General features: G+C 47.9%; 1 protein-coding gene across 1 annotated transcript; it reads right to left on the bottom strand.

The window, feature by feature from the left end:
- Positions 1-6419: 6419 nt before the first annotated feature.
- Positions 6420-47651, bottom strand: LOC307232237 (spermatid perinuclear RNA-binding protein-like; the record flags this gene model as incomplete). The annotated part of the gene is made up of 18 exons (XM_080003159.1): positions 47507-47651; positions 25170-25239; positions 22716-22948; positions 21438-21603; positions 20779-20923; positions 17497-17609; positions 16561-16656; positions 16052-16163; positions 15827-15924; positions 14923-15001; positions 14630-14692; positions 12550-12758; positions 8941-9087; positions 8732-8866; positions 8140-8280; positions 7732-7855; positions 7446-7496; positions 6420-6508 (listed from the first exon to the last, which is right to left on the bottom strand). Exons 2-18 carry the CDS (start codon positions 25170-25172, stop codon positions 6420-6422), a joined length of 2004 nt encoding a protein of 667 aa, XP_079859285.1. The 5' UTR covers positions 25173-25239; positions 47507-47651.
- Positions 47652-65965: the final 18314 nt, after the last annotated feature.

Here is a 65965-nt window from a genome sequence, read left to right as displayed (position 1 = left end):
TATCACGCACATGCTGTAAATGGTGGCTGCTGAGATGAGTCCTCTGCTTTGGACCCGTCTGGGCTTCTCCTTCCTCCGGGAGCAGCAGCAGCAGCAGCAGCAGCAGCGACGCCCGCGACCGGAGACAACGTCACACGCGGGTCAGAGCCCGACGCTCTGCTCCTGGTCCGACCTGACGTCATGAGGAGGAAAGCCCATGTCAGCACGTAATCACTATATATACATGTACATCTATAAAGATATACATACACTATATATACATGTACATCTATAAAGATATACACACACTATATATACATGTACATCTATAAAGATATACACACACTATATATACATGTACATCTATAAAGATATACACACACTATATATACATGTACATCTATAAAGATATACATACACTATATATACATGTACATCTATAAAGATATACACACACTATATATACATGTACATCTATAAAGATATACATACACTATATATACATGTACATCTATAAAGATATACACACACTATATATACATGTACATCTATAAAGATATACACACACTATATATACATGTACATCTATAAAGATATACACACACTATATATACATGTACATCTATAAAGATATACACACACTATATATACATGTATATCTATAAAGATATACACACACTATATATACATGTATATCTATAAAGATATACATACACTATATACATGTATATCTATAAAGATATACACACACTATATATACATGTATATCTATAAAGATATACACACACTATATATACATGTATATCTATAAAGATATACACACACTATATATACATGTATATCTATAAAGATATACATACACTATATATACATGTACATCTATAAAGATATACATACACTATATATACATGTATATCTATAAAGATATACATACACTATATATACATGTATATCTATATATATACATGTATATCTATAAAGATATACACACACTATATATACATGTATATCTATAAAGATATACATACACTATATATACATGTATATCTATATATATATATGTATATCTATAAAGATATACATACACTATAAATACATGTATATCTATAAAGATATACATACACTATAAATACATGTATATCTATAAAGATATACATGTATATCTATAAAGATATACATACACTATATATACACGTATATCTATAAAGATACACATACACTATATATACATGTATATCTATAAAGATATACATACACTATAAATGCATGTATATCTATAAAGATATACATACACTATATATACATGTATATCTATATATATACATGTATATCTATAAAGATATACACACACTATATATACATGTATATCTATATATATACATGTATATCTATAAAGATATACATACACTTTAAATACATGTATATCTATAAAGATATACATGTATATCCATAAAGATATACATACACTATACAGTGGGGCAAAAAAGTATTTAGTCAGGCACCAATTGTGCAAGTTCTCCCACTTAAAAAGATGAGAGAGGCCTGTTATTTTCATCATAGGTTCACTTCGACTATGAGAGATAGAATGGGGGGAAAGAATCCAGGAAATCACATTGTAGGATTTTTAATGAATTAATTGGTAAATTCCTCGGTAAAATAAGCATTTGGTCACCTACAAACAAGCAAGATTTCTGGCTTTCACAGACCTGCAACTTTTTCTTTAAGAGGCTCCTCTGTCCTCCACTCTGTTTGAACTCGTTATCAGTATAAAAGACACCTGTCCACAACCTCAAACAGTCACACTCCAAACTCCACTATGGCCAAGACCAAAGAGCTGTCAAAGGACACCAGAAACAAAATTGTAGACCTGCACCAGGCTGGGAAGACTGAATCTGCAATAGGTAAGCAGCTTGTTGTGAAGAAATCAACTGTGGGAGCAATTATTAGAAAATGGAAGACATACAAGACCACTGATAATCTCCCTCCATCTGGGGCTCCACGCAAGATCTCACCCCGTGGGGTCAAAATGATTACAAGAACGGTGAGAAAACATCCCAGAACCACACGGGGGGACCTAGTGAATGACCTGCAGAGAGCTGGGACCAAAGTAACAAAGGCTACCATCAGTAATACACTACGCCGCCAGGGACTCAAATCCTGCAGTGCCAGACGTGTCCCCCTGCTTAAGCCAGTACATGTCCAGGTCCGTCTGAAGTTTGCTAGAGAGCATTTGGATGATCCAGAAGAGGATTGGGAGAATGTCATATGGTCAGATGAAACCAAAATAGAACGTTTTGGTAAAAACTCCACTTGTCGTGTTTGGAGGAGAAAGAAAGCTGAGTTGCATCCAAAGAACACCATACCTACTGTGAAGCATGGGGGTGGAAACATCATGCTTTGGGGCTGTTTTTCTGCAAAGGGACCAGGACGACTGATCCGTGTAAAGGAAAGAATGAATGGGGCCATGTATCGTGAGATTTTGGGTGAAAACCTCCTTCCATCAGCAAGGGCATTGAAGATGAAACGTGGCTGGGTCTTTCAGCATGACAATGATCCCAAACACACCGCCCGGGCAACGAAGGAGTGGCTTCGTAAGAAGCATTTCAAGGTCCTGGAGTGGCCTAGCCTGTCTCCAGATCTCAACCCCATAGAAAATCTTTGGAGGGAGTTGAAAGTCTGTGTTGCCCAGCGACAGCCCCAAAACATCACTGCTCTAGAGGAGATCTGCATGGAGGAAGGGGCCAAAATACCAGCAACAGTGTGTGAAAACCTTGTGAAGACTTATAGAAAACGTTTGACCTCTGTCATTGCAAACAAAGGGTATATAACAAAGTATTGAGATGAACTTTTGTTATTGACCAAATACTTATTTTCCACCATAATTTGCAAATAAATTCTTTAAAAATCAGACAATGTGATTTTCTGGATTTTTTTTTCTCATTTTGTCTCTTATAGTCGAGGTATAACTATGATGAATATAACAGGCCTCTCTCATCTTTTTAAGTGGGAGAACTTGCACAATTGGTGGCTGACTAAATACTTTTTTGCCCCACTGTATATACACGTATATCTATAAAGATACACATACACTATAAATACATGTATATCTATAAAGATATACATACACTATATATACATGTATATCTATAAAGATACACATACACTATATATACATGTACATCTATAAAGATATACATACACTATATATACATGTATATCTATAAAGATACACATACACTATATATACATGTACATCTATAAAGATATACATACACTATAAATACATGTATATCTATAAAGATATACATACACTATAAATACATGTATATCTATAAAGATATACATACTGTATGTACACATGTTAATACCCTTTCTTCACCAGCAGGGGGCGATGTAACTATACATTGTAGACCTGGGTGTTTATTTACAGCATAAAATATTGAAATATCTAGAAACAGGTGAATTAAAGTAAAATTGAATGTGCATTTTGTTTGAACATTAAAATAAAATAATCCAAGCGGGTGAGAAGAGGAAATAAAAACCGAAAAAGAAGTGAAGTTAGTGAAGTGGATTAATCCAAAAACCGTGTGTGTGTGTGTGTGTGTGTATGACGCCAAAATCACATTTTTTTAATTGAGAGTCTGAGCTTCTGTTTATATAGTTGTACAGTGTAAAAAACGTAAAGTTCAAAGTTCAAAACACAGGACTGACCCTCAGTTTGGATCACACACGCGACGTCACTTTCCACCAATTTGATCCAAAACCTTTGAAGAAAAGGCAGAAAGTTGTTCTTTCTACTCTTGAAGAGTTCTACCGTGTGTGAGAAACACAACGAGGCTCGACTTTTTTTCCCCAGCGGTTCCACACACACGTCAAGGTCACGCCTGGCATGGCCACCAGGTGCGTGGCCACCAGGTGCGTGGCCACCAGGTGCGTTCACACCACGCCTGCACTCTGTTGAAAACATCTGAAAACCCTGACGGCGCTTCACACCGCCTCCGTAAACGCATCCCACGTGTGGCCTTCCCCCTAGTGGCGGTCGGATGAACTGCGTCTGGGTTTTGCATCCCATAATATGTCATGTTTCCATGAATGAGACTTCTAAACCCGCTGATTTACATAAGTCAGAGATGAGCTCAGTGGAACATTGGCCAAAATGAAAGATGAACAAGCTCCAGAGGAGGGAACATGAGGTTCCTTTCCATCAAGCTCAAGCCTCCCAGTCCAAAAAACATGTTTTTCAAGCTTTTAGTGAAAACCCCTCTGACCTGGTGCCTTCTAGTCATTGTAACATGCCTCTAAACCCTCCCAGTGCTGTTTCTGTTTCCGCCCTCCCCAGGCCCCGAGTTCTGTGAGCCCACGGAGTTTGAGCTTCACTTCCTGTTCCGTTGTTCTTCTGTGACTTCACCTCCTTCGTCCACAAAGCTGTTTGTCAACGACGCAGCCGCTCGGTCTTCATCACGTTACATCACAAGAGCTCATTTCAACGTGTTCCCACGAGCTGGTGGCAAACATGGATGAAACGTTGCAAAATAAAATAAATACATCTAGAATAAAAACACTATTTTTATTGGGGTTTTTTTGGAGAGAGGCACAGCACATCGCAGCCTTCAGTCTATCTACCACATACTGTTATTAATTTACTTATTCTTCAGAGAGAAACAGGTGCTAAGGCAGCTCCAGAGCAACGGGTCCCAATCCTGTCCCTTTTATTTTAGTCCCAAAAGTTAAAAGAGTTGATGAAATGTGTGTGAGGGACATGCAGTGTTGAATGTGTTTGAATGGAAGCGTCTTGTTGGACCTTCCACACGGAGTGATTTCCTTCCAGAGACACCGTGAGGCAGGACTCTGGACTACAGGAAGTAGAGAGACGCCTGACAGGAAGTAGAGAGACGCCTGACAGGAAGTAGACAGACACCTGACAGGAAGTAGACAGACACCTTCTCATTTTTAGGATAAAGTCACAACACGCAACAAGTGGATCCTTGTATTAGCAAAACAGTGTCACCAGGACTCACCAGCCCATATAACCCATGAAAGCATTATCAATTTTATAAGATTTATTTTCTCAAATTTTTTTGTTTCCACCTTTTGGGGACGATACAAAACATATTTTCACCCATTACAAAGTCGAGTGTCTGTAGCGCCACCAACAGGCCAATGTTGTATTTGCATTTGTATCCCCACTCTCAAACTATTTTCTTCTGTTTTCCTTGATTCATGTTTCCTGCTCAAGTCAACACACACGAGCTGATTCAATCTTCCGGTCGGACTTTCTGCCATTTAATAATATTTATGTATTTGTAATAAAATTCACATTTTGAGTATTCATATAAATATCCATATAACCACACTTTGTCTAATACAATTTGAACGTCGTGAAGAACTCAGCTGCATTGATTACGAGGAGGATCATCTCAGGGTTAAAGGGTTATTTATATCTTCTGTGCTGGAGCCGGAGAGGAAACAAAACGAACAAACAAACATCTCCATCACGTGACGGATCAACGGAGCAGATGTAAATAAACCTTCAGCTTCAGATTTCCTGACGACGGAGGAACAGCGACAGGCGTTTTGGTAAAAAAAGAAATAAAACCCCAAAGTTGACAGGAAGCAGCGTCGGCAGGTTCCACATTCAGCCAGACACGATACTAATACCAGTATGAAGAACAACAACAATAATAATAACAATAATATGCAGAGATCCATCCAAACCGGTCCCTGAATTCTGTGTTCAAGGCCCAACAGAGCGAGCCAACGGGGCGGGGCCCCACGTGAGGTATCCGTGGAAACGAAGCCGCGACACTGAAACGGGGAGGTTTTTGGAGCAGACGTCAGGAAGCAGCAGGAGCTTCACCTCCGTCCGAGACGACAACAACAACAATAACAACAACAACAACTAAAAACATTCTTTTAACCAACATCCTGCACCACAAACGGATTGTTCCTGCGTGGATATGAAGACGCTCGGCGCAGGAAGTGACGGTCGAGTCCGGACCGACATCCGAGCCCCGACGTGGAAAACAACTCCACAGGGAAGACGTTTCATTTCCTGGACACATTAAAAACATGAACCATTCAACTCTTTAGTTCCATTAAAAAGACGTGAGACGCAGAGTCTCTTCCGTGATTTATGCGTTTGTCCCGACGGAGCTCCGCCCTCCTCCTCCCGGCGTCGAGGTTCCGGGCGGAGTCCGGGCTTCCCGCCCCGCCCCTCGTCGGCTGGTATCCGGGGCCCCGGCGGCTCCGGCCCCGGTGAAGAGGTGTATTTACATACAGCGGGCGGATGCGCGGCTCCGTCAGACTCTATTGCTTCATGTTTTCATCGGTCTTCCTCGCCCGTCGTCTTCCTCGCCGCTCGGCCCCCCGGGCTCGGATCGTCCGTATTGCTTTAATGTTTCCGAGGCAGGAGACCCCCCGGCACGGGCCGCCCGCCCGGGTCAGAACAGGTCCTGAGGGCCCAGGTGGAGGATGATGGGCGCGGCGATGGTCTGCGGCTGGTAGTAGGAGCTGTCGATGTACAGACCGCCTGGACACGGGAGGAGCGGAGGGGGATTAGGTTTGTTCCGGCAAATTTGGGATTAAAACCAACGCCAAACGCTCCGGACGGAAACATGAGACGAGCGGAACGTGCGGAGCGGGTCGGACGGGACCAGACGCCCGCTTTTAAAAGCGGTCGCCAATTGGGCAACAGTGCATCAGCCGTCGGTTGCCACAACTGACAAAACGGTTGCCGAATTTGAACACCTTTATAATTGAGTTGAGCTCAAAAGGTCAACCGACGGATCGACCAATCAATAACAAGGGTTTGTCCGAACAGAACTACTTCTGACTTTCTGACGGTCGATACATGCTACATGCTAACTGTGTTAGCTCAGTCGCATGGCTGCGGATGGGTTCAGCTAGCCTAGCTCCTGTGACGGTCAGGGATTCTCACCGAACATAGGGGGCGTGGCACGGCTGCAGCAGGACGCAAGTAAACAAACATCTGTGGACATAAATTTTCATGTATTTCAAAAGAGCATCGTCCGCTGACGGAGGTCCGCTTCCCCCTTCAAAGCCTTCAAAAGACTTCAAATCCCGGAGCGGGGTTTTACTTTCTGGACCCAGATTTCCCACCTCTGCTTTCTGCGTTTGGGACGTTGAGGAGGAAGACGCTGCCTCCGCCGGGTTCAATGACAACACATTCTTCTTGTCAGACATCCAGTTTATTCATTTAAAAACAGCCACAAAACGAGTGGGATGAGGCGGTGGTGGGGATGAGGTGCAGGTGGGGTTAGTACGGGTGGAGGTGGTGAAGCGAGTACGCGGGGATTCTCATGATGGGGACGACTACGGGGTTGAACCCGGAGGGGAAACCTGGAGGAGAAACGGAAAAGAAAACACTAACGAAAAGGCGCGGGAGGGTTTTCTGAACGGGACGACGGAGGTTTCGGGCGGAGGAGGTGGAGGGGGGCGGAGCTTACCGTAGGCTGGAAGAGCAGCCGCCGGACCGTACCCGTAGGGGGCGCCAAAACCTGCCGCAGGAAAAAAGAGATGGCGTGATGTGTGTGGAAGTACTGAGATCTTTTATTTCGGTAAAATTACTCAAAGTACTAAAACTAGAAGTACTTGTCTATAACACTTCCTTAAGTACTGCTGGAGCTTTTATTCTGCATATGATGCTGATTGCAACTTACAATAAAACAGTTGAGGCGATGTCATCGTAAATGACAAAGAAATGCAGCAGAGTAGTCATTGATTGGTTCCTACCTGGGGGGATGTAGCCGGGCGTGGGTGCGGCGCTGAGGAAGGGAGCTCTGGAGAGGACGGGAAGCGCTCTGGGCCGGGCCGCAGGGGTCGGAAGAGTTAGCATGGTGGCTAACGGCCGCTTAGGCCCCACACACACACACACACACACACACACACACACACACACACACACACACACACACACACACACACACACACACACACACACACACACACACACACACACACACACACACACTCTCATTTAATTACTAATCTTCCATCATTTTTTATTTTAACAAATTTTCAATCTTTTTTTATTTTTATCTTTTCTAATCTTCAATTTCTTTATTGGAATTCTTCACTACTCAGCGCTTTTTGGACATTTCTCCCAGGTGGCCGAGGCTGCAGTTCCCTGTGTGAACTCACGGGGGCAGGAGGGCGTTTCTTGCGGCTGTCGGCTGCCTTGGACCCGGAGAACAGGCGGTGCAGCGCAGAGAGGGCGGCGCTGGCCTTGGCTGCTTTCTTGTTGGGACCCGTTCCCCTGAAGAGCTGCTTGTCCACCTCCACCTACACCACCATATAACACCATCTAAACTACCGCTATACACATACAATTATAAATATATAACTATTTAGTAAACTAACTATATAACTATATAATACAATTATAACTATATAACTATTTAATAAGACTATAACTATATAACTATATAATACAATTGTAACTATATAACTATTTAGTAAACTAAATAAATAACTATATAATACAATTATAACTATATAACTATTTAATAAGACTATAACTATATAACTATAAAATACAATTATAGCTATATAACTATTTAATAAACTAGAACTTGAACTATATAACATCGTAAAGGTGATAGTTGAGCATCTGGATTTTTATTACATTTTGAATTAAATTTCATAATAAGAAAAGGCTTTTTGGTTTGCAATGACATAGAAAATCTATAAAACCATGCTGGTGTGTGTGTGTGTGTGTGTGTGTGTGTGTGACCTCTATGATGAAGCGCTTGTCGTAGCTGCTCCCGCTCTCTGAGATCAGCTCGTACTTGAGGCCGCGACGCTTCTCGTTCAGCTCCATCACAGGGTTCTTCCCCCCTGCGGTGAGGATAGGGCCGGGACCCCTGGACTGTGGGTGGGAGGGGGTTCATTTACTTCCTGGATGCTGTGTGTGTGTGTGTGTGTGTGTGTGGGTGCACTCACCTCCTGTGTGTCTGTGGAGGAGGTGACGGAGGCTGAGCTGATTGACAGCCGCTCTGTCTTGCCGCTCTCTCCGTCTGACCGGTCGTCTGCAGTGATGCATTCTGGGTCCTGGTCTCCCGTAGCGACATAGCCCAGCGCCTGCAGAGCCTGGGCGGAGGAAGAGGGAACAGCTGAGCTCCACCCTCACACGGAATACAGCAGGATGAGCGCTGGGAATCCAGCTGAAGCAGACAGTCATGAACAGGCTTCTCAACAGATACTCCACCCACCATAAAGTGGCTAAACAGTCAAGCGCCACAATGAGGCGGAGTCTAAACAGTCAAGCACCACAACGAGGCGGAGTCTAAACAGTCAAGCACCACAACGAGGCGGAGTCTAAACAGTCAAGCACCACAACAAGGCGGAGTCTAAACGTCAGGACAAGGTTGTAGGAGCTTCTCGTTTTCTGACGTTCATGGTTTTTATTTGGCTCAATACTTTGTGCCTTAGGAGTCGTGCAGTGATCCACGTGGGTTGAGATGAACGTTTCCACTGCCAGTCGAGGTCTGGAGGCTGTTGTTACATGCGGGTCGAGGCAGTTAGAGTACAGTTACACGTAGAGCAGAGCTAGAGTAGGGTTAGAGTATACTAGAGTAAAGTAGGTGCAAAGTAGATAAGAGGGGTAGGGGTAGATTTGAGGTAGAGTCTGAGTAGACGAAGAGCAGTGTAGAGCAGGGATCGAGTTAGAGTAGGGGTAGAGTAGAGGTAGAGTAGGAGTAGCAAGGGTTAGGGTAGAGTTAGCGTAGGGTTAAGGTTAGAGTTTGGGTAAAGTATGGATAGGGTAGTGTAGAGGTAGAGTAGCTGGGTCTGAATACCAACAGAGCACTTCCCAGCAGCTCTTGTTATTCTCCAGCAGTGGGTGGAGTTACTGGGATGGAGGGCGGTTCTAATTCTACTGAGCCCCATGTGACGTAGGAAGGCGGGGTCTGAAGGGCTTGTTTAATGTTGTTTTCTGAAACACACAGGTCACAACAAACTGACGGACTTGTTTATTCCACAGGGTGTGTCATGGCTCCATCAGGGCCCACATGGACGTTCTTCAACCATCACTTCATTACATTGCTGCACGGTGTCTTTTCCAGCGTCACACCGAGCTGGAGCCGGAGCCGCTGTCGTGTCTAATAATCTTTTACATTATGCATCCGCTTCCCGCCCGGCGCTCCTATAAGGTCAAGTCACATTTAACACACAACCTAAATAATAAATGAATATCAGTGCCGTGGATTTGAAATATTCATCCCTCCGCCCGCTGCTCTGCCGGTCGCTCTATCAGTTAAACGCTTTGGACGCCCAGAGATTTTATTTTCAATTTTAAATACTTAAATAAAGAAATGTATATGTATTAAATATATCTATTAAAAAAATGGATTTCATTAATACAATACATTTGAATAAATTTTAAATACATTAATACAATTATATATTTCTTGATGTTGATATTATTTTGAAATATTGAATGTTTATTTCCATTTGAATAGTCGCTGTCGGATCTGCTGATGCTCAAAATGATCAAGATGTCGTTTGGGATCTCGTTTTCTGACAAAATTTCAGCGCTTTTGGAAGCGCTTTTTTAAATTGGTAATCCATTACATTTTTGTCGGGCGGTTTACACTTACTTACACTGGTGGATATTTCTTGTGAATGTTCATCGATATCTAGCTCTACAGACCACGACGAGCTACGCTGCTTCCTTCCTTCCTCCCTGCATCCTTGGTGGTGGACCTCTCAGCACATGCAGCGGTTTCTCTGAGAAACCTCTGACATTGGGGTGCCCTGTGCTGAGCACACTCTGCTATGTGGATGGGCGCTCACGGCCGGCTGGGGCATCTGGTCGGCTGCGGTGGGGTTTGGGGGGCCGGTCCTTGCGCGGGCTCGCCTGCAGGGTGGGCGGTTCCGGCAGGGTGTCGCTCTGCCGGCGCAGGACCTGGCTCTCTAGGCCTGAGGTCCGTGCCTGGCGTCCGCGGTCGGATTCCGCACCTGCGGCTGCGTCTTGTGCCTGCACATGGGGGTGGGTTGTTTGTGTGCGCATCAGGGGTGCAGGGCCTCCTCCCGCTCTCTGGGACTGGGTTATGCTCCTCGGGGCCAGGCGTTGCTGTTTTTTGATACATGTTGTCGTCTGATGTTTATGTTTTTCCATGTACATGTTGTTTGTTGCTATGTTTGTTTTCCATGTACATGTTGTTGTTTGGTTCTATGTTTATGTTTTTCCATGTACATGTTGTTGTTTGGTTCTATGTTTATGTTTTTCCATGTATATGTGGTTGTTTGTTGCTATGTTTGTTTTCCATGTACATGTTGTTGTCTGTTCTATGTTTATGTTTTTCCATGTACATGTTGTTTGGTTCTATGTTTATGTTTTTCCATGTACATGTTGTTGTTTGTTTCTATGTTTATGTTTTTCCATGTACATGTTTGGTTCTATGTTTATGTTTTTCAATGTACATGTGGTTGTTTGTTTCTATGTTTATGTTTTTCAATGTACATGTGGTTGTTTGTTTCTATGTTTATGTTTTTCCATGTACATGTTGTTTGTTGCTATGTTTGTTTTCCATGTACATGCTGTTGTTTGTTTCTATGTTTATGTTTTTCCATGTACATGTTGTTTGTTTCTATGTTTATGTTTTTCCATGTACATGTTTCTCTATTTATATGTTTTTCCTTGTACATGTGGTTGTTTGTTTCTATGTTTATGTTTTTCCATGTACATGTTGTTTGTTTCTATGTTTATGTTTTTCCATGTACATGTGGTTGTTTGTTGCTACGTTTGTTTTTCCATGTACATGTTGTTTGTTTCTATGTTTATGTTTTTCCATGTACATGTGGTTGTTTGTTGCTATGTTTGTTTTTCCATGTACATGTTTGTTTCTATCGTTATGTTTTTCCATGTACATGTTGTTTGTTGCTATTTTTATGTTTTTCCATGTACATGATGTTGTTTGTTGCTTTGTTTATTTGTCTCACCCGTGGTGATTCTCCCTCTCATAGTAGTGATTAGTTGTTTAAAGACCAAAACATGGTAAGATGGTTGTCCAAAGAGGGGGTTGGGGTGGTTGTGTGTAATAAAAAGCTGTGCTCTGGTCATCCTACAGGTCGTCACAGGACAGAGTTATTGCAGCAGTTGTTATTGATTAAAGAATGAATAAAGAGTTTCATTGCAGGTTGAGAAGTTGAACTCCACTTGTAACTCTGTCCTAGATGCAATGGAACAAATACTGTGTTGTATTCCCAGCATGCTGACAGTATAGGTTCAAAAGTAAATAAATAAATAAATATATCAAGGAAACAGCACGTGCAGAATGGCAAGACACTGAGAATGGCTGTTTCTTATGAAATGCCGATTGGAAAAAAAAAAAAAAAAAAAAAAAAGGATGAAATAGAGGATTTTTTTTTTTTTTTTTTAAGAAAAGAATCTGAGGGAGGACCACTTCAAGGACCGGCTGCATTCTTAGAGCCCAGCAGACTCTCATCAGTTTATTTTAATACAGTTTGTGGCATTCGGGAGAAAAAATTTCTGTGGGGCAATAATGTCAAGGTCCAAACTGGAACTAAGGCCCGGTCTCTGGGACCTACCTTGAGGGCGACCTGCAGCTTGGCTGTCCTCTTGGAGTTGCCGGTTGCCCGGTAGCAGGTTCCGTGCACGTCCACAGACATGGTGAAGACCGGGGCGTGCACGGGGCCGGACTGCGCCGCCAGGTGGTACTGCAGACCCGGCTGGATCTGGTTCAGACGCATCAGGGCGTTCATCGGGTGGTTGGGGTCCGTCATCCGCCAGTCCAGCACTAGAGGGGAGACATGAGGGGAGACTCAAGGACCTTTCCAGCACCTTCAATGTGGCACTTTCAGGCTTTGATGTCATCCATATCGACTCGATTGATTGATCTATTGCATATAAATAGCTATTAATCATGTTAACCGCACAGATGGAGAAAATCACTGAATGTGATCTCTTCATGAAGATATTTAATAAAAACAAAAAATATTTTTCACCAAATCATCCGGATTTGGGTACCAATGCAGCGCGCGGGCCGTATCTTTGAGACCCGGGTTCTGCTGTGATACATTTGTTTTTCTAATTCTGTAAAGAGAACGAGCCTCTGCAACATACTGTATCAGGTACATGTCAGGTACCAATCAGATACATATCAGGTAACAATCAGGTACCTATCAGATACAAATCAGATACCTATCAGGTACCTAGGTACATAACAGGTAACTATCTAGTTCATATCAGGTACGCTGTTGGCACCGTGCTGCGGTGGGTTATCTCCCAAACAGGAGCCTTTCTGTGTGGAGTTTGCATGTTCTCCCCGTGCTCACATGGGGTTTCCTCCACCTCACGTCAGTAAGGACCCCCACCAAAAACATGCACCCATCATGGTCTGACCAGCGATGGACACTCATCACCTGGTCCCCGGGCGCGTCCACGTACGCTGCCCACTGCTCCTGGCTGTGGCCCCGGAGGAAGGACAAGCCAGGATGGTTAAATGCAGAGGAACCATTTCACCAGCACCATCAAAGCATGTGCATGTGTGTGTGTGCAAGCATGTGTTGTAGTGTGGTGTGTCGCGTGACAAATAAAGACTGTTTCTTCTTTCTTCTTTCTTTCTTCATATCAAGTACATCAGGTAAATATCAGGTACATATCAGGTATATATCAGTTACATATCAGGTAACTATCAGGTAACTATCAGGTAACTATCAGGTACCTATCAGGTATATATCAGGTAACTATCAGGTAACTATCAGGTAACTATCAGGTATATATCAGGTAACTATCAGGTATATATCAGGTAACTATCAGGTATATATCAGGTAACTATCAGGTAACTATCAGGTAACTATCAGGTGGGTTTTCGACGGCGCTCGGTGTGTTTTTGACGGCGCTCGGTGTGTTTTTGACGCTACTCGATGGCGCTCGGTGCGTTTTTGACGGCGCTCAGTGTGTTTTTGACGGCGCTCGGTGCGTTTTCAAAGGCGCTCGGTGCGTTTTCGACGCCGCTCGGTGCGTTTTCGACAGCCCTTGGAGCTCAGCGGTGCAGATTTCTCACAAGGAGGTAGTTGAAACGTACACCGTGACCGTGAGCTGGAGGTCAGACATGAAGGTGGAGCTGGATTTAATAAATGAAATATCAACATGAATAAAAGAGTTTGTTCTTCCTTTTCTCTCACGAAAACACTGTGGATTATGAGAGCAGCTTCAGCAGCCGCTGCTTCATCCATCAGCCTGACGGAGGTTTATTATCTGAGCAGGACTCTGAAAGACAGTGAGTGATGGAGGAGAGGGACAGTGATGGAGAGGGACAGTGATGGCGGAGAGTGAGAGCTATGGGGGAGAGGGACAGTGATGGAGGAGAAAGTGATGGGGAGAGGGAGAGTGATGGAGGAGAGCGAGCGATGGAGGAGAGAGTGATGGAGGAGGGGGAGAGTGATGAGAACAGTGAGTGATGCAGGAGAGAGAGAGTAAAGGGAGAGTGATGGAGGGGAGAGTGATGGAGGAGAGAGTGATGGAGGAGGGGGAGAGTGATGAGAACAGTGAGTGATGGAGGAGAGCGTGAGTAATGAGGGGAGAGTGATGGAGCACAGAGTGATGGAGAAGAGGGAGAGTGATGAGAGTGAGAGTGGTGGAGGAGTGTGATGGAGGTGTAGTTACCTTTCAGCCTCTTGATGGCATCTCTGTTTTCTGCTTCCTCTCTGGATCTCTTACAACAGGAAGCTGAGGAGACACACACACACACACACACACAAAAAGTGTCACACACACACACAGTGTCACACACACACAAAGGGTCTCACACACACACAAAGTGTCTCACACACACACAAAGTGTCTCACACACACACAAAGTGTCTCACACACACACACACACACACACACACACACACACACACACACACACACACACACACACACACACACACACACACACACACACACACACACACCTTCCAGCTTGCTTGCAGGAAGTGGATCCATGTTCAGCACCTTGTAAAGCTGTCCGAAGGCCAGGAGCCGCAACGCATGCTGCAACACACACACATACAGGCACGCGCACACACACACACACACACACACACACGCACACGCACACACACACACACACACACACACCCAGCATGCATTTCGACAACTTGAGCAAGAAAGTGAGAGAATAAGAGAGAGAGAGGGAGGAGGAGAGCTAGTGTTTCTCCATCTCTCGCCCTTGTGCTGTTGATTTGTTGTTGTTGCCGTGATGGTGTTGGCGTTAGCGGCACTAGCAGCTCGGGGAGTGAATTCCCACGCTTGTTAGCCGCTAATTAGCCGCCAACAGCTTCCTGCGGCTGCATGTGTGTGTGTTGGAGGGGGCAGGCGGAGGAAAGGCTGCATTGTGGCAAGGGAGGATGGAGAGGATCACGCATCGATCAGAGGCATTCTAAATCTGTACTTTACTCTAGAGGGAATCCACCATTTTCATCAGTATATTGATGGAAACACAATTTGACATGGAGTTAGAATAACTGAGGTTCGGGAGGAGAGACCACACCCAAACCACGCCAAGCAACACTTTTTGCTCCCGACCACCTCCCCGGCTCCGCCCCTCTCGCCCCGCTCTCCCTTCTCCTTTTCTCAGGAACCACCAGGGGGATCGCAAGGCGTGGCTGAGGCCTGTCGCCCTGAGGACCCCGTCCCCAGACTCTTGGTTGCCACTTATCATCGTCATCATCATCATCATCATCATCATCATCATCATCATCACCACCCCATCTTCATTCCATCAAATCCAGATTTCTTGCTTCCTATGAATAACTTTTGAATTCATCATTAAACTGATTGTAACATCCCGCCGACTGGAGGGCGCGGCAGACTCACCTGGGCACTGAGTGTGATGGCCTCGGCCTCAGGAGCGCCGAGCGCCGCCAGCGTGTCCACGGGTTCCCTCTCACAGGGGTCGTGGACCCCCGGACCACCTGGAACCACCGTCAGAAAACATTGACAAAGAAACAAGGTCAAAGTCATTGATTAGGACATCCTCAGCGTGGGAACGAGCAGCTCATCACAGATGGTCTGGAGTATCAGGTCTGGAGGCAGACTGACCTGGCAGCAGGATCCCAGAAGCCAGGCACTCCATGACGCGGCGCAGGGCCTCGCCGGGCCCCAAGGGCCGGTTACTGGTGGCGATGGCCTTCTCACATATCAGCTCCAGGGGCTGAGGGGTGGAGGGGGGGGGGGGGCTTAAAGAAATACTCTGTTTTTTTGGGGAAATTTGCTTTTTGTCGACGGATTCAGACGAGAAAGTCGACACCAATATCATCCCTGCGCGTCCAGTACTGAGTTGGTGATGGCAGAACGCTAACGGTTCCCGCTAAATGCACGGCTGCAGAGTGGATAAACTAGAATAGCTCCAGGGCAGTATCCCTTTAACTCTTGAGAATTTGGATGAATTCGCGTTGCTAATTACTACAAATTATCACAAAACCTGAAATTTCCTAGAGGGACTGCTTGTTCCTGTTGGAAGCTTTTATTTAGACAAAGGATTCGTGTAACAAGTGCATCATCCCAAACACCGTAGGAGCTGAAGGAGGCAGCGGTGTGTGCTCACCCACCCATCCCTTGACGGGCTGCCACACCGGCAGGCGGTTGCACAAGTCTCGGAGAACTCGCACGACCACGACGCAGGATTTGAGATCCGTCACTCGAGCCTGAAACAGGAAAACACAGCGGGAGCATGAGGCGCATCTCAACAAGCTGCTTCCACATCAGGAAACAGGTGACGACGTGATATGACTGCTGTTGGAGAGTTCTCGCCGCATGGTCGGTGAGCTAAGCCTCCGTCGCTACAGGAAACAAACTGAAAGTATTAAAGATATTTATTTTGCAGAATAAAGAGAAAGATACAGATGCACTTCAAAACAGTGATGCTGTCCATTCTGCCCTCGCTTCTGCCGAAAAGGGTTTTATACCGTGAGGGGGTTGTTGTCATTGGTTTGATGTCATTCACAAGACTATGTGCGTCAACACATATCACCTGGTGTTCCCCTCATACAATGATTTAACAGTCAAACTCTGTCACGGTAACAATCTTACCGTGCTATAAACAAACCACTATACTCTGTCAAGCCCCCTGGGGTTATCCTCTTCTCTACACGGGTTGAGAAGAGATGGAATGTGTTCTGGTCTTTTTATAGTAGTAACTTAAAGAACAGTGTCTCTTCAATGTGAGCTCTGAGTGGGTCATTAAAAACCCAAGACAATGTGTATTTAAAGCTACGTAAGATACAAAAAAGGCTATTGTCTTATAAAAGACATGAAACATCATTCAAAGCATCGATCATCTGTATTTTCTTTCACAGTGCTCAGGGTCGTACAGGACACAGAGTGTTATTATTGCACTGTTAGATCCTGACACAGAGTTTGTAAAGTAATGACGACAAGAAAACTCTAAAATAGTAAGTACTTTCAGTGTGATGAGCACCATGAGGATGAGATGGACGATGGATGGAGAGACAGACAGATGGACAGACAGACAGAAGGACACCCACCCGGAACCACCTGGCGTGACGCAGCGATGCCAGCGCCGCCTGGCAGCTCTTTCTGTCCAGAACACGTTCATCCTCCTGCTGCTTCTCCTTTGTCGACTCCTGCTCGCCCTCCTCTGGAGAGAGAGAGAGAGAGAGAGAGAGAGAGAGAGAGAGAGAGAGAGTCACAGTGTGACCTATCTGCCCCCCCTGAACCCCAGACAGACAGACAGGGCGGATGGAAAATAACGCACTGATCTGCCCCAACGAGCAGAGGACGGGGGTCATGGTGGTCCTGGCTCAGGCTGCAGGTCAGAGCTGTCACAGCCCCATGACACTGTTCAAAACAAAAAGTTGTAATTGGACAATATTGAAAGATGAAATCTTCAACTAATTTGCCAGTAAAGCTGTGAGAGGGGAACAGGTCCAGCTACACAGGTCCGATCAAAGCGATCAATCCATTTCCAGTTCTATGACACTGGGAAGCGAGAGGCGTCAAACCGTGACAGCTCGACACGATGAAGAGGCAACGGACAGAGACCCTTCATGGTCTGCCCCCATGGGCTTCTGGGTAATGTAGAACATGGACTCAATTCCAAAACAAACAACAATTCTATATTTCATTTCTGCAAATAGAACAGAAAAGATGATAAATAAAGAGGTATGTTCAACCACCGTACATATTTAGGGGTTAATGCTTCAGAACTGATGAGGAATTCAGTCACCTTTAATAAACACTTCATCATGCAAATCATCAAAGTGGAAGGTGTTTATACGACAACTGGACAAACTTTTTTTGTAATGTTTTGTCCAAGTACCGTTGGTGTTCATGGAAGCTTCATGATCTTGCGCCATGCTCCTCAGGGAACCTCTTGGGGTTCCCTCAATGTTCTTTTACCTTTTCCATTAGAAAGAACAATGTGGAGACAGAAGCACTCGTACAATTCATTCCAACCCAGCAGCAGCCATTACCGCCGGGTGTTGAAGCCAATGAGGAAGTGTTTTGAACTACAGTTGGGATAATGGTCACTGGATGCTTAAGAAAATCTTTGACCGAATGGAAGTTAATGGAAAAAGAAGAACCTTCTCACTAGAAATATAGTTAACATATTTTCCCCCCAAGTCATTGGGGTTTCAATATCCAAGATTACTTCTAATGGGAGTCTTGGTTGTGATTTAAAAAATGACTGTTCCATAAAGAGGATATTAAGGGCTGAAAGGTGTGTATTTTTGGGGCCCTAGTTGCCTTGAGTGACAAGTCTCTGGTTCTCCAGTTCCAGTGAGGCGGGTTGTATTTCTTCCATCCTGGTCTCAGTCGCCTCAGCATCACCAAGACTCAATAAAGCCCTGGCTCCATCCTGTCAAGATGGCAGTGAGCGTGAACCTAAAACTGAGGTTTCAAATTGTCTCTTCGGAAACCCAGGGGTGAAGTCACACATGCAATGGCCGTTTTGGTCGACAGTCTTGAGCTGCTTTATGTCGGAAAACCTTTACACGACCTGGAAATACTATGGTTTAGACGAGGGGACGGAGCATCCAATGATTTGGACATTTCCGTTCACATATACAGCTCCTCAGGGTAATGTCCGGATCATTTCAGGGTTGCAGTGCATGTGTGAAAACAGCTTAGCCAACACATGGAATTCAGTGAAACCACGACGCGAATTGAAGCTTTTTACTTTGTAAAAACAGACAGAAGTCCCCCGCCGAGATTTGTGCCGCAAAGACCATCTGATCGTAGTTTACACCGTTTGCCAAACAGCCTTCCTCTTCCGCTCCCGTACATGTCAGTGTTTACACTGCGGAGTACGCAACTAATATAGACTGGAAGGCAATTCCAAAATAGTTCTGATGTTGAGTGTATTTTCCGCGTGGCTTTTGTTGAAACACATCTCGGGAATGCACTTCATGAGCTGACGATGATGAATGGCATTGTGTTCTCTTCCTCTTCTTCTTAATACACAGTTAGTTTGTTGTGTGAAAAGCGTTTAAATGTCCTAGCGACACGTTGTAGTGGAGCAGAGGGAGGTTGTGGCTCCACAGGACCCCAGCCGCAGTGCGCTTTTAAAGGCTTTTCTCCGTCTCCTGCGCAGTTGGGAAGTACAGTGCTGTTGCGGTTCGCTTTGCTCTGAAGATTTCATGTCCCCTAGATTCCTTATCAATTCCCTCAGTAACTGTCATTATATTATATTGCCATAGAAATAATCCATTAGTTAAAATGTTGACGAGGCCGAGTGTTTTGTCAGCTGTTTCCATTTGACACGATGACAATCCAGGCTTAGCAGAACTTTCTTGTTGTGCCACAGTAATACTCGGCCGTTTTTACACAAAGGCCAAATTCATTTCTCAGCTCCTCTGCGAGGGCTTTGGTCTTCCTGTGTCGTGGTAACAGAGCCACAAACACACCAGGTCATCCATAGCAGCAGCTTTTCACACCTGACCTGCTGGCCATTCATTTTTTTATTTTATCCTTTAGGAGAAAAGAGAAGTCACAATGGAAGCAGCTTTGCCCAGCAAGGCTTTTCTCCCGACAGAAGCGGGCTCAGTGGGGGGCGCTAAGCTCCTCCATCAATTCTGGGACCGCTGGGATCATTATCCCAACTGTCTGTCAACAACAATGAATTACCTTGTTGGTATTGAGGGATTACTGTCCTTAAATGTCTGTTTGAGAGAGACGACAAAACCCTGCCTATTAAAGTGTCCCGTCTGAAAGGAACCCTTTCCACCCTGAAACTGTCCTCAAATATCTGTCCCCAGAAGAACTGCGTGGCGTAAATGGACGCCTCTGTGTCCTGGCTGGACACCTGAATCCAAAAGCTCCTGTTTCCAATGTCCCAACACCTTGTGTATCCCCTGTGGGGGTCACCTTGCACTGGACATCTGCCACCTCCGGTAAACTGAACCCACATCCACCCCCACCTCCCGTCTCCCATGGCAACAACCCCTCTCCTCTCAGCTTTCACCCCCATCGTCCTGCAGTCCAGAACCTGAGAAAATGGCTGAATGAGTCAGTCGGCATGTCGAAGGATGACTGCTGACACTTTGATTTACATGAAAGTGACACGTACAAGGTGTTTTTATTTGTTATGTATTTGAATGTTTGATGTAATAGTCTCTTTAAACCTAAACCATCCCCCTGGGTCACAAATAACTCATCATGTGCATGAAGCCCGTTATGTTCTTCATATTCTGATTGACATATGATGATTTCTTTGATTTCAGATTCCTGCCACGCCTTCAAAAAAATATCCTCTCCTCCACCCTCATGGCCAGGGAGGAGAGGCATTAGGGTGGAGTAGTGTATACCTTGCTGGGTGGTGCTGGGCTCCTCCCTCATGGCCAGGGACGACAGGGTGATCTTTAGCTTCAGCTTGGGCTGGGTGGTGTTGAAGACCCGGATGGCGGCCTCCTCCACGCAGGGCTGCACCTCGTGTTTGTCATCCGTCAGCGCCTACACCCGGTGGAGCAAGAGGCCTTGCATTAAAGATTTACGCTGCTCGGCGATGGAAATCCAACATCACAGCCGTGGTACTGGTTGTCGCATTTTTAAAACTGCAGCAGGGTGAGCTTTTTATTTTGGACGGAATTTAAGTTTCCTAAAGACAGCATCAGTAGAGTTAGTTACATACGATCACTATCTCGATATAAAATGATAACATTTGGGAAACAATTTTGGTCTTGTCAACCAAATGCTGAGGCACAGTGGACAACTTTGCAACCACTTCTTAAAGTTGGGCCCTGGTGTGACTTTTTTAGGTGATTAAAACCACAGAAATGTCATAACAAATATCATAGTAAATTTCACTGATTGCAGCTTTGACGCAGGGCATGCACATGGCGACACGTGCATGTGTGCACTGCGCAGAGCGTGCACGTGACAGGGCATGTGCTGTCCAGAGCATGCACGTGGCAGGAAGTGCACGTGACAAGGCGTGCACGGCGCAGGAAGTGCATGTGGCCCCTACCTGGATCTGCAGGGGAAGGTTGGCGCTGATGGGGAGCAGCAGCAGCTCGGTGGGCTTCTCTCTGCACATCAGCACCAGCTCCAGTTCCATGTCGCCCTTGGTCAGCAGCCCCTTGGCCACTAGGCCCACCCGCACCACGCCACACAGCACCGACGTGCCCTCGGGCCTGGGGGGCAGGAGAAGGGGGGGGTTACACCGTGGGGCTGTGCTCCCCGACTTCCCCAAGACTTTCCATGAGCACATTCCATAACTCTGTGATCGACTTAATAAGTGGTCAATGTCTTTTCCCTCGCCGTGTCAGATCAATAACTTCAACCAGTCGTGGTTTCAGGGCGTAGACCTTCACGTAAAACGAGACGTGAAGAACTAAGAACTAAGTCCACGGACGTGGGTGAAATACCTCGACAGCAAGCGGTTTGAAGGTCTTCGCGGCGAGAAACAAACTCAATGAATTTCCAGAATGCCTGGATCTGTGGTAACCCTGAAGGTGTCCAGGTAGTTATGTTGTTATGAATGAAGACGACTCTGTTCACAGCATCTGCAAGAATTCTACTACTACCACTAAACCTGCAGCCTGCTACACCCATAACTCCACAGGGAGCCAGCGAGGGAATCCATTTCCATTCACATCTTGACTATAACATCTGTTATGATTTGACTGTTATATTATTATACATTAAATATGTAATAGGATTCACATGTTCCATGACTGTGTTGCGGTTGGTTGTGTTTCCAGCTCGGCCCGGTTCAGCGCAGCCTCGGTTCGACTCCCTCCGCCCGACTGACAGGCAGCGGCCGCTGAAAACGCAACTCCATCATTCATCCTGACATGCGGATGAAATATTTAGTGAGCTGCACCGCCCTCCCTGCAGCACGGCTTCTCTTTGGTTTCCAGAGACCTTTCATGTCCAGTTCTGTAACGGACATTCTGCCACCGTGGGAATCACATCCCAGACGTAGAGTCAGAGTCAAGGAAAAAACCAGGATGATCAGAATTAAAGAGGGTCAGTTAAAATATGATGATGTCATTCCAGAAGGGTAGCAACACATTCATCAGTTTTATCTCAGTAATGGCAGCGGGGAAGAGCAGAACATTCATTGAAAAAGAAGTAAACATTCCTTCTCAGTTGAAGAGCGTTGGGCTCAAAATGAAGCTTTGTTGTCTTGTACAACTTGTTGTCATACTTGTTGTCATACTTGATGTCATACTTGATGTCATACTTGATGTCATACTTGATGTCATACTTGATGTCATACTTGTTGTCATACTTGTCATACTTGCTGTCTTGGCAGCCAGCATCCTCGGCCGCGATGTCATCGCTGGTGCTATCAGCGGGCGCCGTCGCCGAGGGCGCGTCCGGGCCGTCCAGCCAGTCGGAGACCTTCTTCAGGGCGCACTCCACGGTGGACACCAGGGCCTGAGCCGCCTCCAGCTCCTCGGGGTCCGGGTAGACGCTGGCGTGCTTGGCCATGACGAGGCGATCGTCGCTCGCAAACGACCTGAACGACCTCTGGGGAAAGGAGATGAGGACGGTTTAAAAGCCACTGAAGGCACTCAGCACTGAAGGATGTTTCGGGACACGGCGACGTTGGTTTGCATAGATTATCTGTCATTAAGCTGGAATCCAACCTGCCGAGTCCGATGAGGCTCATGGTGTATAACATGTCAATATATGAATAAGGAATATATAAAGAATATAGAAATACAGGATAGAGATGTTGAAGAACCTGCTGCTCATTCTTCCACATCACAGTCACACCCTGTGGACGGTGTGAAGGTCATGTGATGAACACCAGCCTCCAGCGTGTTTTGGAGCATGTTGTTAGCATGTTTTTAAACATCTTTCAAGCTTTTTTCTGTGAGTTTTAGAGTTTTAAACATATTCTCAGCATGTTTTTAGTGTTTCTCAAGATTGTCCTTCACATGTTTTTAGGGTGATTTAAGCATGTTCTTAGCATGTTTTTAGGGTGTTTCTAGCACATTCTTAGCATGTTTTTAGGGCGTTTTAAGCACATTTATCAACATTTTTAAAGCAGGGTGTTAAGCATGTTTTCACATGTTTTAAGCGTGTTTTTAGGGTTTTTCTAGCACATTCCCAGCGTGTTCTAAAGGTGTTTTAGGCATGATCTCAGCATGCATTTAGGGTGTCGTAAGCATGTTTTTAGGATGTCTTAAACATGCTCTTAGAGTGTTTTTAGGGTTTTTTAAGCACATTTATAAACATTTTTAAAGCATGTTTTTAAGGTGTTTTAAGCATGTTCTCAGAATGTTTTAAGGGTGTCTTTAGCATGTTCTCAGCTGTTTTAAGAGTGTTCTGAGCATGTTTTAAGCACATTTATAAAGCATGTTCTAAAGAATGATCTCAGCATGTTTTTAGCGTGTTGTTAGTGTCTCTCTCAGGAGGACGAGCTGCAGTTTGCATCGTGCGTCACTTCATGAAGCTTCAGACCAAGGTCACATCCCACAACCTGCTCGTCTCTCATCACTCCTCCCTCGCTCTCTATTCTACCTCTCTCTCTGGTAGAATGGTAGCTCAGGAGGTAGAGCTGGTGGTCTAGTGATGTAAAGGTTGCTGGTTGGATCCCAGGCTCCTCCTGCTAGCATGCTGTAGTGTCCTTGAGCAAGACACTTAACCCCTCATTGCTCCTGATGGCTGCGTCCGTCGCTGTTTGAATAATTGTAAGTCGCTTTGGATAAAAGCGTCTGATCAATGAAATGTAATGTAATGTAATTCTCGCTCTCCCACGCTCGCTTTCCTCTCTCTCTCTCTCTCGCTCTCTCTCTCTCTCCACCCCTCCCTTGCTCTCCCTCTACCCTCGCCAGTAAGCTTCCCTCATCATAGTGACTTATTCATCATTCTTCTTAATAATTCATCTGCAGTGAGTGTGAAGCCTGAACCCGACCTGCAGCTCCTTCATCACCGCCCTCGGCCTGGGGAGCGCGGTGTCGCTTCCGGAACATTTAGAACATTTAGATGAACGTTAACAAGATCCAAAGGGGATGTTCAAACAGGAATCTCTGGTTTGGACGCAGCGCAGACGCATGGATGGATCCCATGCCTCAAACCTGTTTGCACCACAAACAGTCACCGGGTTGGGCTGGGTTGGGTTGTGCTGGCTGGTTTGGGCTGGTTTGGGTTGGGTTGGGTCGGGTTGGGCCTTGGCACAAACCCTGACACAGCTGATGCTGATGTTTGAAATTCAACCTGGATGTTTGTGAACACACACCTGATGCAGTTCAATGATGGGATGGAATAATAATGATAACGTGTAGGACCTGCCCTCATGTACAAATAAGACTTCTTCATAAAAACTAAATCCATCGAAATCCAACGCAGTGATAACGCGGTCGGTCGCATGAGCCTGGTCCACTCACTGCAGGAGGGCGTGGCCCCGGCAGCACAACAACACCACAATAAAGAAAATGAATAAACTCTTGTCTGTTGACGACGCCATTTTTGTTGTTTACAATTCGTAAAATAGCTGTGGGGATTAGTAGTTCACAGAGGGACAGACATAGAGAGAGAGACAGGCAGACGGGTAGGCAGACAGAGAGAGATAGACAGACAGACAGCAGAGAGAAAGACAGGCAGGCAAGCAGAGAGAGACAGGCAGACAGACAAGCAGCTATACAGACAGAAAGGCAGAGAGACAGACAAGAAGAGAGACAGACAGGCAGAGAGATTCAGAAAGACAGGCAGAGGGACAGACGGCAGACACTCCCATGCTCACCATGTCAGTGGGCGGGGTCTAAGTCAGGGCTCCGCCTCCTCATGCAGCGCCCTGTGGTTCCGCTTCTGACCTGTAGGAAACAGGAAACAGTCCAACATCCTGACACAGTGCATGCTGGGAGCCCTTCACAGCCAATCACATCATGGAGTTTGCAGTGGGGACAGGGGCTACTGCCACATAGTGGAAGTGCAAGGTAGTGCAGGACATTCTGGACTGTAGGAAAGCTTCAGTTTAGGAATGTACCACCAGTTGGGGGCTGTGGGGGGGTGCACGTGGAGCCACGCGGCATTTCTCCATTTTTTTTTCTCCATTTTTAATTTATTTTCCGCTGCCTTTTCCGTAGAAGCAGCAGATAAAAGGACAGATTGTTTGACAGCAACAAACATCCAGGTGATGTCATACGTGTGATGCAACACAGGACAAACACATCCCACTCACCAAGAGCAGCAGCTACGGTTGAAGCTCGTATTTCAACAAACGGAACGACCTTGTCATGTGCAGAGGTCGTAGGACGTACTGTTGTGTCATCTTTAAACCAGTAAGGAGCCGAAATCACAAAGATTGTTTTAAGTTCTCCGCACAATAAGTCCTGACACTGTTGGAGGACATTCAGACAAAACTTCTTCTCAAACTGTTTGTTGAAGAAGATTGAAATCGCTGCTGTTTTCAAATTCTCCTCCATCTACGACTACGCCGACGCGTCTGGGTTGCTCCACCCCCAAGTAGGTGGAGCCGGTAAAAAAACACGCCCTGCCCCCCACAAAAAGAGAATTTTTGCACTACCATAGTACCACAGTACACACTGACACCCATGGGCGTATGACATTACTAACATAGTACTACCATAGTACCACGGTACACACTGACACCCATGGGCCTACGACAGTACTAACATAGTACTACCATAGTACCACAGTACACACTGACTCCCATGATGCCTTGGAGCTGGTACTGGTCTTCATTTGGTTGGTGTTTACTGGACACCGTCACTGCAGGCGCTCGTTACGATGGAGCTTTGATGGAGGAAAGCGTTGAAACGAGCCGCAGTAAAAAGAGCTTTCCAACCCAAACCTCAGATATTTGGGAAACAAAGGCGAGAGAAGTATTGGGACCCAGCGGGGGTTCAGTTCAGAGGAACACCCAGACTTAGAGCGTGAAATGAGGCGCAGGGCGTTTGAAGGAGGTCGCTGCACCGCAACGCAGCCGAGCTGCAGCTGGAGCAGCGACGCCCAAAATAACATCAAGTAGAGGAAAGAGGCGGAAAACACAGGAGCTGCAGCTGCGTTGAGAACCTCAGGACGTCTGACGCAGAACAGAACGTCAGCTGATCTGCAGGAAAAGAGGTTTCCAGGTTTTTAAATCCTTGGTTTGGACCAATTCCACTATCTTTGCCTCCTTTCAGTCTGTTTTCACGCATCTGTGTTTCCATCTTCACATGTGCAGATGCTGGCTGTACCGTCCGGTCTGAGATGTGTCCTTCTGATGTGAACCCACACGGGTTCATGTGCAGGCCCCCTGGGGCTGTTGCCCTCCACCGGGGGTCCGTGTAAAAGACAGAGAAAGGGTTTGAAAACCGTTTTCTTTTGGGTTTTTTTTCTACACAGCTCATTGAAGACCAGGTCCAAATCAACAAGGACAGTGCTCACAGCAGTCCCCCCTGGACCACGCCCTTCAAAACCCCACCTCGGATTTGTCAAACTTTTATTCTACCTGTGAAAAGGAGAGAGGGGTGGGTTTGGCCGGCGCTCCCTCTCCGAGGCGGTGCGAGGTTCGTCCCTTCTTTGGTTTCATTACATCTAAATCTGAAACCTACAATAAACACCTGTCCTGTTGTCGGGGAGAGGCTGCGGGAGCGCTCCGCCTCCCCAGCCGAGTGCGACGCGCAAGCGCAACAGTGTCAGGTTCATGTTTTTGGTTTCATACCAGCAGGAAACAAAGGAAAGCGTCAATAATAATACAGACAATAATAATAACAACACTGGGGCATATAAACAGGTTAAAAATGCATCAGCACTAAAAAGAAGAGAATCCAGCGGCTCCCTGCTGTGTTTCTCCATCCACCAAGGTTGAAAAGACCCGATACCCGCCTTGCTTTTGTTTTTCCTCCTTTTTTTGGTGGCGGCGTGGTTCCAAACGTGGATCAATTTTCTTGCTTCCACAATAAAATATTCTAATACAAGAGTCCGTTTTATGGGAGACCCGAGGGATGCTGCTGTGCTGCTCCCTCCTGCTGGACTCAAAATCATCAAGCATGAACGGAGGCGTCTGGTGATATCTACTGCGCACGCACGCACGCACACACACACGCACACACACACACACACACGCACGGAAGTATTTTTGTTTATTATGTATATTTTTTTGCTGTTCTTTCCATATTTTTGCCGTCATTTGCTGACTCTATAACTCTTGAGTATCTCCTTCCAACGCCTCCTCGTTAGTGATCGCTTGCCTCGTCATTAGAATTTCACTGTTCAGAATGACCCTCTGCTACTGTGCATCTGGTAAATAAAACCCTGTTTACTTTGAGAAGCAGCGCAGTCATCTCCCAGCATGCAAAGCGCCCGGAGCCGGGCCGGGTTCAGATCCAGAGCACGACACGCAGCCGCACCAGGCGTCACGACGTTCGCCGCGTCCAGGTGTGACCGTACCACGTACGCCACAAATACACCTCTCCAACGTGAACGCATCACGCCACATCCACCGCTTCCACAAAGGAATATTCCTAAATGTGCAGACTCCAGGGGCGGTCCTAGACACGGGGGGGCGACGCCCCAACAAATTATCCGACCGCCCCCCCCCCCGTGGATTAGAAAGCGCTCAAAATTTTTTTAGGGTGGAGAGACAGCATGAAGCGATGCTGTGTTCCAGAGACAGCATGAAGCGATGCTGCGTTCCAGAGACAGCAGGAAGCGATGCTGTGTTCCAGAGACAGCATGAAGCGATGCTGCGTTCCAGAGACAGCATGAAGCGATGCTGCGTTCCAGACAACAGGAAGTGATGCTGCGTTCCAGACAGCAGGAAGCGATGCTGCGTTCCAGAGACAGCAGGAAGCGATGCTGCGTTCCAGACAGCAGGAAGCGATGCTGCGTTCCAGAGACAGCAGGAAGCGATGCTGCGTTCCAGAGACAGCAGGAAGCGATGCTGCGTTCCAGAGACAGCAGGAAGCGATGCTGCGTTCCAGAGACAGCAGGAAGCGATGCTGCGTTCCAGAGACAGCAGGAAGCGATGCTGCGTTCCAGACAGCAGGAAGCGATGCTGCGTTCCAGAGACAGCAGGAAGCGATGCTGCGTTCCAGAGACAGCAGGAAGCGATGCTGCGTTCCAGACAGCAGGAAGCGATGCTGCGTTCCAGAGACAGAAGGAAGCGATGCTGCGTTCCAAACAGCAGGAAGCGATGCTGCGTTCCAGACAACAGGAAGTGATGCTGCGTTCCAGACAGCAGGAAGCGATGCTGCGTTCCAGAGACAGCAGGAAGCGATGCTGCGTTCCAGACAGCAGGAAGCGATGCTGCGTTCCAGAGACAGAAGGAAGCAATGCTGCGTTCCAAACAGCAGGAAGCGATGCTGCGTTCCAGACAACAGGAAGTGATGCTGCGTTCCAGACAGCAGGAAGTGATGCTGCGTTCCAGAGACCGCAGGAAGCGATGCTGCGTTCCAGAGACAGCAGGAAGCGATGCTGCATTCTAGAGACAGCAAGAAGTGATGCTGCGTTCCAGACAGCAGGAAGTGAGGCTGCGTTCCGGAGACAACAGGAAGTGATGCTGCGTTCCATGGGAACTAGGAAAACTGTCATAATAACAGTTTTCCCACATTGACATGACATCAAACCTACAGAGTAGTTCAAAACCACTTAATACGTGTTTAAATAAAGAATAATGTAGACAAAGGGGACGTTGTTCACCACCACCACCATGTTACCCTCCCCCAACACGTGAATAATCCATTCATTTATTACAGCGACTATAATTTACTTTAATGATATTTACAGTCAGAAGCTTTATGACGTCATCATATGATTTAGTATTATGATATTTACAGTAAGAATCTTTATGACCTCATCATATTATTTACTATAATGATATTTACAGTAAGCCGCTTCATGACGTCATCATATTATTGACTATAAATGTACAGATTGTGACCGTTGGACCGGACGGCGTGGACCTGTTTCCAATCAACCTGTTCACCTATGGAAAGTTCCAAACAGGTGTTTATTAAGCATTCCTCAACTTTCCCAGTCTTTTGTTGCCCCTGTCCTAGCTTTTTTGGAACGTGTTGCAGGCATCAAATTCAAAATTAGTGAATATTTGCAGAAAAACATAAAGTTTATCAGTTTGAACATTAAATATCTTGTCTTTGTAGTGTATTCAATTGAGTATAGGTTGAAAAGGATTTGCAAATCATTGTATTCTGTTTTTATTTACATTTTACAAACGTCCCAACTTATTGGAATTGGGGTTTGTAATAATGACAAGTTCTGCTTTACAGGCAAACATGGAGGGTTGTATTTTTAAACACAGGAGGCTTGTGCTGTGTAGACCGCAAAGTGGTTGCTCCACGAGACCAGCAACCAGGAGACGACAGACCAGGGGGAGCCCATGCTGCGTTCAAGGAAACTAGGAAAATCGTGCTGCGTTTCAGAGAACCTGGGAAACTGTCAAACGCACCCAACACGACTAAACTATTGCTGCTGCCTGCAGCTATATTTATTATTATTATTATAATTATTATTATTATTATATTTAATGTCAGGTTTATGGTACATCACCATTTCCATCTGAAGTTCATCTCTCTGGTTCACTATTTATTTTGTAAGTTGTTGTATAAGAGCGTGGAATATTTTTAGGTCTTTTTCATTTTTATCTTTTACTATTTTGTTATTTGTGGGTTATATCTGTTATTTATCATTAGGTTTCCATTTTTTATTGTGTACAGTTAACTTTAAGGTTTTGTTCATATTTTCCAATTTTTGCATATAGCCGTTTTATTTTTATATTTCTTCATTATTATTTTGCTTATTGTTTTGATGTGAGCTGTCAAGACAACGCAATTTCCCTCCAGGGATGAATAGAATATCGATCTATCTATCTATCTATCCACCCATCCATCTCTCTATCCATCTATCACCATCCATCTCTATATCCATCCATCCATCCATCCATCCATCCATTCATCCATCTATCCATCTCTCTATCATACATCCACTTATATAGCTGTAGTTCAGCTCGATTCTTTAGGGATTTTGAATTCATAAGCGGATTATGCTGAATATGGCCGTTAAGTAAAACCCCAGATGGTTGTCATGGTGATACATCTTTCCATATGACTGAGCCTTGGGATGTTCTAATGACCCTAGGATGATCATATGCAAGGCTGCGTGATTTTGACAAAATCAAATATCACAATATTTTGGAACCGAATACTTCGATATCGTATCGTGAATTTGACAATATTTTGGGGATGACTATTGGTGCTGTCATGAAATATGCGATAGAACAAAGATACAGCCGTGAATTTGTTTCATTCATACTGGTCAGTGTTTACGTACCAACGCAAGCCAACGTGCAGGACACACAGCGCATGCTCGCCGAACAGATACGGTGTGAACGGACAAACCCAGATTCCCTAGTTATTGTCCTTGGCGCCTTCAACCAAGGAAACCTCAGCCACGAACTCCCCAAATACAGACAGTTTATTAATTGCCCAGCAGAGAGGAGAATACTTTGCAGCACTGCTACACCACAGAAAGCAGTGCCTATCACACCGTCCCCCGAGCTGCACTGGGACACTGACCACGTCATGCTCCACCTGGTTCCTGCATACAGGCAGAAATGAAAGCTGTGTCAACCTGTGGTGAGGAAATCCAAGAAGTGGACCAGGCAAGCTGAGGAGGATCTTCAGGCTGCTTGGACTGCACCGACTGGGACGTTTTCAGCACCGCTACCAACAGTCTGGAGGAGTACACAGAGGCTGTGACATTATACATCAGCTTCCGTGAGCAGAGCTGTGTACCATCACACACGAGTTGCTAAACGACTGTAATCAAAGAGACTCCAACACCAGTTTTCAGCCAATGACTCTGCCTCTGTCTGGAAAGGGTTCAGACAAATCACAAACCTCAAACCAAAAACACCTCACTTCATGAACTCACGTCTGGCCAAAGACCTAAACAACTTCTGTTATTTTGAAAGGCAATGGGACAGTCCTGACACCATCCCCTGTGTCACCTTCCACCAGCTCCAGCCTCCCCCACCACAGTGACGACTCTTTCCATCCCAGAGAGGGACGTCAACAGGCTCTTCAAGAGGCAAACCCCAGCAAAGCAGCCGGACCAGACTGTCTCTCCATCCACCCTGAAGCACTGTGCTGATCAGCTGTCTCCGGTGTTCACAGACATTTTCAACACCTCACTGGAGACATGCCATGTACCAGCCTGCTTTAAATCCTTCTCCATCATCCCAGTCCCAAAGAAGCCAAGGACCACACCACACCACATCGCCCTGACCTCTGTGGTGATAAGGTCTTTTAAACACCTTGTGCTTCCCCATCTCAAATCCATCACAGACCCTCTCCTGGACCCCCTGCAGCTCGCCTACAGAGCCAACAGGTCTGTAGACGATGCAGTAAACTTGGCCCTCCACTTCATCCTCCAGCACCTGGACTCTTCAGGAACCTACGCCAGGATCCTGTTTGTGGATTTCAGCTCCGCCTTCAACACAATCATCCGGCTCTTCTGCAGAACGAGCTCTCCCAGCTGAGCGTGCCTGACTCCACCTGCAGGTGGATCACAGACTTCCGGTCTGACAGAAAGCAGCAGGTGAAGCTGGGTAAACACTTCTCTGACTCCCCGACCATCAGCACCGGTTCACCTCAAGGCTGCGTTCTTTCTCCTCTTCTTCTTGTACACCAGCCACCAGTCTGTCAAGCTCCTGAAATTTGTGGACGACACCACCCTCATTGGGCTCATCTCTGGTGGGGATGAGTCCGTCTCCAGGTGGGTTGGTGACTTGGTGCAGACAGAACAACCTGGAGCTTAACGCTGTGAAGACAGTGGAGATGGTTGTGGACTTCAAGAAGAACGCTGCACCACTTACCCCCATCACCCTGTGTGACTCCCCAGTCGACCCTGTGGAGTCCTGTCGCTTCCTGGGAACCAAAATCTCCCAGGACCTCAAGTGGGACCTGAACATCAGCAGCATCATCAAGAAAGCCCAGCAGAGGACTTATTTCCTGCGGCAGCTGAGGAAGTTCAAGCTGCCAGAGACGATGATGGTGCACTTCTACACCTCCATCACTGAGTCCATTCTCACCTCCTCCATCACCATCTGGTATGCTGCTGCAACCACCAAGGACAAGGGCAGACTGCAGCGTGTCATTCGCTCTGCTGAGAAGGTGATTGGCTGCAATCTGCCATCGCTCCAGGACCTGTGGCTGACCCCTTCCACCCGGACACAAGCTGTGTGAACCTCTTCCCTCTGGCAGGAGGCTGCTCCAACAAGACCTAGACCTCTACACCTCTACACCTCTAGACCTCTAAATCTCTACACCTCTAGACCTCTAGACCTCTCCCCACAACAACAGTTTCTTCCTGTCTGCAACTAACCTCATCAACAAGGGCCGGGACCCCTACTGAAACTGACCCTCACCCCCTCTCCCCCCATAGACACTACACAGAGCTCTACGTCTTCAGCTGAATGGCTTCATCAATGCCTTACATTAACACACATTCCTCATTCTTCTGGACTCTTCTCCGTGCACATTGCAAATACTATTATACTTTAAACTGAATGTTTGCACATTCCTGCACAAACTGTACAGCTCTTTATAAAAAACAAAAACAGCCTTATTTGACATATTCTTATATATTTGACTTATTGTTTTCCTGTTGCTGTACTTTACATCTATGTTTCCTGTTTAAACTGAACACCAAGACAAATTCCTTGTACGTGTAAACTGACTCGGCAATAAAGACGATTCTGATTCTGATACAATAAATATTGGAGAAACAATCATATCAATTAAATAATGTAGATATTAAGACCACTGATCGGGACACATTGAAGTCTCTGAACTACACAACTTTAGTGTAACGCTCCTCAAAGACGACATTTAACTACATCAAGTTATTAAGATTACCAAAATCCCAGATGAAATATCTTGCCTCCAATCTCATATTAAACCTAATCATGCGTGACAGAGAGACGTGTTTAAAAGTAACTAAACAGGAAGCCTGTGGGCCTGAGGAGTGTGTGGGTGGATTTCACAAGAGAAAACCTTCACGACGGATGAAAACAACGTGTAAAATATCAGCACAATGAACGGTAATTCCAATTAACACCTTGTCTTGTCTCAGCCTCCCAGTCTCCAACAAGCTGCGGCTGGAGACTTGCAGACGCTCAGGGTGATAATTGGAAAGCAGAGCTGAGTCTCAACAACCAACTGGCTCCGAAAAGCCACAAACGAGAGTGGAAGGATTTAAAAACAGGTAAGAAGCCATTCAGACCAGGACAAAAGGTTCAGGAACCTCTTTCTTTTGTTAATCTTAGTTAAAATGAAAGTTACCTAAAGCTAGGTTACCCAGTTCTGCAGTAGTCCGTTCTAAACATGTCGATACACCTGCTTTTCTCTCTCTCTGCAGCATTAAAGCCGCACCACTGGCCCATCTCATCCACGCCGTCGGGGAGGTGGAGCAGCTACGTCTTCTATGAGCATTATTACCGTGTATTTTAACCGGCAAGTTTCTAATTCATCAATTTTTTCTCAGGTACCACGTTTCAGGTATATAGGAAATTGCTGTTTCAGATATGTCACTTAAACATGTTCTAAACATGTGTCTAGGGAAACACGACTAGACGGCCAAAGCCGATATGAAGACAGATTTCAACAAGGCAATTCAACGTGCTTTACATAAAACATCAGAAGCATGAAGACAAAGTGCAAAAGAAACACATTATTAAAAGGAATAAAACCAAGCCTATAAAGTTACAGTGCAGTGCAAGAAATAAATCAAAAGCTGCAAAATTGACTTAGTAAAAGGCAGCAAACAGAAAAGTCTTCAGCCTTGACAAAAAAAGACCCAAAATCATGGTCTGACCAGCGATGGACATATGGAACCAGGTCCCCGGGCGTCGACGAACGCTGCCCACTGCTCCTGGCTGCCCCCCCCGAGGAAGGACAAGCCAGGATGGGTCAAATGCAGAGGAAGCATTTCACCAGCACCACCCAAAGCATGTGCGTGTGTGTGTGTGTGTGTGTGTGTGTGTGTGTGTGTGTGTGTGTGTGTGCATGTGTTGTTGCGTGACAATTAAAGATTCTTCATGAAAACCCAACGCTGCTTCTCCATGTTTAGTTTTGACTCTGGGGACAGAAAGCAGACGTGTCCCAGACGACCTGAGAGCTCTGGACGCTTCATAACGGAGCAGAAGATCAGAAATGTATTTTGGCCCTAAAAAATTCAGTGCTTTAAAACCAACAGTTGTATTTTGAAATCAGTTCTTTGTCGACAGGAAGCCAGTGTCAAGATGTGAGAACTGGAGTGAAAGGATCCACGTTGCTGGTCTCAGTGAGGTATAGGGCAGCGTTGTGATTCAGCTGTAGCTGTCTGATGGATCTTTCAAGGAGACCTCTGACGACACCATTACAGGCGTCTAGTCTACTAAAGATAAAAACATGGACAAGTTCTTCCAATTTCCGCTGAGACATAAGTCCTTTAATCCTTTGTATGTTCTGAAGGTGATAGGAGGGGCACTTTGTAATTGTTTTAATGTGGCTGTTGAAATTTAGTTCCGAGTCCATGATTACACCAAGATTTCTGGCTTGGTTTGTGCTTTTTAACATCACCGATTGAAGCTGAGCGCTGACTTTTTGTCGTTCATCCTCGGCTCCAAAAACAATGACTTCAGTTTTGTCTTTGGTTAATTGGAAAAGATTCTGGCACATCCAATCGATGATTTGTTCACTGCACTTGCTCAGTGATAGTATTGGGCCGTAGTCCCCTGGTCATATGGTTATGTCAGTTTGCGTCTTCTGCATAATAATGGTAACATATTTTGTTGTTTTCCATAATCTAAGCCAGTGGGGGCATGTAGCTGTTAAACAGAAGAGGCCCCAGAATGGAGCCTTGGGGAACTCCGCATGCCTTTTTTGTCCTCTCAGATGTGTCATATCCACTTATTATGGAGGGACTAATATAAACATATGTAACGCCTTTAAAGACTTGTGTTTTTCAACATTATTCTCTTCCCTGTCGCCACTCTTAAATGCCTCCTCCTTTTTCAAAGAAAGCCGTCTGTGTTTTACTGTAAACCAGGACCTGCCATTGTTATAACTCACCGTGGTGCGTGTCGGAATAGAGCTGTCTCACATGCTGATATGACATCTCAGCATCAGTGATCCAGAGCGTGATACGAATTGTGAACGGCAGTGTAGTGGCGATCCACTGCCTTCTCTCTTCTCGGACAGTTAATAAACTACCGTTATCTCGGGAGTTTGTGTCTTATATTCCCGTACGTCCAGTGTGCAATGATGACGCAGTGACTATGACTAATTACGGTTTTGTGAGTTCTGGTCAAACGCAGCATTATTTCCTACCAACACGATGTGGCACTTTCGCCACACTCCACCTGAGTGGTGTTTTCAGAGCCCTCCGACGCAGAGACACAAGTAGAGATGTTGCAATCACACAAGTTTATTGTAGAAAGTGGACAGATGTAACAAGCCCGGAGCGGATGGAACATTGTCATGACAGAGGCTATGCCCCTGTGTATGTTGGGATGGGAGATTTATCTGTACGCCTGTCGCTTGTGATCCCGGGTCCAATTAACTAGAGCCAAGACAGGTGTGGCTGCCTAAACCGCACCACAGCCACACCGTACATAAGATAACATTTTTCGAGTTCCCATGGAACGCAGCATCCGCTCCTGCTATCTCTTGTCGACCGGGCTCAGATCCTGTGCGACGCAAACAATACACACCAATGGAGTCTAGACTTGAGAGCACCGCACACGTGGCCAAGTTCCCCCCAGAGCCACACCCTTATACTGTATAACAAATTGGATGATGATGTCATAAAGCGCCGTGCTCCACCACCCCGGCCGGCCCCGCTCCGCCAACCCAGGTCCCTTTGTTCTGCTACTTGCGGTGTTTCACTAATTCCTTCTCCAAACATAGATTGATGTGGATCACACTTGGACCACAAAATGTCTGAACTGCCCTCAATTCATGTGTGTGGGTTCGGTGGCTGCTCAGCCAGCAAAATGCCAAAGAGGAAAATAATAAGAAAACTAAACAATAGGGTTCCAGCCCTGCGGTCTGCAAAGAGACCGACAGGCGGACAGAGACCGACACTCTCGTCTCTCCATGTCACAATCTTACGAGACTCCAGAACTCTGCAGCGTTTTGTTCAGACTAAAGCCCAGGGACGCACACTGACTTTTAGAAGCGGTTGCCAAGTTGCCAACCACACATCAACTGTTGGTTGCCAAGACTGACTAAATGGTTGCTGATTTGAAGTCATTTTACACTTGAGTGCTCATAATCCTATATAATTACAATCCATATTTAAATATACCCCCTTGTTTCACCATTTTGGAGTAAATCAAGGAGAACTCCTTTTCCTTGCTGGAAGTTTCCAAACATGAAGAGGTAGAACACTCTTATTTAATTTGTTTACATATGAAATGGGCAACAGCCCAAATCTGGTTGCCAGGGCAACCGTTATTGGCAAGTCCCGGTGAACAACGGATAGTTTCAGATCTCGATTAGTTCCAATATATTGCACGGCGGTTGGAGACATTTCTTCACAGTTATTTGATTGGTTCTCATCTTTCCATATTAAACTTTGTATCTAAAGAGGTTGAAACTTTCTGCGTGCGTGACTTCTGAACCCCGTCGTTCAGTGTTTGTTCAAAACCGAAGACGCAAGAGAAGATTCCAGGAGTTCACGGCGCTCTTCATCAGAGCGGAGCCTCGGTGAACCTGCAGCCTGCAGCCGCCGCCGCCGAGGACGAGGACAAGCGTCACAGCCTGTTCCCACACGCGGCAAAGAGTTTCTGTACAACGAAAACAAAGCCACGGGCGTGGAGATGAAACCTTCCTGGGAGCCGACGGGCGTCACAGGAGAACGCCTGCGGAAAAAGAGCAGACGGGGAAAGGCAGGAAAAGGAAGGCTCCTCTGAAGCCTTTGGAGTTATTCTGGTCCTTGTCCCGTCTGGTGGGTTTGAGGGTTTAATTGTCTTCCCTCAAAAAGCCTTATTTAACATCTCTAACTTTATCACATTGCAGCCTCTTCTCTACGACTAGAATGTGACATCATTTCCTGTTCAAACCTTTTCACTTTGGGTTCCCTGAGGCTGAAAAGATGAACTGGTGCCACGGAATCGTTCAATAATCAATATTATCAATGGAAATTTTTAGACAGAAAAGTATTGATTTTCATTATCAAGCACTAATCCTATCGCAGTACATCACAGTTCATACCACGGAAGCTGTTCCACTCTCCTGTTGTTTAAATGACGTGGAAGATTTTGTTGATAATAAAAACGAGTGAAAAGCTTTTTATTTTATAAACAAAGACAACATCCAAATGTCTCTCACACACACACACACAGTATATACATAATTGCTTTAAATACAAAACACAAATTACAGTAGTCAAAATATACTGTATATATATATATATATATATATATATATATATATATATATATATATATATATATATATATATACATATATATATATATATAGTATATGCACCTGACTGAAGCTTCTTTTCACTGCCACAGATGTGCATTCTGGGATATGTTTACACCCAGACAAGTGCATGGTGGAAGCTGCTTTTGTTTTAAGCCAATCGCGTTCCACTTTGCTTTTAAAGCAGCTTCCTGCCACGAGCCAATCAGAAGCATTTGTCACTAGACGCAGCATTACTCAGCAGCGGCTCGGGAGGTACAGCGGGTCTTCTACTTATCGTTAGATGCCGGTTTGATCCCCGGCTCCATCTGGCAGCGCGCCAAAGTGTTCTTGAGCAAGACACTTAACCCCTGTACCGCTCCCCAGGGGCGGTACAGGATCCATCGCTGCATGAAGTGTTTCTGATCAGTGATGTAAATGAACAGGAGGTGTGTCCTGGGTCTTGCTCATCATTTATTTTACTTTTCTTATTATCCACATGTGGCGGACCCAGGGGCGTGGTTAAGCCCCGGCTGCAGAGGGCAGCATGACTTGCTTTCCCGCGCCCGCCCAGGTGCCTCGAATCGGCCGAACCTAAAGCCGTACCTAAGTCGGGCAGAGACTCCCACAAGTGGTCACTTGTGGGAGTCTCTGCCCACAGGTACGGCTTTAGGGAAGGGGGCGGAGTCTTTCTGACCGTTCGTTGCCTACATGGCGAGAGCTTTTATTATAAAGACTGAAGAAAAAGTCTCTCTGGCTAAAAGGATGAATGATAAAGAATAATGCTTCAGGCGCAGCCGGAACGACACTCCGGTCCGGCTCCTGGTCGGCCGACGAGCCCGAGCGCCGATCCCGTCTGCAAGACAGACAAACTTGAGGGAAGCTCCCTGGGGGGCCGCCGGGCAGGAAGCCATGCTGCCATCTGCAGCCGCGGCTTAGCCACGCCCCTTGCTCCGCCCCAACACACTTTACATTCTGTCACAGGAGCCACAAGCTTTACACAAACACATTGTCCTCCTCCACCGCATCTAAGCCCCCGCTCACGTACTCCTTCCTCACCCTCCGCCTTCTCATTTTCATACTGTTTTACTGCGTTCAGTGTTCAAAATCCATCCATCTGTTTCTCTATCCATCCATGAAGCACTTTTCTAATCAGACACATGAAGACCTGGTCATATCACAGTGACCGTACATCAAGGTCTTCATCCGCATCAAAGCCGTTCCAGCTTCGTTTCTTCACCTTTCTCCAGATGGATCATATTATTATCAGTAAATAGTTTGTATGGTCTGCATCGGTTGGAGAAGCGTGAGGATGCTGCACAGTTCACCTCCATTCCAACAGGCTGCTGCTAAATCAGGCTCTTCAGGGATGAATTAGTCATTCCGACCACCTGCCCGGTATCCCACAGTCGCAGCTCCCAGTGAGAGAGCGTTCAGTGTGTGAAGCGTCGGCAAAGCGCTCTCCCCCGCGGCTCTTCTTCTCTGCTCTCGCCCCCCGCGGCTTTTTTTTTTTTTTTTTTTTTGCCCTCGCCCCTGTGGCTCTTCTTCGCTCTTGCCCCGCGGCTCCTCTTCTTCGCCCTCGCCCCTGTGGCTCTTCTTCTTCGCACTTCTTCTGCGGCACTTCTTCTCTCTCGCCCCGCGGCAGCACTTGAGGGGCTGTGCTGGAGACCGGGTGCGGCCCCGGGGGCCTTCCTGGCTCCTCGCAGCAGTCGGTCTGGCCCGCTGGCTGAAGCTGGGGCATCGCAGGGGGCGGAGGAGGGGGGACGCCTGCAGGACACACGGCGAGGCTGCCATCGCAAAACCAAAGCCAAAGCTTCCTGGGCTTCAGTGGCTGAGGAATGTGCTGATGGAGGAGGCAGGATGCGGAGCAGGAGCAGGAGCAATATGTTGATATTTTATAAATGAGAATTGGTACCAACTCTCCAGTTTACCATCTGACGCACATTTCAGTAATAATTCCCGGAAAAGATTCAGTCTGATGCAGAAGTTGAGGATTCCTTTGAAGCGTAACTTCCGCACTAAGTGTCAATCACACAGTTTTTTTTAATCGATTCAGGAATTGAAACAAGAGAATTGATCTCATCGGAGTATTGATTTCTCCAAGCCAGCTCTGTCAGGTACAACGTGAAACCGCCACGGAGTTCCAAAAATAAAACCATGAAACAGGAGCTCCTCGTTCTCTGTCTACACTGGTTTTGGCCTTGAGTCTAATCAATACCACATTAAATGTCTTTCCGTGCAACTCAAGTGACACTAATATCACAGTTAAAAGATGATACACTGTAACTTGTAGAGTAAACACAAATATGTGACAGACAGTCAGTCAGTCAGTCAGACAGGACTGGTGCAGACCTCTTGCAGGCAGAACAGATGACCCGCTCGGCTTGGATTACTCTCTCTCTTTCTAAAATACTGGTGCAATATGCACTCGATCGGCTGGCGTGAGCAAGAGGAGAGTGAGCTGAAATGAGAGAGGAAGGTCACACACACACACACACACACACACACACACACACACACACACACACACACACACACACACACACACACACACACACACACACACACACACACACACACACACACACACACACACGACCTTGAAGAACTCTGGATGGCCGTGTACATGTCAACAGAAAAGATGGAGGATCCTCCTGGGCTGGATGCAGGAAAGATTATTACAAATATTGGGAATCATAATCAAAAGTTTAACAAAATATTGAAATCTATCTGAGTTCAATTTAAAAATTACATTTTAGAGAATCCACCTGAGGTTAATTATAATACCGTGTTTTTATTAAATTTTTAATTATTTTAGACTCTTTCCACTAGGGAGCTCTTTTGGCTACATACGTGCTAACATAAGAGACCAGAAACAGGAAGTTGCGTTGCTTGCCACTGAAACCAATGTAACTCTGTGACCTCCATACTAGAAACAGGAAATTGCGTCGCTTCCCTCTGTAGCCAACGTTAGTCTCGGATGTCCATAGTGGAAACAGGAAGTTACGTCGCTTCCTGCTGTAACCAACATAAGCCTCTGATGTGTGTAATAGAAACAGGAAGTTGTGTTGCTTCCTGCTGTAACCAACATTAGCCTCTGATGTCAATACTAGAAACAGGAAGTTGTGTTGCTTCTCACTGTAACCAACATTAGTCTCTGATCTCAATACTAGAAACAGGAAGTTGCGTTGCTTCTCACTGTAACCAACATTAGTCTCTGATCTCAATACTAGAAACAGGAAGTTGCGTTGCTTCTCACTGTAACCAACATTAGTCTCTGATGTCCATACTAGAAACAGGAAGTTGCGTCGCTTCCTACTGTAACCAACATTAGCCTCTGATGTCAATACTAGAAACAGGAAGTTGCGTTGCTTCTCACTGTAACCAACATTAGTCTCTGATCTCAATACTAGAAACAGGAAGTTGCGTTGCTTCTCACTGTAACCAACATTAGTCTCTGATGTCCATACTAGAAACAGGAAGTTGCGTCGCTTCCTACTGTAACCAACATTAGCCTCTGATGTCAATACTAGAAACAGGAAGTTGCGTTGCTTCTCACTGTAACCAACATTAGTTTCTGATCTCAATACTAGAAACAGGAAGTTGCGTCGCTTCCTGCTGTAACCAACATTAGCCTCTGATGTCAATACTAGAAACAGGAAGTTGCGTTGCTTCTCACTGTAATCAACATTAGTCTCTGATCTCAATACTAGAAACAGGAAGTTGTGTTGCTTCTCACTGTAACCAACATTAGTCTCTGATCTCAATACTAGAAACAGGAAGTTGCGTTGCTTCTCACAGTAACCAACATTAGTCTCTGATCTCAATACTAGAAACAGGAAGTTGTGTTGCTTCTCACTGTAACCAACATTAGTCTCTGATCTCAATACTAGAAACAGGAAGTTGCGTTGCTTCTCACTGTAACCAACATTAGTCTCTGATGTCCATACTAGAAACAGGAAGTTGCGTCGCTTCCTACTGTAACCAACATTAGCCTCTGATGTCAATACTAGAAACAGGAAGTTGCGTTGCTTCTCACTGTAATCAACATTAGTCTCTGATCTCAATACTAGAAACAGGAAGTTGCGTCGCTTCCTGCTGTAACCAACATTAGTCTCTGATGTCAATACTAGAAACAGGAAGTTGTGTTGCTTCTCACTGTAACCAACATTAGCCTCTGATGTCAATACTAGAAACAGGAAGTTGCGTTGCTTCTCACTGTAACCAACATTAGCCTCTGATGTCAATACTAGAAACAGGAAGTTGCGTTGCTTCTCACTGTAATCAACATTAGTCTCTGATCTCAATACTAGAAACAGGAAGTTGCGTCGCTTCCTGCTGTAACCAACATTAGTCTCTGATCTCAATACTAGAAACAGGAAGTTGCGTCGCTTCCTGCTGTAACCAACATTAGTCTCTGATGTCAATACTAGAAACAGGAAGTTGCGTTGCTTCTCACTGTAACCAACATTAGTCTCTGATGTCCATACTAGAAACAGGAAGTTGCGTCGCTTCCTACTGTAACCAACATTAGCCTCTGATGTCAATACTAGAAACAGGAAGTTGCGTTGCTTCTCACTGTAATCAACATTAGTCTCTGATGTCCATACTAGAAACAGGAAGTTGCGTTGCTTCTCACTGTAACCAACATTAGTCTCTGATCTCAATACTAGAAACAGGAAGTTGCGTTGCTTCTCACTGTAACCAACATTAGTCTCTGATCTCAATACTAGAAACAGGAAGTTGCGTTGCTTCTCACTGTAATCAACATTAGTCTCTGATGTCCATACTAGAAACAGGAAGTTGCGTCGCTTCCTACTGTAACCAACATTAGCCTCTGATGTCAATACTAGAAACAGGAAGTTGCGTTGCTTCTCACTGTAATCAACATTAGTCTCTGATCTCAATACTAGAAACAGGAAGTTGCGTCGCTTCCTGCTGTAACCAACATTAGTCTCTGATGTCAATACTAGAAACAGGAAGTTGTGTTGCTTCTCACTGTAATCAAAATTAGCCTCTGATGTCAATACTAGAAACAGGAAGTTGCGTTGCTTCTCACTGTAATCAACATTAGTCTCTGATCTCAATACTAGAAACAGGAAGTTGCGTCGCTTCCTGCTGTAACCAACATTAGTCTCTGATGTCAATACTAGAAACAGGAAGTTGCGTTGCTTCTCACTGTAACCAACATTAGTCTCTGATGTCCATACTAGAAACAGGAAGTTGCGTCGCTTCCTACTGTAACCAACATTAGCCTCTGATGTCAATACTAGAAACAGGAAGTTGCGTTGCTTCTCACTGTAATCAACATTAGTCTCTGATGTCCATACTAGAAACAGGAAGTTGCGTTGCTTCTCACTGTAACCAACATTAGTCTCTGATCTCAATACTAGAAACAGGAAGTTGCGTTGCTTCTCACTGTAACCAACATTAGTCTCTGATCTCAATACTAGAAACAGGAAGTTGCGTTGCTTCTCACTGTAATCAACATTAGTCTCTGATGTCCATACTAGAAACAGGAAGTTGCGTCGCTTCCTACTGTAACCAACATTAGCCTCTGATGTCAATACTAGAAACAGGAAGTTGCGTTGCTTCTCACTGTAATCAACATTAGTCTCTGATCTCAATACTAGAAACAGGAAGTTGCGTCGCTTCCTGCTGTAACCAACATTAGTCTCTGATGTCAATACTAGAAACAGGAAGTTGTGTTGCTTCTCACTGTAATCAAAATTAGCCTCTGATGTCAATACTAGAAACAGGAAGTTGCGTTGCTTCTCACTGTAATCAACATTAGTCTCTGATCTCAATACTAGAAACAGGAAGTTGCGTCGCTTCCTGCTGTAACCAACATTAGTCTCTGATCTCAATACTAGAAACAGGAAGTTGCGATGCTTCTCACTGTAACCAACATTAGTCTTTGATGTCAATACTAGGACCAGGAAGTTGCGTCACTTCCCGCATTAACCGACGCCGCTCTCAGGGCAGGAGGGCGTTTTAAACAGTGTGGTGTTACTCTTATTGAAAACACACCAAGACACGAGTGACCATCATGAGTTTTCTGAAAGGAAGGATTGAAACCTTTGCCCCATTGGACGACACTGAGGCAGGAGAAGCTGCAGCACGACACCTTTACAAAACATTTTAATAAGGACGGTGTGAAAAATAGAAAAAAAAAAAAAAAACAGAACAATTATCACGATTATCATCAAACACAACATGTGGTGCTGGAAGACGCCGTCCTGGGAGTCAGCTCCAGGCCCAAGGGCCCTGGGACCTCAGCCTTGAAGGAGAAGAACCGTTTCCAGGCGAAAGGTTCACTGGTCCACCTGCATCCATCTGAAGGTTCTAAAGGGCTCTGCGGAGAGGCCTCGCACCGCATCGTCGCTTTATTCATATCCAACCTATTTCATTGACCTTGAATGAGTGTCCATACCCCCCCGCACGGAGAGCGTGATGTCAGCTGGAGGTTTAAGGTGGAAGTGGTTCCAACGGCAGAATACAAGCAGGATTTAACCGGCTCAATGGTTGTGGACGACTCATTATTCCTTCTATCGACCAAAATGAAGCCGGCTGCGCTCAACGATCACACCAAATTCAACTCCAGGAAGTGCTTTGGTCAAACCTTCCTTTTTACATAGATACATACAACTGAACGGACAAATCCACCTCATTTATTTTTTAATAATTAGAACACTATTTAATATTACATTTCTTTTTTTTTTTCCCTCCAATACAATTTCGGGCCTTTTTGCCTTTTCTATTGATTTTCTCACTCTTCAGTTACCCACGACATCCCGTCATGGAGCACACGTCAGTTCAGTGGAAGCACTCGTTCGTTCGGTCAACGCTTGCGATCGCTGTGTTGGACCACACCATAGAGTGGACGGAGGCCACGCCTTGGAGAGAGATGTAGAAGGTGACCGCCTCGGCCGAACGGACGTAGAAGAGAGAAAGAGAGATGTGACGAAAACAGCCCCTTCCTCCAGGTGAGCCTGGGGAATCGTTGACCTTGAATGACCTTTAAAACCAACGGAACACAAACAGTCTGAGGAATCATAGAGGATGGAGCCCAAACCGCAGAGACTGAGGTGCACGCTCCATCAGCTCCATCAGGGCGATGGACCCGACACTCTCCGGTTAAATTTTATGAAAACACTAAGACGCTGCTCTATCAAGAGCCTTGTGGCATGAAGTGAACACAAATCAAGACTTGACCCCAACCGTGTCAGACTGAGGGGCGTGGCTAAGCCCTGGTCTGCAGGCGCCGGCACGGGCGTCTCCCCGCGTCGGCAAACCTGCTTCGATTTGGGGGAGTCGCCGCCCCCAGCGCCGCCCTCGGGCTTGACTCGGGGCAGGAGGTTTTCTTTAATGTTTAATGTCTTCAACGTTCCGTGTCGGCGTGGAGCAGGAGCCGGGTCCGCGCTCCGTCAAAGTCCTTCAGAACGGCCGAGGACGGAGCAGTCACATCGTGGGTTTTTACAAATATTGATTTTGTACAAATATTAAAAAAATTATTTGTTTTTTGTCGGGGGTAAAAAAAAAAGAAAAAGCGACTCCATCAGAGCCGTGGAGCTCCGCTGCAAAGACCAGAAACTGAAAGACGTCCGGTCGCTACGGAGACAGGTGTTTATGTTCTTACATTTTATTCTTTACCTTCTTAAAAATGCTGCTCAGACAGTAGGCGTGTCCTTCACAGTGGGGGGTGCGGTGAGAGGACAGGGAGAGACAGAACGGGTGGAGGACAGGTTGAAGAGGATCTCACTCATTTAATAACATGGGGTGGGGGTGATGGCGTCCGGGGACGGTGGCTCTGTCCCCGCTCCGTCAGCGGAGGGAGGAGTCCGTGGGACGGGGCCACGGGAGTGAAGTGCTGGTGTAAAAAGTGTTGTGTTGTCTAGTCTCACGTGATATCAGACACCTCTGGTGGAGGACTACGTCATGTATGGTAGGAGCAGAGAGGTGGAGGGTTAAAGGGGTGGAGGGCTAGAGGGTGGAGGGTAAGAGGGGTGGACTGTGGATGGTTAGAGGGGTGAAGGGCTAGAGGGGTGGAGGGTTAGGGGGTGGAGAGGTGAAGGGTTAGAGGGGTGGAGGCTTAGAGGGGTGGAGGCTTAGAGGGGTGGAGGCTTAGAGGGGTGGAGAAGTGAAGGGTTAGAGGGGTGGAGGGTTAGAGGGGTGGAGGGTGGATCTCAGGTTACAGATCTATTTATCTCCGTCTCTGAAATGTGAAGCTGCAGCGACGCCAGCACTGTTTTTAAGGTTTAAGCAAAAACGATGCAAAGCAGGTGGAGAAGGCAAAGCACCACCCGTCTCAGGGTGGAGCAGGACCTACAGCACCATCACCCAAAACTAAAACACCTGCTTCAGAATTCAAAACCAAGGCTAAAATAAACTTTAGGGCAACAACAACAACAACATCAGACTGAATGGTAAAACCCATTGTGTCAAATATTGGATCATGTTCTTATGAATTCATATTATTCATATAGTGACAATACGACATTGATATGAATATAATAATTTCATGTGTTAATGGATTATTATCAATAGATATAATTTTTATATTTAATTTAATAACATAACACACATATGACACCACTGGAAGACAATACACACTCATACCCGTTCATTTTCTAGTGCTACGGTGGAGAAGCACTAGAAAAAAAAACCCTAGAATCTGTTGAAGGGCCCCTGGGGGTCCCCTGAACCGGCGTTTGAGAACCACTGCAGTGTGGATGACCCTGCATGCTCCTTCACAGTCTCTACTGTCGTTTACCAAGGGCCAGTTCAACTGGGCCCCCGGGGGCCAAATGTGGCCCCCAGGGGGCCCTTTGAATAAGATATAAGGTTGAGCGAAAAAGAAAAACAGCTGAAAAATAACAAAATGATGGAAGTTCCACCAAACTGAAATCAAAAAGTAGAAATACTCAGACACTAAAATGCGGCAGTAAAAGTTCAAGTTCCACAGTGACTTTCAACTTAAATATACAAGTATAATTTACATTAAAATAGTACAGGCGGTGTCATAGTACCATTTTAGTACCATTAAAATTTAAAACTTAAGTAACCTGAATTGTAAGAGTAAAAGTATATACACACACTCACACACACACACACACCACACACACCACACACACCACACACACACACACACACACACAGACACACACCACACACACACACACCACACACACCCACACACACACACAGACACACACACACACACACCACACACACTCACACACTCACACACTCACACACACACACACTACACACACTACACACACCACACACACCACACACACCACACACACACACACAGACACACACAGACACACCACACACACCACACACACCACACACACCACACAGACACACAGACACACACACACACACACACATATAATAGATATAGATATTATAGTTCTAGGTATGTATAGATATTTTCTTTGAAATTAGTAAAAGTCTCTGATTCTACTTTAGAAAGTACAGATACTTTAGTACAATAACAGATTATTAGTACTTTGTTACTTCATCACTGGAAACACGAAGATCCAGGACCTGGAGCTCCGCGCAGCGTGGTGCAGGCGGGCTGCAGCCCGCCGTGCGAGGCACCAGTCCCCGGTCCATCCCTTCCTCCGCACCGCTACAAAACACAGCTACTCACCGACAACCAGGTCACCCGGCGGGCAGAGAGAGAGCCGAGCGTCCCGTCCACCGCTTCTAGATCCGCTCCAGAGACACTGTTACTTTGTATTTCTCCCGGTCAGCAGCAGCGACCCTCCGTCCGGTCTGTACCCGGGCAGGACGCACCGTGCGGCGGACTGGACCCAGCGGCGCGGTGCGGCAGCTCCCGGAGTTCCGCGTCACGCCAGGAGGGGGCGTGGCTACAGGTACCGGAAGTAGTTATTTTTGTCCAATTTATCCATTTGAAACATTTTTATTGTATTATTTTTTGTTTATTTTTTTCTTTGTTCAGAAGATGATTGGGGCCATCAAGAAACAAAGTGAATATTATTGTAATTTCAGAATAAAATTTAAATACAGCTGAGCTTTACTGGTTTATTGATCAATTTTAGGTTTATAGTTTATTGTACATTGGCAATTATTTATCTATATATATATATATAACTTTATTGGATGAATAAACAATCAAAGGTGAATAAACAAGTGGATAATTACCCCAAAACGTTTTTGGGTTGTGTGAGTTTGTTCACATCGATCAATATTTGGTTGAATTTCACTGAATGCAACTTCAAAAAAGTAAAATGTGCTTTGTTCAAACAGGAAACATCAATATCCTTCATGTCGGCCGCAGAGGAAGCACAAAGACTTCTCTGCAGCTTCATTGTTGGGTCCGTTCCGTGGGGCGACGCCGTGGCAACGCTCCAGGCTGGAGATCAGGGAATAATAAGACGATGTGTTCGGGGAGTCGTGTCCTTCTGCATGACGGTGCAAACGACACCCTTCAAAGTTGTTCTAAAAGGACTTTTCTTTGTTGCTTTTCCACTTGACAGTGTTTGCACACCTCCGTCATCGAGCCAAATAACGACATCACGATGCATTTTGGCTGAGGCCAGGTCTGTCTTCATGCTGCAGCCCTTTTTTCTCTCCGGATTTTCCCCAAAACTAAAATCAGATCAAGTCGCTGATTCCATTTGGAACTGCAACCTCCAGGTAGTCTTCCACTTTGTAGAGTGTGTCAGTTTCCAATTGGGTTTTGAAACATCCATTCATGTGCTCATGTACTCATTCATGTACTGTAATTTAATGTAATGTTATGTAATGTAATTTAATGTCATGTAATGTCATGTAATGTCATGTAAAGTAATGTGGTGTAATGTACTCTTATGTCATGTAATGTCATGTAATGTCATGTAATGTAAAGTAATGTGAAGTAATGTGGTGAAATGTACTCTTATGTCATGTAATTTCATGTAATGTCATGTAATGTCATGTAATGTAATATAACATAATTTAATGTAATATAACGTAATGTAATATAATAACATGTAATGTAGTGTATTGTACATCAATGTAATGTAATATAATGTCATTTAATGTAATGTAGTTTAACATAGTTTAATGTAATGTCAAATGTCTTACACCGTAGGAGGTCCATGTTTGTTTGTTCATGTATTTGCACTTATATTCACTTGGACTACATTACCCCCCCCCCCCCCCCCCCACCCCCCCAAGCCAATTGAGGTGGAGCTGCTGGAGGAGCTGCATGTGAGTCACTCGCTGTGAGTGAGTGACTGCAAATGATCCCTGAAGTAAAACTAAAGGCAGAGTGTGCAGGAGAGCCGCTCGCAGGGATTAAGGAAACAGAAAAAACACGCAGCCGTGACTGCAGCCCTTTCCAGGCTAACATTTACTCTGTTGATTCAACAGCTCATCAGCAGCTCCTGCTCCTCCTCCTCCTCCTCCTCCTCCTGCTCCACCTGCTCCTCTTGCTCCTCCTCCTGCTCCTCCTGCTCCAGGTGATCACAGCTGATGCTCCCTGTGGGGCTGGAGTGTATACTACTGTACATCATCATCACCGTCATCACTCTCTCCCTCTCTCTCTCTCCCTCCATCATCTGTCACCCCTTAATCTCCTGTAGTCACCACCTAATTACCTAGAATGACAAAAATCTATGTTCAGTCAAAAACACTCAATACGTGTATCCATCGCTCTCTCTCTCCCTCTCTCTCTCTCTCTCTCTCTCTCTCCCTCTCTCTCTCTCTCTCCCCCCCCCCCCTCTCTCCCTCCCTCAAGCTATTTTTCTGTATTACACACTACACTGACACCTTCCATCTGGGGTGTGTTTACTGCTGCCGACGTCGTGTTCCACACATCTATCTATGTATACCGCCAGAGAGACAGAAAGGCAGACCTACAGACAGACAGGCAAACGTACAGGCAGACAGGCAGACAGACAGACAGGCAGACGGACAGACAGCTTGACGGCACTCTGTCTGCTAGAGTTCAGGTTTTTCTGCCGTATCAGCACCGAGTTGGTTACAGTGTGTTTGTGTGTGTGTCTATTCCCTAGCGCTAAGTGTGTGTGACACAGACAAACAGACAGACAGACAGACAGACAGACAGACAGACAGACAGACAGACAGACAGAAAGAAAGAGCTTCTGTCCAGGAATAAAGCTGCCTCTTCATCTCGGGATGAGTGGTGTTTATCTCGCCTAGTCCTCCGCAGGGACGCAGCTCAAGCACTCTCCTCACTGCTGAGATTCCAAGGCCTTGAAGAAGAAAGGAGTGTGTGGGTCTGTATCGGTGGAAAGCCTCCGAAGCCGCAGCGCGACACCGAGCTCCCAACCGGCGACGCAAGACTCCAAAACCCATATCTTCGAAATGCCTCAGAAGTCGCTCCGGCAAAAGAGTCGTCTGTTTGTTTGTTGGGTGCACCAGGTGGTGAACCAGGCGGTGCACCAGGCGGTGAACCAGGCGGTGCACCAGGCGGTGCACCAGGCGGTGCCGGCGGCCGGCGTCTGTATCTGGATTCACTCCATGCGTTTACATGAGCGTGAATAGTCCCATCGTCGGGTGGAGGCTCAGACTACTGCGATGTGTAACACACCTGACCCCCATCACCTTCATCCAGTTAAGCTCCAAAAAGGCGGAGGCACAACCTGGGGAACGTCCTGGATTCTCCCTCAATCATTCCATTTTTGGTGGCACGTAAACACCTGAACCCGCTGTGTACGTGTTGTATGTTGACCTGGAAAGAGCTCTCGTCGGCAGATGAACAACGTGCCGGTAAACACTGTTGAATCGAAACTTTATGTTTATTTGACGAGTTGCCTGTAATATGAAAAATTCCCAAATTCAGAAAGTGAAAAGCTCCTCTTAGAGCAGAGTTGAATCCAGTGAAATCCCCCGTAGACAGTTTGAGTACGGTGCTGCCAGGCCTGCACCAGGAGACATCACTGCACCAGGAGACATCACCGCAGCAGGAGGATATTCCAGCTTCCAGGCGAGAGGATGGTTATCCAGGATAGTATTCCAGGGGATGGATGGTTTGGATAATATTCCAGGTGATGTATGGTTTGGACAGTAGTTCAGGTGACAGATGGTTTTCCAGGACACTATTTTTAGGTTTTTCCATGACAGTACTGCAGGTGAGCAATCGTTTTCCAGGACAGTTTGGGATCATCTCACAATGATCCCAAACTGCTGATTCTCGATGTTCCTGTTGTGCTTGTTGTGGCTTTAATGGACTGAGATCAGAGTGTCTCTTCCTCACATTGTTTACCTGAAACAAAAGGAAAAGTCTCACCTTCGGAGGTCTTGATATCCACATCCTGCTTTCCTATCTTCCCTTGTTTTCCCTCCCCTCTTAACCTCCGTGTCTTCTTCCTGTTCACCTTTCCTCTGTTCTTCTGGAAAGTTTTAAGATGAGTAGCGCTTTGATTATACTTCCCCCCTGTTGAATAAATAAATAATTGAACAGGTGCATGTGTGGGACGAGGGACAGCCCAGGTGAAGGCTCCACTCCCCCAAGCAGCCAGCCTCGCCCTAGCACCTGGGAAGCCCAGGAGAGCATGTTGGGCTTTATGGGTGCGGGAGGTCATGGAGGTATGTGGGGGCAGTGTTTGGCAGTACCATGAGAGTATAATCGGTATATTATATTTAGTATTTTATATTTGATTCGGAATTTTACCGGGAGCCAGTGTAGCTCCTTGAGGACGTGGTTTCGAGAGGGTGATTTGGAGAGAAGCCGTGCTGCAGACTTCTGGATGTATTGAACCCTAACCCTAACCCTAACCCTAACCCCTAACCCTAACCCTCTTTATTTTTTGACTTTGCCAGTGACACCAGGCGGTAGACGATAAGTAGTAGATTCTGGAAAAGGTGAAAGCATGGAGGAGAGCGTCAGCATCACTGAAGGAGAGGGAGGCTCTGATATAGGCAACATGACAGAGTCCTTTGGACATTTTTGACATGAATCTCAAAAGAAAGTAGAGGGTTAAAACGACGCCAAGACTCCTGCCTCGGTGGTATGGTTGGAAATTAAAACCGTCAATACTGAAGCCGAATTGCTGTAGCTGTTCACAAGTCACGTGGGATCGGTTTTATTACAATTCAATTTCAGGAATATGGTCCGCGTCCAAGATTTGGTGTCGGCAAGACAACGCGGCTGAGCGGAAGAGGAAGTGTTGATGTCAACGGTGGTGCTGAGATAAGGTTCTGTCTGTGGACGAGCACCTGCCCCTTTGCCCTTTGATTTCAGGCTCCTTTTAAGCGTGAGGCGGCATGAGGCAGCGGCTTCCTGGGTGAGATGTTCATATTCATGAGGAAGGCGTCCTTGGCGTGTCCGCGATGGCACACATCATTCGCGCTCCGCTGTGCGTCCCCTTGCCTCCAAATAAAACTAAATGAGAACACTGTGCTCCATTTCCTTATTGGAGGAAAAAACACCGTGCCACCAACCTCCCAATGATGTAATTCATAATGTTGTGACATCACAGTTTAACATTCCCTTGAGGAAGACCTTTGTGTGCACTCCAGAAACACTGCAAAGTGTCTGTCTTGTAAAAATGCCAAAGGCTCTGGGAGTTGAACTCCCTCAGCAATCATCAGGAGCCATAACAGGGAGCTGCCGCAGTACAGCGAGTACTCACTATGTATCCAGGGCCGGTTTAATCTCTGTAGGTATATGAACGCATGCGTTATGAACACATTGTGTGCACGGTCCCTGCACTCACCACCGTTCAAGTGAGTTCCCGCATGTTAACCACGACTGCACCATATTAGGGAGGTTAATGTGAGTTTGGAACGGTACAGGACGGTTTCACACGTCAGCCAGATGGACTGATCTCCCCTCTTTTCCCGTCGCTTTTCTATTTCACACTGTGAGAGTCTCCAATCAACCGAGAGCTGATGCCTTTGGAGAAACCCTGAGGACAGCAGACGACACTAGAAACATGAAGAAAACACCCAGCCCCCACACGGACGCATTAAACCCGGGAACGAGATCTGAACCTGCAGCGTCCCGGAGCCGCCAGCTCCGCCTGATGTAACGCGACGCAACGTGATGAAAGCTGTGAAGCCGGAAGCTCTTCTGGAAGTCTCCAGGTGGTTGTGCGTGGCTATGCTGCTCAAGTCTCTGCAGGACGGGCCCCGAGACGGACGGGGGTCCTTGGATGTGATCCCTCCCTTCTGACCCCGCACGGACACGGGGTTTGGTTCAGCCGCCTCGATCCTGAGGCCCCGGACGCAGGGGAGCCGGGTCGCAGCCGGAGGCATCCTCCTGTCTTCGGGACGGATGGTGTGTAAATATTTGATGAGCTGACGGAGCTCCAACAAACTGCTGCTGCTGCTGCTGCTGCTGCTGCTGCTGCTGCATGGGCGCTCAAGGTCGAAAAGACACACACACACACACACACACACACACACACACACACACACACACACACACACACACACACACACTCATTAACAGCATAAACCAACATCACATCAACATCATGAACCAATAAAATGCCCTGACGCCCACACACGCCTGCAGCCGTTTTAACACATGAAACACCTGATGGATGCAGCCTCCTCTCGTCTCCTCCATCAGTGAAGTGTCATCAGTACTGAGCTGGTTTATCATGAAAGAGAGAGACTGGGAGGGGGCGGAGAGGGAGAGCTGAGAGGAGGTAGAGAGGAGGTAGAGAGGAGGTAGAGAGGAGGTGGAGGGACAGCTGCGAGGAGGTGGAGAGGAGGTGGAGACGAGGTGGAGAGGGAGAGCTGAGAGGAGGTGGAGAGGAGGTGGAGAGGAGGTGAAGAGGAGGTGTAGAAGAGGTGTAGAAGAGGTGGAAAGGAGGAGTAGAGAAGAAGAACCTTTAATTGTCACACAGCAAACAACAACAACAACAACAACAACACACACACACGCGCGCGCACACACACACACACACTACAAATGGTGGCCAGTGACACACGCTCTGCATTGAACCCGCCTCGGCTTGTCCTTCCTCCAGGGGGCAGCCAGGAGCAGTGTTCAACGGGTCGCAGGGCGGGTTGCAGGTTGGTCGCAGGGCTGGTCGCATCGCGGTGGCAGGGCGGTCGCAGGGCGGGTCGCAGGGCGGGTCGCAGGGCGGGTCGCAGGGCGGGTCGCAGGGCGATGGCAGGGCGGGTCACAGGGCGGGTCGCATGGTGGTCGCATGGCCGGTCGCAGGGCGGGTCGCAGAACGGGTGGCAGAACGGGTCGCAGGGCGGGTCGCATGGTGGTCGCATGGCGGTCGCAGGGCGGGTCGCATGGTGGTCGCATGGCGGTCGCAGGGCGGGTCGCAGAACGGGTCGCAGGGCGGGTCGCATGGCGGTGGCATGGCGGTGGCAGGGCGGGTCGCAGAACGGGTCGCAGGGTGGGTCGCATGGCGGTGGCATGGCGGGTCACAGGGCGGGTCGCATGGTGGTCGCATGGCGGTCGCAGGGCGGGTCGCAGAACGGGTCGCAGGGCGGGTCGCATGGCGGTGGCATGGCGGTGGCAGGGCGGGTCGCAGAACGGGTCGCAGGGTGGGTCGCATGGCGGTGGCATGGCGGGTCACAGGGCGGGTCGCATGGTGGTCGCATGGCGGTCGCAGGGCGGGTCGCAGAACGGGTCGCAGGGCGGGTCGCATGGCGGTGGCATGGCGGTGGCAGGGCGGGCGCAGAACGGGTGACAGAACGGGTCGCAGGGCGGGTCGCATCGCGGTGGCAGGGCGGGTCGCATGGTGGTCGCATGGCGGTCGCAGGGCGGGTCGCAGAACGGGTGGCAGAACGGGTCGCAGGGCGGGTCGCATGGTGGTCGCATGGCGGTCGCAGGGCAGGTCGCAGAATGGGTCGCAGGGCGGGTCGCAGGGCGGGTCGCAGGGCGATGGCAGGGCGGGTCACAGGGCGGGTCGCATGGTGGTCACATGGCGGTCGCAGGGCGGGTGGCAGAACGGGTCGCAGGGCGGGTCGCATGGTGGTCGCATGGCGGTCGCAGGGCGGGTCGCATGGTGGTTGCATGGCGGACGCAGGGCGGGTCGCAGGGCGGGTCGCATGGCGGTGGCATGGCGGTGGCAGGGCGGGTCGCAGAACGGGTGGCAGGGCGGGTCGCATGGCGGTGGCATGGCGGGTCACAGGGCGGGTCGCAGAACGGGTGACAGAACGGGTCGCAGGGCGGGTCGCATCGCGGTGGCAGGGCGGGTCGCATGGTGGTCGCATGGCGGTCGCAGGGCGGGTCGCAGAACGGGTCGCAGGGCGGTCGCAGGGCGATGGCAGGGCGGGTCACAGGGCGGGTCGCATGGTGGTCACATGGCGGTCGCAGGGCGGGTCGCAGAACGGGTGGCAGAACGGGTCGCAGGGCGGGTCACATGGTGGTCGCAGGGCAGGTCGCAGAACGGGTCGCAGGGCGTGTCGCATGGCGGTGGCATGGCGGTGGCAGGGCGGGTCGCAGAACGGGTCGCAGGGCGGGTCGCATGGCGGTCGCATGGCGGTGGCAGGGCGGGTCGCATGGCGGTGGCAGGGCGGGTCGCATGGCGGTGGCATGGCGGGTCACAGGGCGGGTCGCAGAACGGGTGGCAGAACGGGTGGCAGGGCGGGTCGCATGGCGGTGGCATGCGGGTCACAGGGCGGGTGGCAGAACGGGTCGCAGGGCGGGTCGCATGGTGGTCGCATGGCGGTCGCAGGGCGGGTCGCAGAACGGGTCGCAGGGCGGGTCGCATAGCGGTCGCATGGCGGTGGCAGGGCGGGTCGCATGGCGGTGGCATGGCGGGTCACAGGGCGGGTCGCAGAACGGGTGGCAGAACGGGTGGCAGGGCGGGTCGCATGGCGGTGGCATGGCGGGTCACAGGGCGGGTCGCAGAACGGGTGGCAGAACGGGTCGCAGGGCGGGTCGCATCGCGGTGGCAGGGCGGGTCGCATGGTGGTCGCATGGCGGTCGCAGGGCGGGTCGCAGAACGGGTCGCAGGGCGGGTCGCATGGCGGTCGCATGGCGGTGGCAGGGCGGGTCGCATGGCGGTGGCAGGGCAGGTCGCATGGCGGTGGCAGGGCAGGTCGCATGGCGGTGGCAGGGCAGGTCGCATGGCGGTGGCATGGCGGTGGCATGGCGGTGGCAGGGCCGGTCGCATGGCGGTGGCATGGCGGTGGCATGGCGGTGGCAGGGCGGGTCGCATGGCGGTGGCAGGGCGGGTCGCATGGCGGTGGCAGGGCAGGTCGCATGGCGGTGGCAGGGCAGGTCGCATGGCGGTGGCATGGCGGTGGCATGGCGGTGGCAGGGCGGTGGCAGGGCGGGTCGCAGGGCGGGTCGCAGGGCGGGTCGCAGGGCGGGTCGCAGGGCTGGTCGCAGGGCTGGTCGCAGGGCGGATTAGAGCAGAATCCAATCAGATCGTCCCCCCTTGTTCAGGAAGTGTCTGACCCTGCACCTCGTTTAACCCACCGGTCAGTGAGTCATGGTCAGTGCAGCGCTGGAGACGCAGCCTCATCAACCCTCGTAACGTGACGTTTACAGGCCTGGAGGCCGGACGCTGCAGATGTCGGAGTGTCACACATCTGACGTTACTTTGATGTCTGTCCTGTCTGTCTGCCTGTCTGTCTGCCTGCCTGCCTGTCTGCCTGTCTGCCTGTCTGTCTGCCTGTCTGCCTGTCTGCCTGCCTGTCTGCCTGTCTGCCTGTCTGCCTGTTTGTCTGGGATCTGTATTCTTGATAGAAAAAACGAAGATTGAGTAGATTTTATATAGAGTTTCCGCTTTCATCCAGTGCAGTCCATTTTAGTTTTCTGAGAGGACAAATGGACGAGGGCTGTACAGTAGATTCGTACAACACACTTGTTGGTGTTAGGAGGTGTGCTGAGTGAACCCAGGTGCAGAGAACAAGGCAGAGGCGAGGTGGCAAAAATAGAGGTTTTACTCAAAACAAGTACAAAAACTGGGCAAAAACAAATAAGAAGTCTCGGGAGCTTGGGACAAGAGCGTTGTCATGAGGTTAGACAAACTCAAGACTGAGCGCCCGAGGACACAAACGACAGGGTCTAAATAGGGACGACCAAACGAGACACAGGTGAAACATATCATCTAATGAGGCAGGGTAATCAGGAACAGAAATAGGTGAAGCAGAGCAACCTTGAAAAGGCAGTACTGGCGGCATCTAGTGGCTGATGCTGGTAGGACCCGGGCGAACCCTGACAGGACCCCCCCGTCTAGGAACGGCTCCCGACGTTCCTCCAGGGAGTGTCGGGTGGCGATGGCGGAAATCCTGGATCAGAGAGGGGTCCAGGATATCCCGGGCCGGAACCCAGGAGCGCTCCTCCGGCCCGTAACCCTCCCAGTCCACCAGGTATTGCAGGGCCCTGCGGACCCGGCGGGAGTCCAGGAGCCGGCGGACCGTGTAGGCGGGCTGACCGTCGATGATGCGAGGCGCCGGAGGAGGCCTCGTGGTGGGCGCCAAGGTGCTGGTGACCACCGGTCGGAGCCGCGACACGTGGAAGGTGGGGTTTATCCTCATCGACCTGGGGAGCAGAAGACGGTATGCGGCAGGATTGACCCGCCGCACGATCTTGAAGGGCCCAACATACCGTGGCGCGAGCTTGCGTGATTCCACCCGTAATGGAAGGTCCCTGGTGGACAGCCAGACCCTCTGGCCCGGACGGAGCATAGGCGCTGGTCTGCGCCGTCGGTTGGCCTGGATCTGCTGCTGCCGGGATGTCCTCAGCAGGGCCTGACGAGCCCTCTGCCAGGTCCGTCGGCACCGCTGGACGAACCGCTGGGCTGACGGCACTCCCACCTCCGCCTCCTGCTCCTGAAACAGAGGAGGTACGTACCCAAACTGGCACTCAAACGGGGACATGCCAGTGGAAGAGCAGCGCAGAGTGTTGTGAGCGTATTCCGCCCACACTAGATGGTCGCTCCAGGAGGCAGGGTTGGAGGACACGAGGCACCTCAGTGTTGTCTCCAGGTCCTGGTTGACCCGCTCAGTCTGGCCATTGGATTGCGGGTGGAAACCGGAGGACAGGCTGACGGAGGCGCCGAGGAGCTGGTGGAATGCTTTCCAGAACCGGGATGCAAACTGCGGACCGCGGTCTGACACCACGTCCAGGGGCAGGCCGAACACCCTGAAAACGTGCTGCACCATGAGCTCAGCAGTCTCCAGAGCTGAGGGGAGCTTGGGCAGAGGAATAAAACGGCAAGCCTTGGAGAACCGGTCTACAACGACAAAGATGACAGTGTGGCCCCGAGACGGTGGAAGGCCGGTGATGAAGTCCACTGAGAGGTGTGACCAGGGCCGACTGGGGATGGGAAGGGGATGCAGCAGCCCCATGGGACGTGACCGGGGGTTCTTGTTCTGGATGCAGATGGTGCAGGCAGCGACGAAGGACCGGACGTCCTGCTCCATGGTAGGCCACCAGAAACGCCTGCGGAGGAACTCGAGGGTCCTGGAGATCCCCGGGTGGCCAGTGAGGCGGGATGAATGCCCCCATTGCAGGACTTGTGATCGGACAGCCTTCGGGACAAACAGGTGACCCGGGGGCCCGTTGCCGGGATCCGCCTCCCTCCTTTGGGCCTGCCGGACCTGCGTCTCGATTCCCCAGCGGACCGGAGCCAAGATGCAGGAGCTCTGGAGAATGGGCTCGGGGAGTTCAACCAGCTCAGGAGGGTCAAACTGTCTGGAGAGAGCATCGGGCTTGAGGTTCTTGGACCCGGGACGATACGACAGGATGAAGTTGAACCGATTGAAGAACAAGGCCCATCGGGCTTGACGGGAGTTGAGGCGTTTGGCCTCCTGAATGTATGTCAGGTTCTTGTGGTCGGTCCAGACGACAAATGGGTGTTGGGCCCCCTCCAGCCAGTGCCGCCACTCCTCCAACGCCAGTTTGACTGCCAGTAGCTCCCGGTTCCCTATGTCATAGTTCCGTTCCGCTGGGGTGAGGCGACGGGAGAAGAAAGCACATGGATGGAGCTTCCTGTCGTGAGTCCTTTGGGACAAAACGGCCCCCACTCCCACATCGGAAGCATCCACCTCCACCACGAAGGGTAGGGTAGGCTCTGGTGTGGCCAGGACAGGGGCAGCGGTGAACCGCATCTTGAGAGCCCTGAACGCCCCCTCAGCCTCCGCAGTCCAGGCGAAGCGGGCTGTGGATGTCCTAGTGAGGGCGGTGAGGGGAGCTGCCACCGTGCTAAAACCCCGAATGAATCGCCTGTAAAAATTGGCAAACCCGAGGAAGCGCTGCACCTGTTTGACCGAGGTGGGTGGTGGCCAGTCCCGGACGGCCTCGGTCTTGGCAGGATCCATCTGGACGTGACCCTCGGTGATGACGAACTCCAGGAACTGAACGGTGGTGGCGTGGAACTCACTCTTCTCCAGCTTCACATAGAGGCCATTGGCGAGCAGGCGGTGAAGGACCTGTCTCACATGCTGTATGTGTTCGGGAAGGGTCCTGGAGAAGATGAGGATGTCATCGATGTAGACGAACACGGAGCGATTGAGAAACTCACGGAGGACGTCGTTTACAAAGGCCTGGAAGACAGCGGGAGCATTGGCCAATCCAAAAGGCATGACCAGGTATTCATAATGGCCGGTAGGTGTGTTGAAGGCGGTCTTCCACTCATCCCCCTCGCGGACGCGGACGAGATTGTAGGCGTTTCGAAGATCGAGTTTGGTGAAGATGGTGGCGCCTTGCAGTTGCTCGAAAGATGTGGACATGAGAGGAAGGGGGTAGCGATTCTTGACCGTGATCTTGTTCAGACCACGGTAATCAATGCAGGGACGCAGGCCGCCATCCTTCTTACCCACGAAGAAAAACCCTGCGCCCGCCGGGGAGGTAGAAGGGCGGATGAAACCTGAGGTGAGCGCCCCCCGGATGTACTCCTCCATGGCTGTAGTCTCAGGGGCAGAGAGAGAGAAGAGACGTCCTCGAGGAGGGCAGGTGCCAGGCAGAAGGTCGATGGCGCAGTCATAGGACCGATGGGGAGGAAGCGTGGTGGCCCGTCTCTTGCTGAAGACCTCCCTCAGATCGGCATACTCGTGGGGCACTCGTGAAAACTCGGGATGGATGGGACCTTGAATACGGACTGGAGCCAGGACACGGACAGGAACTCCGGAGTGGGCAGGGGCTTGGGAAGGGGCCCGAGCTTGGACACGGACTGGAGACTCGAGAGGGTGAGAAGACGGACTAGAACGAAGACAGGTGGTGTGGCAGGCAGGGCCCCATTCGGTGAGACACCCGGAGGCCCAGTCCAGATGTGGGTTGTGACGGGCTAGCCATGGGTAGCCCAGGACCAGTGGAAACTCAGGGGAGTGGATGAGGTGGAGCTGGATTACCTCTGAATGTTTTCCCTCCAGTGACAGCCAAAGGGGGGCGGTCCGATGGCACACGCTACCGGACCCCAGTGGTCTTCCATCCAGGGCTGTCACCGTGAGAGGATGCTCTAGAGGTGCCAGAGGGAGCTTTAGGGCCTTTGCTAGCCCTACATCCAGGAAGCTTCCTGCAGCGCCGGAATCCACCATAGCTTGGAGGGAGTGATGTTGATCTCCCCAGGCGAGGGAGGCAGCCAGCAGGACCCTGGTCGCCTCGAGCTCGGGAGAGAAGGTTGGCCTCGTCGCCGTTCTCCCTACCCTGGACGAGAGTTGGCTTTTCCCGAGAGCTCAGGGCAGGAAGAACGGAAATGCCCCGGGATCCCACAGTACAGGCAGCAGCGCTCTCTCATCCGCCGGTCACGTTCGGACCGAGAGAGCCGTGTGCTGCCTACTTGCATCGGCTCCTCCCTTGATGCTGGAGGCGAGCTCGGGATAGCCAGGAGATGCTCGGGAGGCCTCGTCCCCAGAGCCGCTCTGCGCGCTGGTGTTGGTGAAGCGGGGAAATCGCGTTCCCTTTGTCTCTCCCGGAGGCGGTTGTCCACCCGAATCGCTGCATCGATGAGCGTGTCCAGGTCCTCCTGCGCCTCCCGGGATGCCAGCTCGTCCTTGACCCCCTCATTGAGGCCCCCCTGGAAGGCCGCGATGAGTGCCTCGCTGTTCCATCCAGACGCCACGGCGAGGGTGCGGAATGCGATGGCGTAGTCCGCCACGCTCTGTCCCCCCTGGCGGAGCCGGAGTAGCCGTGTCGACACCTCCCTCCCACTGACTGAGTGGTCGAACACTCGGCGCATCTCCCCGGCAAAAGCCTGGTAGCTGGAGCAGGCCGGGGTTTGCCGATTCCAGATGGCTGTGGCCCAGGAGAGTGCTTTGCCGGTGAGTAGCGTGACCACGTATGCCACCTGTGAGCGCTGGGTGGGGAACTGTGACGGCTGGAGCTCGAAAGCCAGGGAGCATTGTGTCAGAAAGCCACGACAGCCCCCTGGGTTACCGTCGTACCTCTCTGGCGCCGGCAGTCGTGGTTCGCGGTGCTCTGGAGGACGCGGGTCCATGGGAGGCAGCGCTGGCGCAGGGCCCATAGGTGGAGCCGGTGCCTGGCTCTGTTGGACGGCCTGGGCGAGCGACTGCAGGTTTTCCAGGACCTGTTGGAGAACCCGCTCGTGTCGGCCAATCGCAGCCTCCTGGTGCGTCAAGGCCACCCGCAGGCTTTCCACCTCTGGAGGCTGGCTCTCTGCTGGGTCCATGTTGTGGCTCAGTCTTGCTGTTAGGAGGTGTGCTGAGTGAACCCAGGTGCAGAGAACAAGGCAGAGGCGAGGTGGCAAAAATAGAGGTTTTACTCAAAACAAGTACAAAAACTGGGCAAAAACAAATAAGAAGTCTCGGGAGCTTGGGACAAGAGCGTTGTCATGAGGTTAGACAAACTCAAGACTGAGCGCCCGAGGACACAAACGACAGGGTCTAAATAGGGACGACCAAACGAGACACAGGTGAAACATATCATCTAATGAGGCAGGGTAATCAGGAACAGAAATAGGTGAAGCAGAGCAACCTTGAAAAGGCAGTACTGGCGGCATCTAGTGGCTGATGCTGGTAGGACCCGGGCGAACCCTGACAGTTGGGAGTGTCGTGGGCCTCGTGTCCTACCGTACAGGTCCCAACAAGGCCTCGTAGCCGTCCCATGGTCTGCTCTGAAAAGGGGCGGGGATAGCTTGCCCGATAACACACACATATCACTTTGTTACAAATCTAGTTCGATTTTTAAAGCGCTATATACACTTGAAATATGTCATTACTTCTATAAGATCTATTTCCATGCTCCATGATGTAATAGCCTGTGATAACCCACTCTGACCCGTTATGTCAGTTCCAAAGTACAGTCAGAAAGATTTATATTAGGCCTCAATCAGTTGTTGGCTAAAATCGGAATTTGTTAATCATAAAAGGAATTTAATAATAAAATCACACTCTCTAACTGCTGTTGTCATGAGAATTTTGGAACTTTTGGTGAAAAATTGGGTGAAAAAGTTTGGGAACCCCGGATGTTGCTAAATCAGTTGTATTTTGTTGGCGGCCTGCGGTAAATGCTTGAACGTGCACGCTGGCTTAATGTGCACCTCAGTACAGGACACACGTCCTTAAGGTTTAGATCCTGCGTCTGAAACCGCAGCGGAACAAGACGGATGCCTTCCTGGCGACGTGTTCACCCCTGCGGACCTGTGTGCGGCGTGACTCCTCCGGGCTGAATCGATGGGACTAAAAGTCTCATCAGCGCCGATCAATAATTCATGGCGAGTTCCGTTTGATGTGCACGGTTACACGAGAGTCGCTGCCTCATGGCACGCGCTCAGAAGCACCGCGGTGGTCAAGTTTCATCTCCCGCACAGGAAAGACACTTCCTCCTCATCAATAATGTCGAAAGACGGACTGACAAACAGATCGATGGAGAGATAGATGGGTACCGGGTTAAATTAAATTGCGCTGAAACCATGTGTTATATACGCGGGTATTAAAATCAAGTCACTGTTTGCCTGATACAATATCAAAATGCAACATTACGTTGTTGATAGTGTGCGGCGTAGAGTACTTTGAAATGACAACTCGCTGTGGCAGTTCCGCTGCTGCACGCCCCCAGTGGCTTTTCCAGGGTGTTGAAACGTACCGGTTTAGTGTAGAGAGTGGCTAGGTGGAACAGGCCCGGAGCAGATGGAAAACATGTGGTGACAAGGGATCCTCGTTGCGTGTGTGGGGATGGGTGATTTAACCTGCAGCACGTTGCTCTGACGACCAGAGACGGGTGTCAAGACACTCACGTTTACTGTTACCTTGAAGATGTGAACTCAAGTAAGCCTCCGTGGTAAAGTAGTAGTAAAACTGTGGAGCCAGTCACTCAAGTACTAGATACAGCTAAAAGTGTTTTATACAGTATCAGTAGAATTGCACATCATAGTGTAAGACGTACTCAGACATTTTACTCCATGTAAAAGTACAAATACCCTGATGCAAAACGACACGATAAAAAGTACAAGTATTTAAGTACTTGCTCTTGAATGAACTCAGAAGTATTAAAAGTAAAAGCACCGATACAACAAAGTCTCTAATACTTCCTAGTACCACTGTATCTTTCATTCTGCAGGTGATACTCATGCAGATCCTGTTGGATCCTCCTGAATTTCACCACTGCAATTAATAAAGAGTTATCTTTTCTTATTTTATTACAATTGACAAAAATCAGAGCAGGATATGCTTTTGATGTATATAAAGATGGATTCTGATTTGATATATAGTACTGATACTGATAGTATAGATATTTGCTTTGAATACTCTGTAAGTTGTAAATATGCTTTATTGGTAGAAGGGAGAACCAACCGCCGTGGCTTCAAAGACCAAACTTGATGAAGTGTAAAAGTTTGGGGTGTTGGCAACATGGCGGCCGCCCCGCGGAGGGTCCTTCACTTGGGGTCGGGGTCGGGGTCCGGGTCGGGCTGGGCAGCGACTCCAGACACTTTGGGAGAACCGTCCGTCTTCTGGCTCCTGGAGAGGGAGGCCAGACAAGACCCAACGTGAAAAAGGTCAGAAATTATTAAACAAATTGTTTTGAACAAATCAAAAACTCAAAACGTGAACAAAGAGTCAGAAAGAATCAACATGGCGTCAGTGAACTCCAGCTCCAGCAGGCACTTTGATCGGTAGTAAGGCTACTTTATTTTGCTTACTACTGTCATCTCATCTGTCTTAAACAACATTACAACTGTTTTTTTATCAGCAGAATCCTATAAAACTTGTAAAAAATATTTATTTATAATTTCTGAAGTTTTCACCACATAAAATGCACAAATGGAAAGAATGCCATTTTTTAATGGCATTCTTTCCATTCTTTTCACTTTAGTAAAACTCTTTGCATGATTCAAAATTCAGAATGTTTTGGATTGTGTGTTTATTGTGTCTTTTCTATGCTGCTGTGTGTTATTTATTTCCTTTGTATTCCTATTCCTAAAGTACATTCTCACATTTCTAGAATCTAAAATATAATTAGATGATATATGAAATTGAATATGGCCTATATTTAACATATAATAAATGTTAGATATACGCCATATTGAATTTCCAGCAGAGGGCAGAGCATACAATACATATTTATATATACAGTATATATACAGTATATATACACTGTATAGTGTGTGTGTATACATATATATGTATATATATATATATATATATATAGTATTATCTGCCCTCTGCTGGTCTAAAAGATGAATAACACTCAATTTAAGGAAAAACCCGAAAGCTGAAAATCCTGTCATTTCATATTTCCGACCCACCACAGCGAAACCCCGTACCTTTTTTTGATCTCATTTGAAAGTGGAGAATCAGAGCTTCAAAACAAGGTGTGACTTGTGCGAGTCAAGCCAACATGTTTAAAACTATGACTCAATGACGAGGGTGTTGTTCTTGTGTTTGGAGTGAATGTTGAACAGCGTCATCGACACACAACACTTTTGTTTAAAAAAAAGCTTTTATTTACCTGTAAGAATATACATGTTTTATAAAAGTGGAATTATTTAGGAGTTTAAAAGTGCGGACAACACAACAAAATGTACAGTGTCAAAAATATTAGTCTTTGTTTATTAACCTTGGTGTGTCATATAATATATTAATGTATCTATCAATTTTATGCTTATCAATCTGATCCATTACTACTTGTTCATAATCTGCATCACCATCCTCAATGGACTTCATCACATCATCAACTTCTTCCGTTGTAACAACAACGGGCGTATCGTCGGTCTCCTCCGGTGGTTCTTGAAAATATTCCAATTCATTGTAACATTCAGGTTGAAATCCGCTGTTTGAATAGTTCTCCAAGTCCAGGATAATGCCGGTACCAGATTCAGTGTCGCTGTCGGAGAACTGACTATCACCGTGGAAAAATGAAGTCCAGTACACGCTGCTTACACTGACTTGGATCTATTGCACTGGTCAGTTTAAGGTCCGCGATATGATTTAGATCTTCCTCCACCCGCTTCTCGTATTCCATAACAACACGGAGATGAAAGTTTCACAGACAAGTGAAACAGAAGGATCCTCGTCTTGTTTACGGAAGTGACTTTTCTTCTGCGTTGGTACACGCCACGTACACAACGTGTCCAGGTGTGTGTATAAAACATGTACGATTTAAAGGTTGAACTCTATCAAAATGGTTTCACATTGTGACTTCACGTCACATGGAATATGGAGGAATGATCTTCACCTGGACGCTCGCTTTAAAGGAAACCATCGATCGTCGTTGTTCAGCGCTGTTTAGCGTCTCGATAAGTGAACTGTGTTTCCCCATGTCATCTCACAGGAATATTTAACTCCACGCTTTAACATTTTCTACTATTTATAAATCAAACTCGGTTTTGAAAATATGTTGAGTGATTAAAAAAAACACACAGAGGAAGACAAATTCGGAAAAATCTAATTTTCCTTCTAGAAAGGTTTTTTTCCACTTATTTGGCGGCTCGTGGTGATTTTAGAAATGCGCGACAATGTGGGTTTCGCTGCAGGGGGTCACATTTCAGTTTTTTTCTCTCCACAGTCAAGTTTCTAAAAACCTGTTCATTTTGCTTCAAAACACATTCAGTTATATGACAATACTATTTCTTTTCATAACCCTTTTTATCAGTGCATCTAGTTATTGCCCTTTCATATACTCAGAACTCATTACCAGTATCTGCTGCATATCAAATAAATAACAGGTAGAGCAGTGGAGCTGTTCTCCCGCTCGTTCAGCTTGTTCGAGACTGGTAACATTTTCGAAGTAGAAATCCACACTACGGCACATGTT

This window comes from Zeus faber (genome assembly GCF_960531495.2).
Source record: "Zeus faber genome assembly, chromosome: 7".
In the NCBI taxonomy this organism is placed as follows: domain Eukaryota; kingdom Metazoa; phylum Chordata; class Actinopteri; order Zeiformes; family Zeidae; genus Zeus; species Zeus faber.
Note: the sequence above shows the minus strand (reverse complement) of the source record. Positions and strands in the feature narration are given on the sequence as shown.